The sequence below is a fragment of the Dipteris shenzhenensis genome, chromosome 31 (assembly GCF_047967505.1).
Source record: "Dipteris shenzhenensis isolate YYH24624 ecotype China chromosome 31, Dip_SZ_1.0, whole genome shotgun sequence".
Lineage (NCBI taxonomy): Eukaryota > Viridiplantae > Streptophyta > Polypodiopsida > Gleicheniales > Dipteridaceae > Dipteris > Dipteris shenzhenensis.
Window position 1 is genome coordinate 92,554 of NC_141626.1, and position 72,089 is coordinate 164,642.

Genomic DNA, 72,089 nt, shown 5'->3' on the forward strand with positions numbered 1-72,089 from the left:
CTATGATCACTAGAATACCACTCCTAGAATAGTAGGTGAACATTTGTACAATTGGAGAATGGCAATGGTGCCAATCTCTTATTAGGCCCTAAGAAATGGCATTGAGAAGACTAAACTCACATGTGCTTTCTTCTATGTAGTGATCACTGTCTCCGCTGTTCAGAGATCATATGGAATTGTGTCAATCTCTGTGGAGAATGCCACCAGTGGAGAATGGCAGTGGTGCCAATCTCATACCATGACCTGATAACATGCACAAGGAATCCTAAACTCACATGTGCATTGGCACTTTTGCCATTATAGAATGCCACCAGTGCAGAATGGTAGTGGTGCACAAGGAATCCTAAACTCACATGTGCATTCTTCTATGTAGTGATCACTGTCTCCGCAGTGTAGAGATCATATGGAATTATGTCAATCTCAGAGTTCATCAAACTCACATCTGGATTGGAATCCGACACTACTCTCCTATGATCACTGGAATACCCCTCCTAGAATAGTAGGATAAATATTTGTACAAGTGGATAATGGCAGTGGTGCCAATCTCTTATTACGCCCTAAGAAATGTCATTGAGAAGCCTAAACTCACATGTGCATTCTTCTATGTAGTGATCACTGTCTCCGCTATGTAGAGATCCTATGGAATTGTGTCAATCTCTATGGAGAATGCCACCAATGGAGAATGGTAGTGGTGCCAATCTCATACCATGACCTGCAAACATGCACAAGGAATCCTAAACTCACATGTGCATTCTTCTATGTAGAGATCACTATCTCCACTGTGTAGAGATCATATGGAATTGTGTCAATCTCTGAGTTCATCAAACTCACATGTGGATTGGAATCAGACACCACTCTCCTATAATCACTGGAATACCCCTCCTACAATAGTAGGGTGAACATTTGTACGAGTGGAGAATGGCAGTTGTGCCAATCTCTTATTAGGCCCTAAGAAATGTCATTGAGAAGCCTAAACTCACATGTGCATTCTTCTATGTAGTGACCACTATCTCCGCTGTGTAGAGATCATATGGAATTGTGTCAATCTCTTATTAGGCCCTGGAATGTCAATCTATAGGTTTAGTTTGTCTAGACTACCACTAATGGAGAATGGCAGTGATGCCAAACTCATGCTGGCACCTACATAATGACACTGAGTTCATCAAACTCACATGTGGATTGGAATCGGACACCACTCTTCTATGATCACTAGAATAGCCCTTCTAGAATAGTAGGGTAATCATTTGTACAAGTGGAGAATGGCCGTGGTGCCAATCTCTTATTAGGCCCTAAGAAATGGCATTGAGAAGCCTAAACTCACATGTGCATTCTTCTATGTAGTGATCACTGTCTCCGCTGTGCAAAGATCATATGGAATTGTGTCAATCTCTGTGGAGAATGCCACCAGTGGAGAATGGCAGTGGTGCCAATCTCATACCATGCCCTGAAAACATGCACAAGGAATCCTAAACTCACATGTGCATTGGCACTTTTCCCATTATCCTACTGCAGCCAATAAAATTAGTGGAATTTCAATCTATAGGTTCAGTTTATCTAGATTACCACTAGCAGAGAATGGTAGTGATGCAAATGTCATGATGGCAACTACATAATGACACTGAGATCATCAAACTCACATGTGGAATGGAATAGGACACCACTCTCCTATGATCACTTGAATAACCCTCCTAGAATAGTAGGGTAAACATTTGTACAAGTGGTGCCAATCTCTTATTAGGCCCTAAGAAATGGCATCGAGAAGCCTAAACTCACATGTGTAGAGATCATATGGAATTGTGTCAATCTCTGTGGAGAATGCCACCAGTGGAGAATGGCAGTGGTGCCAATCTCATACCATGACCTGAAAACATGAACAAGGAATCCTAAACTCACATGTGCATTCTTCTATGTAGTGATCATTGTCTCTGCTATGTAGAGATTGAGAGTGCTCTCAACGGAAGCAAGAATGGAAGAAGGAGAGAGAGCGAGAGAGAGAGACACACAAGTTTGGTGGGTGCAGAACCACCCTAATCTTCTTTTTCATTCATTTATATATGTGTTTGAGTATTGTACATAACCGGGGTTAAGGCACAGTGACCTTTAACCCCCACAACCTCCCACTTAAAGGACAATGTGCCTTTAAGGGAGAATAACTAGTGAGCATACTATCCAATGCCCATCAATACACGACAATACTCAAACCGCTGACTAGGTAGACTCTTCGTCAGCATATCTGCAGGGTTATCATCTGTATGAACCTTGACAAGCTCTATGCGCTTGTCCTCAAGTACCTCCCTGATGAAATGGTACCTGACCTCAATGTGTTTGGTCTTTGCATGAAAGACCGGATTCCGTGCTAGCTGAATAGCACTCATGGAATCACTATGCAATGTCGGTACACCTGTATGAATCCCCAAATCTCCCACTAGCCGATCAAGCCATATAGCCTCCTTGCAACCCTCTGTGGCTGCAACATACTCAGCCTCTATGGTAGACAAAGCAACACACTTCTGTGCGCGAGACATCCACGACACTGCACCACCTGCAAAGGTGAACACATAACCAGAAGTGGATCTCCTACTATCCACATGCCCTGCATAGTCTGAATCTGTGTACCCAAGTACATGCATGTCTCCTTTACCAAAGCAAATGCACATCTCCTTGGTACCCTTCATGTACCTCATGATGCACTTTAACTGCCTCCCAATGCCTCTTTCCTGGATTAGCCATATATCGGCTAACAACTCCCACTGCAAATGCAATGTCTGGTCTAGTAGCTATCATAGCATACATAAGACTCCCAACTGCAGATGCATAAGGAACCTTGGCCATCATGGCCCTTTCCTCATCTGATTTGGGACTATCTGTATGACTCAGTTTCACATATGGAGGCAATGGAGTACTCACTGCCTTCCCCCCCTCCATATTGAAACGCTGTAATACTTTTGTAACATACTCTTTTTGTGAAAGCCAAAGGAGTTTCCTACTCCGATCACGCGTGATGCGCATACCAAGAATATGACCTGCAAATCCCAAATCCTTCATATCAAAGGCCTCATGCAACTTGGCCTTTAATGCATCTAGCTCATAAGTATTCTTGCTAGCCAATAGCATATCATCCACATATAGTGCCAGGATTATTAGGCTATTATCCTTAGCCCTTTTAGTGTAGAGGCAGTGATCAATTTCACTCCTTCTAAAACCCTGGGACCGAATGAAAGCATCAAACTTCTGATACCATTCTCTAGGTGCTTGCTTAAGACCATAGAGACTCTTCTTTAGCTTGCAAACTAAATGCTCTTTGCCCTTTTCTTCAAAGCCTTCCGGCTGAACCATGTAAATTTCCTCATGCAAATCCCCATGCAAGAAAGCTGTCTTGACATCCATTTGCATAAGCTCCATATCCTCTACTGCCACTAGTCCAAGCATGCATCTAAGTGTGGTCATCTTCACAACCGGAGAGAATATCTCATCAAAGTCCACACCCTTCTCTTGCTTGAACCCTTTAGCAACCAAACGGGCCTTGTACCTAGGCACATCATCACCTGTGACCTTCATTTTGTAGACCCATTTACATGGCAATGCTTTCTTTCCATGTGGCAAAGAAACCAAGTCCCAAGTCTTATTCTTCATAAGTGAACTCATCTCTGATTGCATAGCATACTCCCACTTGCGTTGATCCTCACGCATCATAGCCTCTTTGTAACAAGAAGGCTCCCCGCAATCAGTAAGCATCACATAGTCTACCCCTGGAACAAACCTATCAGGCGGTCTAGACACTCTAGATGATCTTCTCAATGGCATTTCAGCTTGCTGTCCCACTTGCATATCAGCCACATTTGGCTCATCATTTCCACCAATAGATGATCCATCATCTACCCTTGATTGTATACCTGTGGGAGTACTTGGTTGTACCATTTCTTGCACATTTGGTGCATGGACAGCTTGCTGTCTATCAACATATGCAGGTGGATTCACATCCTGGAAAGTGATTCTCCTCATTTCCACATTCCTCATGGGTGCCTTATGCATCTTCTTCTCATTGAAGACCACATCATGGCTGCATATGATCTTCTTTGCTTGTGGATCCCAGAGACGATAGCCCATCTCTCCACTTTCACCATAACCCAGAAAGATGCATTTCCTAGACTTAGGATCTAGCTTCTTTCGAAGCTCTTTTGGCACATGTGCATATGCCTTACACCCAAATATACGCAAATGAGAGTAAGAGGGCTTCTTGCTACTCCATGCCTCTTCGGGAATACCACCATCCAAACTCTTACTAGGTGATCTATTGATCACATGCACTGCAGTCTTCATTGCCTCAGCCCAAAAACCACTAGAAAGACTTGCATTGGAAAGCATGCATTGCAACCTTTCTTGAATGGTACGGTTCATCTTTTCTGCAACTGTGGGAAAGGCAAGCAAGGCTTTAAGAATATGATCCTGCATTTGTAAAGCCCCTTTATGAATTTGAACATCGAGGAAATCAATGGTGGGTTGACCTATCATAATCTTCTTAGTGGATAAGGCTAACCCCTTGGTTTTGAGGAGATTATATACAATTTGTAGATGTTTGAGATGAGTTGTCTCATCTTTATTGTATATCAGAATATCATCAATATATACAAGGCAAAAAGAATGGAAGGGACTGAAAATGGAGTCCATAAATTTTTGGAACTCTACCGGGGCAGTTTTTAGCCCAAAAGGTAAGACGTTCCATTCATAGAACCCTTGCGGGACTACGAATCTAGTTTTATGACGATCTGCAGGGAGAAGACCAATTTGCCAGAATCCTACTTTTAGGTCAAGTTTAGAAAATACCTGTGCACCCGTAATCTTCTGCATGAGGTATTCCTTGTTTGGAATTGGGTGCAAGAGGGAAACCAAACACTTATTAAGAGGCTTGTAATTAATTACCCACCTCTTTTTCCCTTGCTTCTGCTCTGAATGCTTGTTGACATACAACGCTGCGGCATCCCATTCAGAGCGGGATTCTGAAATAAGACCCATGGCAAGAAGTTCTGATATTTCCTGATTACAAAGCAATCGGTCTTGTGCTATGAATCCATAAGGGCTCTCCTTATATGGCTTTGAACCATCCTTAAGGGGGAGAGCAACCTAGTGCTGAAAGATCTACTTAAAAGCCAAGGGTGACTCACTGCTGCAATCGGAAAGAAACTTATCATACATTTGTTGCAATGAGGCACACAAATATAAGGAATATGACTGTTGCCTTAGGCCTTTTTGCTCATCGTTGTGGATCATTTCCTGTATGTACTGATCAAGCTCAGTATTTGAAAAGGGAGCCTGAGCATCAGGAGGAGGACTGAATTCAATCTGAGAAGGGACAGGAGATACTACAGGGGTCTCCATGAATTCAACTGGTGGATCACACAAGAGAGGAGAATGTATAGGGGAACAATTGCTAACAATCTCGAGATCTTCAGCAAAGGGTTTGAGAACCTTACGGAGTTTTTCTCGAGCAGGAACGTGAACAAGAATGCCACCAATTGTTAGAGCCATTTGGTCAGTGGAAAGGCCAAAGGGTAAATGCCTGTTGAGGAAATCAGTACCGATGACGATGTTGACTCCCTGGGACTCCAGCTGATAGAAATCTATCTCTGTTGGATGTTTCTGGATAGAGATAGGAATCCGAGTTGCAAATCTTTTGCAGGCAATAACACCACCACCCATGGTAGAACTGTGCATTTGATTGGAAGGATCAAGTGGTTCCCAACAATAGGAGGGGAGTGCATGATCTTTTGCAAATGTTAAAGCCCGAGCTAGTATCTACAAGGGCAACAAGAGGGTAAGGAACCACTCCAGGAGGTCGAATGAGGATCTATATGAGCCAAGTTTTCATAGGATTTTTGACTCGAGGAGCAGGTTGCGGGAAGAAATGATCATGGAATGAGAAGACAGAGGGCTTATCGTCTGAAGTAGAATGAGCTGAACAGTGAGCCATATGACTGCTGACTTTCTTATCCAATGATTCTATAGAAGTATGCAACTTGGCACAGTTATCAGTAATGAGTTGTAGATGGGTTTTTAGACCATCAATGCTAATACTCAAACTTTCAAACTGATCATAACAGGAAGGCCTAGGGGTTTGTGCAATTGGAGGAGGAGCAGTTAATGTATTATTATATTGAGAGTGATTATGAGGGATGTTTCTTAAAGGAATTATTTTTCAACACTTTTTTTAGGTAATAACAGGGGTACAAAGGGATGTCTATGAATAAGAAAATTTATGTTATGTAAAAATGAATGAGTGACTAGTCTATATATTTTTATGATAAAGAGATCTAGTTCTAGTAAAAATAAACGTGTAAAAACCATGTTTCCTAAAGAAATACAATTTTTAAATCTCTTGAAAAACATGCTCGGATAAATCTGCTCATAGGTTTTTGCTCATAAAATTGACGCATCCTTCGATTGCTCTGATCCCTTAGCTCATGTCATTGAAATAATTCATTGACAAGGTGAAACCAAAGGTGTATGAAAGCAAGACATAAGCAATCCACTGCTTGTCATGATAAGCTCTACCCTCACTGGGCATAGCAAACGTACTTCTATTTGCTAAGAAACTCAGATAACCAAACATATACACCAAAGCGACTCATTATCGACGTTCCAAAGTAGATAATTATTCAAAATGTGTAACATAATTTTGTCATAGTTCTATACATCTGACAATCACTAGAGCATGCATGGGTTCTATGGTACACAACATTGTGATGACAGTTTTTTTTTGAACAAACAGTAGTCTGTATCCCAATATAGAGTTCATCGTACATTATACTCAATGAATGGAGAGATGTGGAGAGGTTTCCTCTCATCACAGTCCTTTCCTAACATGAGAGACAAAGTACTAAGTCTTCTGAAATTATACAGGAGGACGTATTCTAGTAGCTCATTGCCTCCATAGCCAATAGCTCAAATATATTGCTAAGGCGGCATAAATTAGCGCGTGGGGGGGCTTTGCTAGATTCACCATGTAGTTGATTTTATTGGCAGCAGACATCATGAGCATGGGGGGCTACTATTAGGATAAGAGACTTCCTAAGTCTCAAAGTTCTTGACTCATTAGTTGCGGGCTGAGTCTGATCGTATCGTCATCCCAGTAATCGCTAGTATGCCCAAAACCTTCACCTCCATGGAAATGGTGAAAAATAACCAAAGTCTAAGAAATGATTATATCCCAGTAGGCACCCACGATGAACTTTATTCTGGCATTTGTATTAACAGGAGTAGGAGTGTAGGGCTGAAAGTCCATTTAACCTAATGTTGATGGCAACAAATTAAGGCAATGGTGGCAGTTCAAGAATCTTCATTCTAGAACCTTTGTTCTAGAAGCTTCAAGGCTCTTGAGCAGCTATAAAGAGGGGGTGGAGAGGGGGGAAGAGTGGGAGGGAGAGGAAAGTGAGGAGAGAGGTGGGGAGGAGGAAGAGAGGGGGAGGGAGCAAGAAAGGATCGAAGGAGTGGAAAGAAGGAAGCAAAGGGGCAATGAGGGAGCCAGTGAGGCCAGAGAGAGGCAGTGAGGTAGATCAATTGATAGGAGACTCAAGATCTACTCCAAGGGCTGAGGCTCTGAACTATATGTGAGAACCTCTGTTATTTTTTTTCCCATAGTAAAGTTTCATATATTAAAGAAAAGATAAAGAAAATTTACAAGTCACCTTTCTGTGGAAAGGTAGCAAACTTCGAACCCATAGCCTTATCAAGGCATTAAAGCTTCGTCTTTTAATCCAAAAAGGGCAGTGAGTGCCCGAATCTCCTCAAATCATTTATCTATTGGGATTCTAGATTTTGGTACTCTATGAAAGACTATATCATTTCTATGCTTCCATATGGATGTCAACACTAGGGCTCTAATCACTTGGATCATCTGGTAGATTAGATCATTGTGCTTTTTCTTGTCACCTAGTAAGGTAGTTTTCCACCTAATCTTGACATGTACATTCATTTTTGCTAATCTAGTCCCAGTTGCCTTCCAAAGTTCATGATAAATAGGGCACTCCCACAGTAGATGCATGTGTGTCTCCTTGAAATTATTGCAAAGCGGGCAAAGTGGTTGTATTCTCGGGTTCCACTTGGCAAGTCTTGCTCTAGTAGGGAGCTTGCCTGAGAACCTCAGTTGTTGAACTCATCCACTCCTCTACTCTTAAATAGATCATTGAGTTGCACATTGGAGTATGGTGGAATGCCCAGAGACTAAAATCATCTATGCCCCTCATGATGGGGCCTTTGTAGAGGAATGTGAAGCCCTAATTGGCCAATTGAGTTAGTAAACAACCTACTAGTTTGTAAAACAAACTAATCGTAGGCAACCAATTTGCCATAGACCCACCAACTTGGTTGGTGGCTTTGCCAACTTGTTCATGCTTTTATAAGGATATTTTCTACAACCTTTGTGCTACTGGATTCTCTTTAGCTCTGGTGCAGCCTACAAACCATCTCTCACACCTGCAACAGCCTTCCAACACCTTTATTCCTAGCAACACTTACATAGTTCGGCACAGTAGCCACTCTATGGATCCACATGCCTTGTGGATGCTCCAAGAAGTTTTGCATATGTCGCCATATAGCTTGTACTTCACGCGTGCCCTTCATTTTGCTCATAAGTTTGCTTTCTTCCTCAGCTTTTTCCCAATTATCATAGTGGCTATGTGGTAGCCCATGACAACACACACACACACACACACACACACACACACACACACACACACACATAGATATATATGTAGATATAGATAGATAGATAGACATGTATATATGTATGTATGTATGTATATATATGTATGTATGTGTATATATATGCATATATATATATATATAAATGTATATGTATGTATGTATACATATATGTTTGTGTGTGTGTATAAATAAATAAAGAAATAAAGAAATATATGTATGTATGTATGTATGTATGTACGCACGCACGCACGCACACACACACACATGCATATGTGTGTGTATGTTTGTGTGTGTGTGTGTGTGTGTGTGTGTGTGTGTGTGTGTGTGTGTATGTATGTGTATATATATGTATGTATGTATGTAGATATGTGTGTATATATATATGTATATTTGTGTGTGTGTGTATGTATGTGTGTGTGTGTGTATGTACATACATGTGTGTGTGTGTGTGTGTGTGTGTGTAAGCATGCATGCATGCATGTATGTTGTATGTATATACATTGAACACTTTCTCACTGCCATCATCCTCACGCGACATCTACCTTGCTTCCTCATGGATCAACAAGGCACCAAGCTCCTTGAAGGTTAATGACTTTGATCTCTTTGTAGTTGTCAGGGTTGTCTCGCTAACCCATTGAAGCTTCTTGGCAGGTTCCTCAACATGACGGTGGCAAACTGATTGCTTTCCACCTTTTGACTTCTAGTGGCTAGTTGATCCTTTAAGGTTTTGACCTTTAGTAGATGCTCACTTGCTTGGTCACCTTCATGAACAATTGATTTTAGAGCATTATAATGTGACTAGTATTCACCATCTTGCACAAGCCTTTTAGGATTGTCCATGCATAAGGTATGGTTAATTCAATATGTAGAAGCCGTGAATTTGCAATTGTCTCGAAAATCCTTGCTATTGAAGCCACATCTTTCTATGTCCATTCTTTTATGTCATCTAGATGTGCCACTTGGATTCTCTTTCTGATGCATTCTTTTGTTCCTTTGGTTTCGAACCTCATCCTTTAGTTATATCCCACAAATCCATGTGCAACCATGTGACCTTGAATCTTGATCTTCTAGATTGGTAGTTTCTCCTATCTAGCATCCAAAGTTTAAAATTGGTGTAAGCATGTGGTTCACCATCTACACTTGTGGGATGCTATTTCAATAGGGAATTCTTACATACACATTGACCTTCTTCTCACATCTAAAGATCAAAAGTGCCTTCCTCTTTCAATTGTCAAAGTTGGTCGCTTACTGGATGGCTTGATCACTAAGGCATACACCTTGTCGCTTCAGATCTCTACCTCCAACAAAACCCTAGTCTCGAAACTTGATTCCATTGAGAGGTTATGTGACTTAGCTTGCCATTGGCAAAAATTGGACCTATTAGTTGAAGCACAAATTTGATGGTAGCATTGACCACTACGAAAGCAAGCTTGTTGCAAAAGGGTATGCCCAATAGCATGGGATTAACTATGATGAAACCATTGCACCCAATTCACAACGATGTGTCATTGTAAGGGCAACATACCGTGATTGGAATGTGGACATGTAGAGCTACTAGGGGCATTAGATAGATGTAGAGCTTGAAACCACTACTAGGTGCATTAGATATTAGCAAATAATAAACCACAATGTGGCCATTCTTCATAACACTGGTGCACCAAATGGTGATGTACTGACTTGGATGTACATCTCGTCACATGCTTTTCCAATTTATTGGAAAAGCAAATACATATAGCTATGTAAGATGTGTTCCTCATAGATGCTTGCAGTGTTGTCCATCGAGTTTCCCTTCACAATGAACGATGATCCATACCATGACATCACTACTATTAGTGATGCTATTTTCATATTTTTGGCTTGCCCTTTGGGTAGGTCTAAGTGGAGGTTCTTCTCTAAGAAGCTAAAATTCAGAATTTTCTTTTTGTGAAAGTCTTAGATTTTATGATTGGTCCAACTCCCCACTTTCTTTTTTTCCCTTGAAATCCTCCACCTTCTCTCTCTCTTTCCCCCGCTCTCTCTCTCTCTCTGTCTCTCTCTCTCTCTCTCTCGCCCCCCCTCTCTCTTTCCTTCGTTTATCTCCTGTAGTCTCCCTATACATCATCTCCATTGTATTCTTTTTCGCTTTTGCAGGCCTTATGAATGATTAACTATCATTCACCTAGTTTGACATTTATTGCCAGAATGTGAAAACATCATAACTAGTTGGAAATATTCAATTGGTGGAGGGTGTCCATTTGGAGAAAATGATGCACATGTCATGGGACGACTGCGTGTGTTGGGAACTCGTGATAATATAATATTGGAGCTCTGTTAACTCTTGTTTGGACAAACAAAAGGAGCAGAAGAGTTCGGAGCTTCTGCAATTCTGCTTCTGGTCAGCAGTTTAGTGTTTGTCCAAGAGTCTATCGGCATCCCAATTATCATGGGCATCTCTGGATCAAAACTTGAGAAGGCATTAGGCGACCAGTTTCCTGAAGGAGAACGTTATTTTGGTCTGGAGAATTTTGGAAATACCTGCTACTGCAACAGCGTGCTGCAGGTATAAGTCTGACGCTGTACCAGCTCCAGTATTTCCCCGATCTTTGTTCCCATAGCGCTTGGTAGTGATTTAAACAAACTCAAAGGTAGTCTTTTAGAGTCCTCAGGCGGGTCAGAGGAGCTTGATCTGATAACTGGTGTGTCTCGACCTTTGCTTGCTGTTTGGTTTTTACTGAAATTTCAAGCGGGGGTTGTATTCGATCTGGGCAGAGACAGCGGTCTGTAAACTTTTCTTCAGTGACCGAAATTCACCGTAAGAAGTTTTCAGGAGCCTGTACCAACTCTATAGGTTTCTATTTGTGACTCTAAAAGGCTCTGTATGTCCTTTGGTAACAAAACCATGTTGCGTTTCCTCTTGTTTCAATCCTCCACCTCCTCGAAATACTTTCTCCGAAGGTCCAGCACAATTTGTATTACCTTGACCAGAACTGTATTTTTTACACCTATTTACATCCCAATCCCTTTTCACGTGCGATTGAGTCTAGTTGAGGGAGGGCAACATTGGGTTTCGCTTCACTCTCTCCATTGGAAACCCTCCTATATGGCCAGTCTCGTCCCCTGCTACAAAGTCTTGAGGATGTCAGTGCTACAAAGCCTTGAAGGATGACATCCTCGGCCAAGAATAGAAAGAGAGCTTTTCCCTGCACAACCATAATGTTTGGAGTGTGACAAGCTTTTTGGCCACAGTCGGGCGCTGATGGGATGTCACAGTAGCAGGTCCCTGGAATGCGGGATGGAGTTTATGGCTTTCAACCTTGTGATTGACTGTCATTAGATTGAAACTGCGCACTGTGTTGTGTTTTAAGAGGATGAGTTTGGGCATGTTCCTGGATTCATCTAGATATATGCTCCCACCCTATTAGTGGACATGCAAATTTCACTTTATGAAGTTTTCGTCCATGTTGCGTCTTGCTTTATAAGTGGTGCGTTGCCCTGTTAGCTATATTATCTAAGATTTTTTGGTTAGAAATGGTCGTTTTGGAGAGGCTAAAATGAAATCATAAGCAGTTGTGGCTTGAATGAAGAGAATGTGGGTTACTTTTTGATTAGCCTTGTCCTTTAGTGGTAGCCTTTGTCACAATTGAGTCTACCCTTCACCTCTGGAGTGCTGACAAAAGCTCACTACGAAGACTTTTGTATAAATGAATGCTCAAGAATGTGTGGGTGTGTGTTTATGTAAGTGTGAGAGCACATGCTTATACTATGGTCTACACCCACCATTGGACGTCGGTGGGGATGTCATAGTAGGTAGTCCCTACTATGCGTGATGGAGCTTATGGTTTTCAACCTTGTGACTGTCATGAGATTGAAATTGCATATATGATGTGTTTTAAGAGGATGAATTTGGGCACGTTCCTGGTTCATCTAGATATACTCACCTTCCAGTGTGTAAATGTACTACGAACACAAGTCTTACTATTACCACTTTATCTCACTTCAGTACGTGCACTCAAGTCGATAGAAGCAATCCAGAGCTAGAAGAGAGAACACTGAGATGTACAGCCAACAGAATATATAGATCGATGTGAAGATCCAAGTAGAAAACCTGCCAACGTGAAAGGTGCTGCAAGATTCTGAAATCATAGGAGCAGACTGCACAAGCAAGGTCAGGTACCTGATTTAGGAGTGAAATCAGGCTGAAATCAGAATTAAACAGCTATTTTGGCTTGCAATACACAACCTTCAACAAGCACTTTCCCTTTCAGTAAGCTCCATAATCAGTTTGTAAGGGACTGCTTTCAGAATACAGTCATTGTTAACTTGGTTAAAACTATAAGAGTATTTGAGCTTCTTTTTGCGCAGAAAAGCGAGGCTTCATAGACCTGTACGCGACCTCTGAATTGTGCAAGTGTAATGGTTCTCTTCTAACTTCAGAAACATTTTCAATTCTAGTTGTACATCAAAAAATGAGGCATGGAGGGACTGCTTTCAGAATACAGTCATTGTTAATTTGATTGAAACTATTTGGCTAAGACTGTAATGGCCTTTAAGCTTGATTTTTGCCGACTCCTGAATCATGCAAGCGTAATGGTTGTCTTCTAATTTCAGGAACATTTTAATTCTACTTGTACATAAAAAATTAGGTATGGAGGTTCATTCTTTATTTATAACAATTATTAACTCAAACATGTTTATGTACAGGCTCTTTATTTTTGTGTGCCATTTAGAGACCAAGTGTTGGACTACGGAAGCCGAAACAAAACCATTGGAGAAACTGATGAAAACCTGCTCACATGCCTTTCAGAGCTATTCATACAGGTTTTTGTTTTCTCATTCTTGTTACTGCTCTTTCCGGTGGAAACATATTATGTTATGAATGTGATTTTGGGATGAAGAACGTGTTTTCAAATTATGACACAATATGTTTGAAAACATTGGAAAAACGTTTGTAAGTGGGTCTGGAAGGAACAACATGAAATGCTTTATTGATGTCAAGGGGAGGCCAACGAGGAAAGCTACTCTCAGGATTTCCCCCTTGCATACTCCTCCATTTTTTTTTCAAATTACCAAGAAAACATGACAATGATGAATTAGGATGTCTTTGTCCAGTTTTTAAATGTGTATTTGAGACAGAATTGTGATAGTTGTGCACGTGCAGAAGCGTACACGAGAGAGAGAGAGAGAGAGAGAGAGAGAGAGAGAGAGAGAGTTTATTAAAGTGTTCGAAAGACCGATGGGTCTATGAGACTGAAAAATCCTGATACAAACAAGCTGTGTGGGTGGATCTACTAAACGAGCATCCACTCCAATGTAGAATGCAAATGATAAGTGATGAGTCCTACATAGCAATGTCAGATTGATAAGTGCCGAGTGCTACATAGTCATGTCAGAATTGTGATAGTTGTGCACATGCAGAAGCGTACACGAGAGAGAGAGAGAGAGAGAGAGAGAGAGAGAGAGAGAGAGAGGCAATAGCAACTGTATAAATCAAGGGATACAACCATAGCCAAGGCCCAAGGGGGCTAGTGAAAGAGAGAGAGAATGCTCCGAGAAGAAGCACCTGTGTGAGACAAATGGAGTGGAGGGGGGAGCCAGTTATAGGCCCCCTAGGCAATGGACTGACCAGTAGGTTGGCCCTGACCCGATCAGCCAGGTCGTGTGACCCGACCCAACCAAGGCCGGGTTGACTCAACCAGTCAGTTCGGGTAACCTGCCTTTTCTGGGGCCCAGTTTGGGCTCCCAACTTGGCCCTACCAGCCTGCTAAACTAGTCAAACCAGCAGGTCAGCCCTGACACGACCCCGACAGACTGACCAGTCAGGTCAGGTAACTTGCCTTGGTTGGGTCCCAGTTTGGGCTCCCAAAACAGCCCTACCAGCCTGCTGAACTAGCCTAACCAGGCCTCTCCGGGTGGGCACACCCACATCGAACGCCTTTCTCACTATGAGAAGCCACTCTAAAAAGAACTTCCTTGACTAGTCGCAAATCATGTTCACACCAGCACGCGGAGAGAGAGAGAGAGAGAGAGAGAGAGAGAGAGAGAGAGAGAGAGAGAGATGCATTAACGTCCTCAGGAGGTCTCATTGGGAAGTTCAACAACTGGAAATGAAAACTCATACAAGCCACAATGGGCTGAAGCATAAGGCCCTTGCTGAGTTCTATGCTAAGCTACCTCTATATAGCTTGAAAAATCTCAGAAACAAAAACTCAGTAGCTGAACCCGGCACGGTGGTAGCTCTCCAGTGGGCTGCAAAGATATCCCGGATCTGCGTTTGTCAGGCTGTCTCCTGCTGTGGTGGAGGGTGTGGTCTCCTCGACCTCTGTATCCAAAGAGCAATATCAAGGGTGACACCTCGTCTCGGACGATCTCCTTCAAGGAGGGCGGTGATGGGTCGAACTGATCATGCGTGCTCTGGTAGTCTTCGTGCCATGCGTGGACTTTGCATCCCTTGCTCGGTGGTACTGTGTTGCCCCTCTTTGTTGATCCATGCTGCTTGCGTGTGTGAGAGAGAGAGAGAGAGAGAGAGAGAGAATAGAGAGGGAGAGAGAGAGATTTATTAATGTTTGTGAAAGGCCAAAAAAGCCTTTGAGACCAAGAAAAGATGAGAATACACCCCCACTGAGGGAAGTAGAGGTGTCTATAATACCTACAAGAAACTACTGGTGAACCTAGGAACTATAGGAAAGAAACTTCATGTGTGGGGACTAGTTCATGTAATGTCATCTTGTGTTGTATATCATCATGAGTAGGCTGAGTTTGCATGGGCCTAACTAGGTTCTTGTCGGGAATTGTGGTGTCTCTAGAACGTGTTTAAGAAGCAAAGTTTGGGGCTACACCTTTGTAGCTGGATGCGTCCTTCGAGGTGGCCACATACATTCACAGAGTCAGGGACTTCGGCACCACTACATTCAGGATGGTGTAGGCTACCTAGGCTGGCCATGACCTCATCTATGGCACTAGAGATTAGAGGAGTTGGTATGCTGGGACACACGGATTGTTTGTAGGCCTGGGATTCTATATGGACAAACCGACATTGTTTCAGAGTCCCCATCATTCCACTCGCAAGTATTGCATCTAGTGCATGTGCTTGATGCATTCTGATTGGGCACATTGTGTCAGTGTCCACACAGGATGGGCTGAAGCCTTGACTTTGATGAGAAGCCTTTGGGAAGCTTCTCCCTCCTCACCTCCACACCTGCTCATTTGGGGTTTGTTATATTTGAGGTTCATTGTGTATTTGCAGTTCAATTGCTGCATTTTTAGTTGTATGCTTTCATCCTAGCCACGATTGACATTTCAGTTTGCAGCAATTCCATTGTATGTGTGTGACCCATGCAACTGTCAAGGGCATTGCAGTCTAGCAGGCCTCCCTGTTTCTGTTTTCCAACATTAGTTGCTGACCAGACCAGACGCAGACCACGGGAGATTTGTTACTTATTTTGTTTGTTGTGCATGGTAGCCTCTCCATTGGATCATGGCTGTTGCATGGTAGGGGACTAGGAGACCAGTGTTTATGGAGCTGCTTGTCAGCAAAGAGGATTTGACAATGCGTGCTCAAGATCGTTTCGCGGGTGTGGCACATTTGATTGTAGGCAGCCAAGCAAAGGCTGCCAAGTGTCACTGTTGGGTGTTGGAAGAAATGGAAGCTCAAAAAGGGAAGCACAATGGAGAAAAACGAGATGCTGTAATAGATTGCTGCAAAACTGAAGTGTGGAGGCTTAAGGGAGAGCCAACATAACAAAACCCTAGGGCTAACTGCCCTAACTGGACTAAGTTTCCTAACTGACCTAGATGGTACATAAACTAACTCTACCAATAGTCCTAACTGACTATACTGCTCTAACTAAACTAAGTTTCCTAACTGACCTAGATGGTACATAAACTAACTCTACCAATAGTCCTAACTGACTATAACTAGGCCTACAAGGATAGCCTACAAACCCCTCTCCATGGTATGAGCTGAAGTATCTTGGACATGGCTCAGGATACCTAAATATCTAGTGTCATGGTCGCACATGTTCGTCCCGTAGGGATATAGCAACCTATGACTATATAGAGTACAATAGATCAAGTTACAAAAGGTACTAAGTTTAAAGCTTGCCGAAAAGCCTCAAACTTAGGTCGAGGACCGAGGTAGAGCCTTCGTAAAAATGTGAAGTTGTCTTCAGTGGGAACATAAGACAACTCAATATCACCTCCCTTTCTGACATAGTGATAGTGAACCTCAATGTGCTTTGTGCGAGCGAAAACTGGATTCCGTGCAACAGCCAAAGCACTCTGACTATCAGTGAAGATGACGGTAGGAGCAGTCTGACATGCACAAAGATCTACAAGTCGCTTCCGAAGCCAAACACACTCCACTGTAGCTGTAAAAGCCGCTCTGTACTCAGCTTCACAGCTAGAAGTAGCAATCGTACTCTGCTTCTTGTTGAACCAAGAAACACATGAAGTACCAAGCATAAAACAGTTGCCACTATGTGACACACGAGTGTCAGAACAACCAGCCCAATCACTATCAGTGAACCCATGCATGACAAGTGAAGTATCAGCCCCATAAAGAAGGCCTAAATGTTGAGTGCCTTTAAGATATCTGAAAACACGCTTCACGGCATGCCAATGGTGCATAGATGGGCTGTGCATATTTCTGCTCAACTATGAGACAGCATAATGTAGATCAGGTCTTGTATGGCATAGGTAAATCAAACAACCAATTGCCTGCTGATAGAGAGTGACATCACATGTACCGCTGCCATCCTCAGAAGAGAAGTGAAAACTAGTCTCTAATGGTGTGGATACTGGCTTGCAATCCTCAAACTGAAAACGCTGCAAAAGCTGTCTAATGTACTTGGATTGTGACATCAAAATGCCCCCCTCACTGCTAGCAAATTGAATGCCCAAATAGTAGTGCAGAAGACCAAGATAAGACATAGCAAATGTCTACTGCAAATCAAATTTAAAATCTGCAATTTGCTGAGCATGTGTCCTAGTTACAAGCATGTCATCCACATAAAGGACTAAAATCAGCAAATCTGTCCCACGCTTGCGGATGTAAAGGATAGCCTTTGTGGGGCTGTTTTGAAAGCCAAATGTGAGAAAATGAGAATGAATTCTCGAATACCAAGCCCGAGGTGCCTGCTTCAATCCATAGAGGGCCTTTTTCAAGCGGCATACCTTGCTGGTCCACTGAACCATCAGCTTTCCGTTTGATTTTGTAAACCCACATAGTTCCAATGACATTCTTGCCAAGAGGCAAATCACACAACTCCTAAGTGTTTTCTGATGGATACAATCCAATTCAGCTTGCATGGCCTTCATCCAACAATCATTCTGAAAGGCATCTTGATGACATAAGGGCTCTTCATTGCATGCGGTAGCAACCAAAGCATAAGCAACAAAACTAGCATGCTCGTTCTGGACAGCTGCTCTCATACGGGCTGGTAGAGGAGTATCTTGTTTGCTGTCTTTTAATGTGTCAAGGAGCCAACGGGGTACCTTTTTAGGCTCCTGAATTTCTGCTCAGGCTGAATTCCTGGCTGCACATGTGGCTGCAAATGACCAACAGATGGAGGAGGTACAACCTCAGATGGAACATCATCCCAAGCATCGGATGGAAACAAAGGCATCAAGGTGTCAAATATGTCTAGGGCATCAACAACGGGCTGTTTTTGACAGTCCAGTGGAAGATTCATCAAACACAAGATCCTGGCTGACAAAACACTTGCCCGTGCGGGGCTGATATAGCTTAGAGCCCTTGCTCTCTGAACTATACCCAAGAAAAATGCATTTAACAGCTTTATCATCCAACTTAGTGCGTTTTTGTGAAGGTACATGAGCATAAGCCAAGCATCCAAAAGTCCTCATGTGGGAAATGTGAGGCTTACAACTCGTCCAAGCCTCATAAGGTGTGATAGTCTGCCATGCCTTTGTAGCACATCTATTTAAGATGTAATTGGCACACATGACCGCATCCAACCACAACTTATTAGGCAAATGTTTGCCTTTCAACATGCATATGGCCATTTCCATCACTGATCTATTCTTCCGCTCAGCCACGGGATTCTGTTGAGGAGTGTAAGGCACCGTGCATCGATGATTGATGCCACGGGAAGCCAAAAAAACAGCAAACTCCAACAACATGTATTCAACCCCCGTCTGTATTTTTTTTTCAAGAAATCCCCCCCGTCTGTATTAATGTGAGCAATGTGCAGCGCACTCTCATTCTCAGCCAAGGCAACAAAGTGCTTGAAGCATGAAGGAACATCGGATTTGGATTTCAATGCAAAAATCCAAGTGTACTTGGTGAAATCATCAATAAAAGTAACAAAATGGTAGAATCCCCCAAGAGCTGCAACCCTCATGGGTCCACAAGCATCACTATGAACCAGATAAAGCTTGCGTGAAGCACCAACTCTCGCATCCTTGGGAAATGCAGCACGGTGCATCTTACCAAATAAGCATGGTTCACAAACATGTTTGGTAGGCATATGCATTTTGGGAAGATCCACAACCATATCTTCCTTATATAACTTCACCAGGGCTCCAAAATTGAGGTGTCCAAACCTCTCATGCCACAAACGAGTATCTGCCATGGTAGAATCAATAGCAAAGACATGTGCATCGGCAAGTGCAGCATAATGATCCAAACATCTGTCATAAGCATCAAGTCTATAAAGACTGCTAGACAATGTGCCAGTCAAAACCAGGGTAAAGGCATGTGTAACATCATACACTGCACACCTCACACCATAAAAAATAGCTTGAAAGCCACATGTAGCAATGGCTGAAATAGAAATGAGGTTCTTACGAATGCCTGGAACATAAAGCACATGCTCTAGAGTGACAATACCACCAGAGACAGAAGTAAGAGCAACTTGACCAATACCTTTCATGGTATATGATGCATTATTGACACATGTGACACTTGCCCCCCTTAGTTGTAAGCTCCAATGAGCTGAATAACTTCCTGCAGAAAGTGATGTGCTTGCTAGCACCACTATCAAAGAACCAGGCATCACGAACATCTGAAACTGCCATACAAGCATTATGAACATCAGGATTATACTGACATGTAACCAAGAAAGCCCAATGGTGGTCTTGTGTGAAATTAGCGGACTCATGTCGATCTTCTGCACCAGAAGAACCAGATAGTACAAGACTAGACTCTTTCTTTTTCTTTTCAGATGCTATGTGCTTCCTGCATTCAGAAATATCATGCCTAGGTTTCTTGCAATAATTACATCTCTTCTTCTTTTTGTTATCCCGAAGAGGCACCATGTGAATGATCAGCATGGGAATGAGAGGGCTTTCCAGCTGAAACCTTGCCTTTACCTTTGTGTTTGTGATGGGCAGCAAATGCTTGATCACTAGCCATAGTAGCATTGCGATTCACACGACTTTGCTCCTCCTGAAGAAGAAGAGCAACCAGCTGGTCAAATGAGAAATGATTGGCATCACCCCCTGCAACCAACCTCAATGTAGTAGCAAAGCCTTGATATGAATCAAGCAACCCATGAAGGGTATTAGAAACCAGCTGAGAATTAGGCATAATCTCATCAATGTTGGCCAACTGCTCTTTCAAATCCTTCACATTAGTGAGATAGGCATCCATGTTACCATCCTTATCAAGCTTTAAATCTTTCAACTGCCTGCGGAGATAGGCAATCCTCGCCTCATTCCGCACCACGTGATACAAAGATGCAAGCTGATCCCATGCTTGCTTAGCTGTCTTGCAAGATCGAATATGAGGGATAATTCATTGAAAGAGCAATCAAGGCATGTGCTTTGGCATCACAACCATTCCACTTAATTTGCTCCTGTGAAGGAGGCAATGCACCTGGAGCAGGAGGTGCAGGTGTCCTAGCAGTAGCATTAGAACCATCACCTGAAGAAGCAGAGGTTGTAGGTGTAGCACCAGTAACAATATGCCATAGATCTTGGCAACCAAAACATGTCCCATCATGTATGACCACATGGGGTAATTGGTGCCATCAAGCTTGTCATCGGCCCCAATCAGCCCAAACAATATGCCATAGATCTTGGCAACCAAAACATGTCCCATCATGTATGACCACATGGGGTAATTGGTGCCATCAAGCTTAAAAAATAACTCATGCGTCATTCATAGGAACGTGCTTCAACCACTTGCAAACATCCTCTATGGTTTCTTCTTTGTTGCTAAGCACTTCCAAAATATGAGGATCGAGCATATATGAAACGCTTTGTATATTTTGCGGAAAATTTACTATAACATTACTATATTAAAAAAAAAAGTATTAGCTTCTCCTCAGATTCTGAAACAATATGCCATAGATCTTGGCAACCAAAACATGTCTCATCATGTATGACCACATGGGGTAATTGGTGCCATCAAGCTTGTCATCGGCCCCAATCAGCCCAAACAAATCATCTTTGCCACCATATATGGTGCTGAAATGCAAGACAAGTGCACCAACTGGCAAAGCAAATAAGAGAAAGACCCCAAAAATCTACCCAAGCTTCAAAGCTTATGCCTGCAAAAGACTCTGCTGTCCCAAGGTGTGCCTGTTGCAAGAAAAATCCCCAAAGGCAACATGAGGCCTTTCCAAAATGCAAATGAAGCAGAAATTTGAAAAAGCCAATGCAACAACGGCTCACCCAAACATGTGCAGCAGTGACAGGCTCTGAAAGCGAGCAAATGAGGGCTGGAAATGAGAATAACAGCAAAAGAAGTGCTCCCACGAGGAGGAGAGCACGTAGAAATGGGGAGAAAGAGATCCAATGGAGGGGAACTCGCAGCCCGAGGCAAAGGGATGCCAAATGAGGAGGGAAGGGCTCAAAGAGAAGTCTCCGGATCAATTCAGCACGCTCCAAATGGCTCCAAACGCCAGCACGCAGCTTGTTGCAGCTCTGAAATGCTGGCACGCAGCTCGAGGCAGCTCCGAAATGCTGAGAAACCTTCAATGTGGCTGGCACGCACCTTGAGGCAGCTCCGTACTGCAATAAATGCTTGCTGATGCAGTCTGTACTGCAATAAATGCAGCTGATAGGTTTGTACACACTCCGTACAGCTTTAAATGCACACAAAAAGGTCCGTACAGCATTAAATGATATCTGACAGGGCCGTACAAAATCCGCACAGCAGTAAATGCTGTCTGACAGGTCCGTACAGGTTCGCAGCAGCCTTAAGTTCACACGCGCGAAATCCGTACAGTCCGTACAAGGTGTACGGAATTCCGTACAGAAGCTGCATGCAATAAATGTGCAGTAAATGCACCGATTTCAGTACAAAAAGCTCCAAAGCACCGATTTCCTGTGCCGAGGAGGTCACAGGTCCTCACAGATGTGTAGAAAACCTCGAAAAGTGAGCAAATCAGCAAGATTGAGGGCTCAAAAGGCTGCCAAACAGCTTGAGTAAGCTGTCAATGGCTGTTCTCTCTTGCCAAAAGATCCCAGGGAGATGAGCGAGAGAGAGTTTGTAGTCCCTTATTAGGGGCACACATTTGTATATGGGATTAATTCCCATTGCCAATTGGCGATGCTCCACAACGTGCAAATGAGGGCGAAGGCTACCACCTCCAAGACCCCCCTGTGGACAAACCTGGGGGTGCACCACGACCAAACCCAAGGCCGGGACAACCACAAAGACCAGCCGCCACTAAACACACCACGGGTAGCAGTGTTCTGCCAAAGTCCAAGGGGAGCTGGAGCTGCCACGTGTGAGTAGTCAGGAGCAGCCCGACATTGTTGTCCAAACAAACGGTCAAGTCACACTTAAGAATTCCTTGGAGATGGTGACATCTCCACATGTCAGAAATAGTGGCTACCACGCCACATGTCATGTGCGTGACAATTGAGTCCACAGTCCACAGTCTGCACTTGCTCTGATACCACTGCTAGATGTAGAGAGCTCACAGTTGGCGAAAGGGATCCACGGACAAATATCAAATGAATAGTGTTATAGTAGCAATAGGACCGATTACAACTTTTATAGCCTCATGGGCTCTTCCGTCAATATCATCAATGATGTCATCTAAGTATCTTCTAGATCCTAGATCAACTCCTAGAATATCTCCATCACACCAACCAAAAGGAGCCAAGCTCTATCAACTCTGACCAATACACCTTAAAACATGTACCTATCAAAGGTTTGTGTACCCAACATTGACGAGTGTGTATATGGGGGATGGTAGCCGGGCAGACAAAGGGTAACCACCTTTTCCATTGAGATAATCTCTCCAGCCTACTTGTAGATGAAGATGATGGAGGTTAACATTTCCTGATGCCACTCTAAAGAGAGGGCCTTGCTTTTGTGTGAGCCCGCCTAGTGTGAGGCTAGGTTAGGTTGAGAGAGGGCCTGTGTTGTGGGTGTGACCGCTTCCTGTGAGGGTGGAGTAGTGTAGGCAGAGATCTGTCCATGTGGAGGAGGCTCGGGATCACTATGGTGGTGTGCCTTGTGCTGGTCAGCCTTGGATGCCAGCGTGGCTTCTTTGTGAGGAGGAGACCAGCCCCTATGAGCCCTTTATAGGCTGAGGTGGGCATCGACACCGTAAATAGGTTATTATCGGTTTCTTACGAGGACCTTTGTCTAAATGGATGTGTGGCTTTGTATGTGTGAGAGCATATGTTTATACTATGGTCTACACCCATTGTTGGGCATTGATGACATTAGTGGGGATGTCATAGTAGCTAGTCCTGCTATGTGAGATGGAGTTTATGGTTTTCAACCTTATGACTAACTATCATGAGATTGAAAGTGCATTGTGTTGTACTTTTAGAGGATGAGTTTGGGCATGTTCTTGGATTCATCTAGATATCTGTGTTTTGAGTACATTGTTCGGGGTTCTTGAACGTGATGGAGTCACCAGAGGATCTTGGGTGTGATGTGTTATGTAGCTTAGCATTCTTCACTTGGAATTCCATGCACACTACAAGTCTCTTTGCAGATCGAGGTGGCATTATGTTTCAAGGATCCGGGCTGTCAGATGCTCTCTCTGAGGTGAATCTAGTATTCCGGGTGCTGGAGGGTCCATGGTTGCATCTGCATCAACTTTCTTCTTCGGACTTTGTGCTCACTATGAGCTGCAAAGCGGGTGTGAGAATTTAGGGCATCTCATGAGTGAGGCCTTGTATGTGTGTGTGCCCGCCCTGGAAAGGAGTACTATTTTCTTTGTATTTGGGGCCTGTGTCAGGCTGTATCTGGGGCTGTATTTGGTGCTGTTCACCCAGGGCTTGGGGCCAGCTAGCCAGGCCACCAAGTTGACCTTAACCCTAGTCAGGCCAGTCGGCTTACTTGGGTCGGGTCAACGGACCTGATCTGGGTCGCTGACTGTCCCTGGGTTGGCCACATGGCAGCTCCTGTGTTGGCTACTTGGCAGCCTATTTATAGGGCCCTTCCTCCCAATTGGGGGTGTTTCATCCTACTCTCTCTCTCTCTCTCTCTCTCTCTCTCTCTCTCTCTCTCTCTCTCTATTTGTGCACAGTTTTCCATGCTGTAACAAGAGCTTCTTGCCTCGATCGGACTTGTACTCTTTCGCTCTCTCTTTGCTGTCTCGTGTTTTACGGTTCCGCATGTGCAATGGTTGACACTTTAAAGCAACTGCCTTTGAATCAACCAGATCAATTGTCAAAAAAAGAAGACTGGAGTCATTGCTCCAAAGCGTTTTGTACAGCGTGTGAAGAAGCAAAATGAACTTTTTCGGAGCTACATGCACCAGGTATACTGCCCTCTCATCTCCATGCACTTGCATGGGTTGTTTCCTTCAGTTTGTGTCGGTTTTTCTTTTTTTTTTGCGTGTGGTGTCGGGGGGGGGGGGGGACTAGATAGCAGGATCACTTCAAAGATTATAGGGATTTCACTACATGGTGGTTCTCCAAAGAATCTGTTTAAATATGGCCAAGAAAATGACATGTGAATTCAATTGATGGAATGCCACAGGATGCTCATGAGTTCCTGAATTATCTGCTAAATGAGCTAGTGGATATACTAGAGAAGGAGGCAAAAGCAAGTGCTTCAGCTCTGGTAAATGCAGGGCATCAAGAGAAGGGGATGAATGGGACAGCTAATGGCTCTGGAAATGCAGGCCAACAACCTATTATGACCTGGGTGCACAAGCTGTTTCAGGTATATCATTACTGTTTTTCATTAGTCGTGAATCCAACGGCTGTCAGTAAGACTGATAAGATATATTCACTGCAGGGAACTTTGACTAATGAGACACGTTGCCTGTGCTGTGAAACAATAACTGCAAGAGATGAGACGTTTCTTGATCTTAGCTTGGATATCGAACAAAATAGCTCTGTCACAAGTTGTCTCCGGAACTTCAGTTCTACCGAAACTTTGAATGCCGAAGACAAGTTTTTCTGTGATAAGTGTTGCAGGTATGCCTCTATCCTTATCTTATGTAATTATTTCTCCCAGAAGTCAATCGAGTTCATCTGTTCATTAAGTACACAGATAACTTCTGTAAAATATTAGATGGTATATCAAACCATGTGCTATATGTAAGGGAGAGAAATGAGGTGAAATGAATGAGAAAATTATGATATGACACATTTTGGATAGGTTCAGTTTTAACTTCGCTTGTCTTTGGCTATTGAAGAATGAATATAACCTGAGAGCTGAAAAGACAGCTCTTTATACTTGAAATGCTGCTTTAGGGCTCACGACTTTTCAAAATTGTATGCAATGTATGTCATATCTTAAGCATGCTGTAAATAATGTATGCCTCATACCCTGCATTTTGCATTCACATTTAGCTTTCTGTGTCTTTGGGGGGTCATGAATAGTGCATACCTTGTGAAATACTTGCTGGCATATCTCATGGTTGCATAGAGAAGTTTTTAAGTCAATGATGTAGACTCATCAATTTTGACTAAAAAATATGAACTTACTACAGTTAAAAGTGCTGCTCTCCTGTGTTCCCCCTCCTCGTCTGAGCTTCTTTCCAGCCTACCCATGTCTTACTACCTCCTCTCCCTTATTTTCTTGGCACCCCAGCCTGTTTCTACCCCCTTACCTTCCAGCTCGTTCCAACCTGCTTGCCTTTTTCTGCCCCTATTAAGCTTCCATTTCCATCCCTACATTGCTAGTAGACTCGAGGATCTTGTTTTCAGTCAGGAAAGGGCATTCAGGTGTTGACCACTTAGTGTAACTGGAGGAGCTCACATGGTAGCATTCTCAACTCCCACCGTTGCTTGGAGTTTCCTTTCATTCATGGACAAACAACAGGTAGAGGGCCCCGGGTGTTTTGTGAGGGTGAGCCTTCTTCTTGGGCACTCTCGGTCCGCCGGTAGGTGATAGAGCCCTGCTCTCTTCAGGATGTACCACTTACTTCCCTCAGAGCTTCTCATGCTTCAGTGGACAGCTCTTGGGAGATTTTGGTTAGCATTTCCTCTTGGCACATTTGGAGAGCCAGATGTACAGAGGCATTGGATGGCACACAGATACACCCATCATAGGGGTTCACGGGTATTTGGATTGACATGGTTCACACGTTGATAGCCACTTGGGCTAGCATGCAGGGCCCTTCACGGGCAGCCTCTTCTAGGACTGTTTTTCTTTGAGTTTGGAGGGGTTCTCCCTTTTTCTTGGAGGGTTCTACTGGATTGAGATGGCACTATCAGCCACAATCCTTTCTTTTTGGCTCTTGAGCTTTTCATGCATTGCATGGTGTATCCCGTATGGGGCTTGCTCTAACGGTTTTCTTTAATACTTACTAGAAGTCTCTTTTTTCCAAAAAAAAACAACAGCAGGTAGAGCATGTGGTGTAGGAGCTTGAGGATTGGGTCGTGGTGCCGCATTGTTTGTCTATAACAATTGGACTAGAAGGGGACCATCGAGGAGGCCATCCTCTATGGGAGTCTAGAGGGGTCTCCCTTCTCTAACTTACCTTATGAATAAGTACTCGGTTCTTGCTTTAGCGGAGCCCAGTTGGCTCACACTGGGTTTACCTTTTACCTTTGTTACCATGAGTTTACGATTGACGACCTGGAAATAAAACATCATGTTCCCAACTTTGTGTCACTTTGCACTCCCCCATGGCTGCAAATGCTCCCTTATGTTCCTATTTTTGTGATCACCTTTTTGCGGGGGGAGACGAAAGGCCAAGGACCTGATAGGACATGGAGTAGCCAAGGGAGCGTGGCCAACACCAAAGTAGTTTCTTGAGGAGCTTAGTTCCCACTTTGCTCTGATCCGAGATGGATGATCTTATCTCCTTAAACCCCCTTTAGGGCCAAACCCTAAGTAGGCTCCTCTAGAGCCTCTCTAGGAAGTTTCAGCACAGTGGCCTCAGGATCCTGTCATTGCTCTCCCTCCCAAATGGATCCTTTTTTTGTTGAAAAGTTATCGATGAACAATGGATTTAATTTATCAAATCACTGATTTGGATTGAGGATTATTCAAAGGTCAAAAGAGTGGTAGTTAGACCTTAGGTCTTAGGTTAGTCCACTCATGCTATTATGTCATTGGTTGGTCGTTAGAGATTTTAAGGGGCCACATGATGTGGCATACCCCCACATATATTCAATCAAGGATGATAGCCAAAGTTATTAGAGGGCTTGCTGAAGTTATTCCGAGCATTGTGAATGGTCACAAGGGCATCCAAGCTTTTTCATCGAGTATTTTCTCTTAGCCTTGCCATTGAAGGTTGATCAATATGCATTGTAAGATCCCCCCCTTCGTTTGTGTAATCTCTCACCTCTATTATCCTCACACTGTTATGATAGCTAGGAGATCCTCACTCTAAGAGAAGAGCACGTGTTGCTAGGAAGTGATTCAGGGTTGAAGGAAAGCATCATGATCAATTCCTGAAGACTTTGAAGTTTGAATAGAGGTAAGGACTTAGGCCTTATTCTATTTGGTACTTGTTTAGTTGTGCTTTATTTGAAAATGCATTAATCATGTTTCATTATCATTTGGTTAACACATGTCATGCACATAGTCTGTGTGATATGCCAACAAGGCACAATAAGTCAAACCAGTGAGTGTCTCCCTTTCAGAAAATGCCAAGTTGGATGGAAGCAACCATGGCATCCAAAAATTTAAGCTTGAGAGTATTCTCAAAGCTAAAAAATTATGGGGTAGAATGGACGGGACGTAAAACTTTCAAGGGAGAATTTCGAAAGTGATGATAATGGAAGATACTGCTTAGTACATATGAGAATGCCAGTACTTCAAAGGCTCTAGTCATTAAGCATGCTTAGAATGCGAGAGGATCAAAATGTTAATGATCATTTAAATGAACTCCAGAACCTGCTAGACCTACTGTCAGTGCATGGTTAAAGATGTCTGATGAAAAAGATATCTTCGTCTCATTGGTATTTGAAACTTGTGGGGACAATTTTGTCACCATTCTCCCTTATGGAGTTAAGCCTCCCACACTAACTCAGCTTCATTGTATGAAGTGGAGAAGTATGTGAGAGTGTGTTGCCTCTCATGGTATGATTGGTGGACAAGGATGATGCATGTCTTAGTGTGATGCGTGAAGGTATTGATCAAATGCTTGAGAGTATAAAAGTGCCAATGAAGCCACAATGTATGAAGAAATAAGAGAACTTGGAGAAGTAAAATGGGATATACTTCATTCTCCTTTCCATGCAACAGCCTTTCTTGTAAATCAGAAATGACTCCACAACAATGCTAAATTGATGAGAGGTTGGAGGCAGACTTTGGATAGAGTGGGAAAGAGAGGATTCTTTTTTTTTTTTGCAAAAAGAGACTTCTATTAAATATTAAAGAAAAACCGTTAGAGCAAGCTCCATACGGGATACATCATGCAATGCACGAAAAGCTCAAGAGCCAAAAAGAAAGGATTGAGGCTGATAGTGCCATCTCAATCCGGTAGAAACCTCCGAGAAAAAGGGAGAACCCCTCCAAACTCGAAGAAATATAGTCCTTCTAGAAGAGGCTGCCCGTGAGGGGCCCTGCATGCTAGCCCATATGGCTATTAAAGTATGAACCGTGTCAGTCCAAATACCCGTGAACACCTGTGATGGGTGTATCTGGGTGCCATCCAAGGCCTCAGTACATCTGGCTCTCCAAATGTGCCAAGAGGAAATGCTAGCCAAAATCTCCTAAGAGGTGTCCACCGAAACATGAGAAGCTCTGAAGGGAGTAAGTGGCACATCCTGCAGAGAGCAGAGCTCTATAACCTGCCGGCGGACCGAGAGTGCCCAAGAAGAAGGCTCACCCTCATAAAACACCTGGGGCCCGGTAAGAGATAACCATGCGACCGAGCCCGAAGTCATGAAGAAAGGGGAAGTGTGAAAGATGCTGAGTATCGAGCAACCCCTTTCCAAACAGTCCTCGCCTGACTGCAGTCCCAAAGGCAATGTTGCACTGACTCCTGTGCAGAATGACATCGAGGACAAGTGGGATCAGCCCCAAACCTTGATCTCCACAGGTTCACTGCAATCCCTCTATGAATAGAAAGCCAAAAGAAAAGAGTGATCTTTCTATTTCTGAGGGATTTCCAGAGCCTCCTCCAGAAATTTCTACGCAAATCGGCGGTGATGAAGAAGCTTTCCCAATGGGGGGCTCTGGAGGGAATCCAACCCCTACTGTTCAGATGTTAATGTATCTGGGCCAAGTGGGTGCGTTGCTCCCTACTTCGTCAGACAGAGAGTATCTTTCTCCTATTATTTGGTGGGAGAACTATGGTGCAGATACCCCTCATTTCCAAAAGTTGGTGATCAGGCTCCTCTCAGAAGTATTGAGTTCCTCTGCAGCAGAGCAGAATTGGTCCACCTATAGTTCAGCCATTCAGTGAAATGCAATCGGCTTGCTCATAAAATGGCTGAGAATCTTGTGTATGTATACGCACTTGCATTGTGTATGTGTCCGCATTTAGGATTCTTGTTGGAATGGTCACCTCCCTATCTGTGAGCCCCCAAATGAGGAGTGCATTGGGGGGGTGAACCATAGGTGGAATGACCTGCCACATGGATAGCATCTTGGCTGCCATGTGGGCAGGAGACTCATGGTGGAGAGGGGGCTGCCACATGGGCAGCACCTCATAGGGAAAGGGCTAAAGGGGCTGCCATGTTGGCAGCACAACAGCCTGGCAGAGGCAAAAGCATGTGTGTATGGGCTGGAACAGGCCCCTAAAAGAGGCGCACAGGTGGCGGGACAGAGGCCGCATGTGGCGCAGCAAAAGGCGCCTGCAAAGAGCAGCGCATGGGGCTGGCAGAGACGCACAGGTGACAGCATGAGCAGGGCCAATAGGCGCCTGCATGGGAGACCTGGAGCAGCAGTACATGGGCCTGCAATAGGCGTAGACAGGGACAAAGCCAGCAGCCCAAAAGGGCCTGGCAAAGGCCCTTATATAGGGCTGGTTGGACCAGCTAACCAAGTCGGCCAGCAAGCAGACTGGTCCGCCAGGATGAGGCTGGCTGGTCGGTTTTATGACAGCCCCTTGGGGGCCTATGAAAGGAGGGCCTCCAGGTCCTCATTCACATCTTCTGGAGCAGCCTTTCATAAGCAGTTTGGAGCAGTGGAGCAGGTATCAGAGCCCAAGTAGGAGGTTCAGAGGTGTGGGAGCCTAAAGGCAGGGACCTTGCTGAAGGACGACATTCAGAAGCTCTTGGGAATCGAATTCCACGAATGGAGAACAGTGCCCTTGCGAGAAGGAGGGTGACTCAGGTTCAGTCAGGTGCATAAGGAGTTCTAGTCTACTAAAAGCTGAGTTTGATTGACTTTGCTGTGTGGTTTAGCAGTAGAGATGTCGACCTCTACAACCTCTTCAACCCCTTGCTCCTCCCCCAGATTTCTTTCTTTCACCATCCCTAACTTTGGAGAGTCTGGGAAAACTGGACAGGACAAACTACTCGATCTGGAAGGTGAAGATCCGGAGTCATTTAGTGGCTCGAAAGCTGTGGAAATTGACAACGGGAGTGGAGGCGAAGCTCGAGGACATGGTGGACAAACAGAGGAATATACTCATGGAAGTAGACGGAGAGGAGCTCGAAGCTTGGGAAGACAGAGATGCCCGTGCCTTGGCATTGATCATAGGAACTACGGCAGACTCTGTACTTCCTCACATCCAGATGGCCAAGACGTCAGTAGAGGTGTGGGTCACTATGAAGGATTTGTACGAGACAGATAACACATCCCGGATCTTGCTTCTTCAGCATCAGCTCTACAACCTTGATATGGATAAGGGAGATTCGATACATAGCCACTTGACGAAGGTCAAGGTGGTGAGGGATCAACTGGCATCAGTTGGTCAGAAGGTGGACTCATGCCATTTGGCCTTGATGGTATTGAGGAGGCTACCTCGGAGTTTCAAAAGCTTTGTTACGACTGTGATAGTAGGACAGAGGACCAAACCTTTGACTTTTGAGGAGTTGGGTACTGCTACAGGAGGAAACTAGGGAGAAGCTCTACAACAACGACAAAGACGACAAGGCGTTGCTGGCGAAGGATTACGCTGGCAAAGGAAAGGGCAAGCCTAACAGTGGTAAGTCCAAGAAAGACGACTCTGTTGACGAGGACACTTCCAAGAGAAAGCGAAAGAAGAAGTGCTTCTATTGTGACACGCCATGACATTTTGCGAAGGAATGTAGAAAGAAGAAGGTGGATCAGAAAAACAAAAGGAAGGAGTCCGACCCAGATTCAGAGGGTGATACAAAGGCCAAAGCAAATGTGGTAATCGAAGAGTTGTTTGTGGTAACATCTCCGTGTGTTACTGAGATTAGATATGTTGACCTAGAAACCACAATGATGATGTCTGACATTGAGATGTGGGTCGACGAGGAGTCAGATGCGTTTGTGAAGGTGAAGGAGAGCATGGAGTGCTTGGTATCTTCCAGGTGCGTGGCTGTTGACACTGACACGAGGGTGGATTCCATGGAGTGCCCTGGGGTCTCATGTTCAGATGGATGATGTACTTCAGAAGGGGACAGTACAGGATTACAGAGGTTGTTGGTGGGTGCCTCGATGAGGTGCATGGTTTGCTTTCAGAGCAAGCGTATAGGCAGTACAAGGATCTGGTATGTACTTGATGTTCTTCATTTGAGCCTTTATAGCATGCTGTGGAAAGACTCTGCTCTTCATTTGTCTTAGGTAATGCGAGATTGGAAGGAATTGGCCTTCTTCGAAGGCAGAAGGGGAAGTGTGGTTGCTTCTTCAAATCTCGGCCATAGATTGTTGGAAGGTGATGGACAAAGTGTACTGAAGCCAGAAGAGTATGTGCTTGAGAACTCAGTGAGAGTTCATGGTCCAGGTTATCTGGAAATATTCATTTGTTGCACACCTTGCCAAAGGAAGGACGGGTTGAAATAGACCCTCAGAGCATGGTGCCTGGAAGACTCCAGGTTGTTCACTCATTATGAGGGGGACAACTGTAGGCCATCTCATGGGTAATCCATAGATGCCACTTATACCTTGGTATGTGCCTTGTAGGCCTAGTTATAGTGAGTTTAGGACTATTGGTACAGTTAGTTTATGTACCATCTAGGTCAGTTAGGACACTTAGTCCAGTTAGGGCAGTTAGCCCTAGTGTTTTGTTATGTTGGCTCTCCCTTGAGCCTCCACACTTGTACTTGCAGCATTTTTGATCATAGCAGCTCGTTTTTTAGCTTCTTACACTCATTTATGAGCTTCCATTGCTTCCTACACTCAACAGTGGTATCAGAGCAGGTTAGGTATCCACCCTCTAACCATTTCCAGTCACCTGGAGCCCTTCTGGAGCCATTGGGAGCTGTTTGGCAGTGTGTTTGTTGCTGGTTTGCTGGTCTTCTACACATTTGTGAGCATCTGTGGCTTCTCCAAGCATTTCTGTCACGGGAAGCTTGCATTTTGGAGTGCCTGCTACAAAGGAAGACCTATTTCGGAGCATTTTGGAGCATTTCGGAGCTGCATCTGCCTTATGAATCCGTACAGCAGTACGGCATTGATTCCTACTTCCGCCTCATAAGTGTGCCTGTACGGCCATCCGTACACCCTGTACAGGGCTGTACGGACGATTTTTACCTGCATTTATTGCTGTCCTGCAGCTGTACGGACCTGTCAGTGGCTCATTAACTGCTGTACGGACCTATCAGGGTTGCATTTAATTCAGTACGGCTACCGTACATGCCCATAATTGCTGTACGGAACTGCTGTGTCAGTATTTACTGCTGTATGGGTCTTCCTCGGGGTTCGTGACAGCCATTTCGAAGTTTTCTTGCATTGTGGAGCTGTTTGGTGAAGCGTGCCAGCGTTTGGGAGCTGCCTTGATCTGCGTGCCGGCTGTTGAAGCCCTTCGGAGCAGTTTTCTTGCTGCCTCGAGCTACGTGCCGGCTGTTGAAGCCATTTGGAGCGTGTTGAAGTGATCTGGAGTCCACTCCTTGAGCTCATTCATCCTCATTTGGTATCCCTTTGCCTTGGGCTGCGAGTTCTCCTCCATTGGATCTCTTTCTCTCCATTTCTAAGTGCTCTCCTCACTTTCTTTTGCTGTAATTCTCATTTCCAGCCCTTATTTGCTCGCATTCAGAGCCTTTCACTGCTGTCCTTTCAGGCTACATCATTGGGTAAACTGTTGTTGCATTGACTCTTTCCAATTTTTGCTTCATTTGCATTTTGGAAAGGCCTCGTGTTGCCTTGGAAGGCCTAGTGTTGCCTTTGGAGATTTTCTTGCAACAGGTACACATTGGGACAGTAGAGTCTCTTGCATGGAGATTTTCTTGCAACAGGTACACATTGGGACAGTAGAGTCTCTTGCAGGGATAAGCTTTGAAGCTTGGGCAGATTTTTGTTAGTTAATTTTGAGAGATTGCCTTTCTCTCATTTGCTTTGTGTTATGCTCTAGCCGAGATAGCATGACCTCGGAAAGATCGGTGGGCATTTTCTCTTAGATGACCAACTTTTGTAATAGTTAATGTGCGTAAATGAAACGGTCAAGAGAAGTAACTGCCAAGGTCCTAGGTGAGGGTGAAATGGCATTGACTAGGTGGTTCTGAGTGCTAAGGCCTAGGTGCACCTAAATGTGCAATAATGCCAAGGGGCAAGTGGTTTTAAATGTGCCCCAAGAGAGGGGTAAATGGTGCACCAAGTGGAAAGGCTAAAATGATGACATTTGGCAAGGGGAACCATCTAGGGAGATGAGGGTCTCGTGGATGTGCATAAGGAAGGAAAAAAAGGACGTATGAAACGATATTATGCGATCTAGGAGAGTAGGCTGGGTGGAAATAATAGATGCCATCGCCCGTGATCTGAATGGGTTTTAGGGAATAGAGTTTCTATCAGTTGGTATCAGAGCGGAAGGTAAGGGTAGGGGCTCGTTAGGCTGTGACGAACAGCAGGCGGAGAGAATATCAGCGGCTGCTCGTCGACGGGCTCCACGAAGACCATCGTAGCCTTCAAAGACTGTGGAAGACGATTGCAGATTGGGAGCAGAGGTAACGCGGGCTGTCCGTGACGGGGTGGTTGAAGATTGCGAGCAAGCATCGACGGGCGTCTCAGAGTAGCGAGCGATGACCTGGCCACTACAGCAGTCGTGACGTGGACGTTCGTCTGCGAAGGCGTAGGATTGACGCACATTTGCTGCAAGAACGTGGTCCGTCAACGAGTTTACGGGACCTCCTTTAGTCAGCGGATTATCTACCTCGTGGAATATCGACGGACGACTGCGTGCAGACAATAGGAGGTGGAACGGAACGAAGGCCTGGGGGTCATAGTTGACGTAACGAAGGCGAAGGGTCGGGATGTAGATGTCGATGCTGACCGGGTGATCTACTAGTTAACTCTGAGCGCTGTTGACGTGACGGACTTACACACAGGGAAAATCGGGAAGCGAAAGTCACTGCCTTTGAGTTTGTCTAAGAGTGAAGCGCGCGCCCACTTAATATGCGAGGAATTTCCAGGGAGCATTTTTTTCCCTCTATACAAATTTTGGGCGGTTGTTGATTTGTTTTCTACAACAGAGACTGTCGCCTAATTTCGTGCATTTATTTAAAAAAAAAAAAGGGAGATCTGAAAAAAAAAAACCATTTTCTCTTTTTAAACTATGGAGGCAGAAGGACAGAATTCTAGGGTGAATCCTAGTGAGTCTAGAGCACAGTCTACACAACAGATGTCACATCACACAGCACCTACTTTGATCGGTAGGATTTCGATATTAGAAGATGCTTTACAGCAGATTATGAACTAGCAGCTTCAAGTGAATGCTGGTCAGAATGAGATCAGGGAGATGGTGCAAGCCTTGTCGGCTAGACCGTCTAGAATTGATATGGGCAAAGCTCCAGCAGAGCCAGAGCCCAGTATACATTCATTAGAGCGTGCAAGGGTCAAAGTGCCTAATATCGCTAATTATAGACCGGAGAAGTACGCTGGTCGGATGACCGAGCGCAGCTCTGATGTGATCGAGGTTTGGTTACACAAGTGGGAAGAAGCCTTCGCCATTTGTGAAATTAGATCTGATCTAAAGAAAATCCGTGAGGCCACACACCTATTTATTGAGGCAGCGGATAGATGGTGGATAAAGCAACAGAAGGATCAAGTTGCTCCTACCACCTGGGAAGGGTTTAAAGCTGAATTCAAGAAACACTTTCTACCACCTGATGAAGACTCCCGGGCTTGGGATGCTTACAGAAATCTTCGTCAGAGGAGTCTGTCGGTGGCAGAGTACACTGACAAATTCCGGGAATGTGTCATGAAAATAACAGACCCTCTCCCTATGTCGGTTCAGTTAAAAGACTATATCTATGGACTGAACGACAAGATCAAAATGGAAGTTCGGGCTAAATATGTGACTACATTAGATGAATCTATTGCAGTAGCCCTGAACTATGAGGATGCCAGAGGTAGATTTGGTGGATTTGTGCAGGCAGGGACTCAGTATGAGTACCCGAAAAAAGGGGGATTTCAGAGGAAATGGACTTCAAAGACAAGTGTCTCGCAGCCAAGTGGCCAAACCAAGCAGGTGAAGCCGGTTGAGGGACCAGCAAAAACAAGTACCACCGTTGGGGTGAAAAGAAAAATAACTCCAATGGCAGCCCGGGCTTGGTCAAAGTCCTCGTTGACCCCTGAACAAAAAGAGAAAGCTAGAAAAGAAGGATTGTGCTTCGGCTGCCTTCAGCGACATCAGTGGAAGGATTGTCCACTGGATAAAGACCGTCGCACGGCTAATATGATAATATCTGAATGCGATGTGGAAATGCAGGAGAGTCCCAATGCGGAACATATGCAGATGCAACTGGTGGGACCTTCTCAGAGGTTAGTACCTTGTTTGTTATGTGTGTCTGTTGCTAAGCTAGTGACGAGTGCACCTGATAACATCCTATCTAAGCCCACAGCAACGGGGTATACAGCCTTTAATGATACGGAGTTAATTAAAATGAAAGGGCAAGTGGCCAATCATGATGTCATTGTGTTGTTTGACTCGGCGTCAACTCACAATGTGATTAACTCCAAGCTCGTGAAGAGGCTGAAATTAAAGACAAGTCCATCTGACTATGCGTATACAGTCAGGATGGCGGACGGAAGTTTAACTGAAGTATGGAACCAAAGGGTTACCCAGTTGGAGCTTCGGATTCAGGACTATGCGGAGAAGCTTGATTTTGAAATGACCAAGCTTGCTCATGCAGATATAGCCCTGGGTATGGCGTGGCTTTCTAGGAAGAATCCAGCCATTGATTGGAAAAAGCACGTATATCAATTCAAGATGAATGATGTGCTTTATGTCTTGCGAGGTGAAAAAGATATACCTCAGGGACCGTTGGTTTCCGTGATGGAAATCAGAAAAGCTCAAGTAGAGTTTTTATTCCTTTGCACAGCATCGGTAGAGCCGGTTGATGATTCTTCGGTTAGCACTGATGTTACGCAAAGTGATGAGATGGCCAAGCTGGCTAATCTTATAACAGAGGAGTTCTCTGAATGTTTTAGGGATGAACTACCTTATGGGTTACCTCCAGAGCGGAATGTTCAACATAAGATTGAACTGATCCCGGGGGCAGAACCTGTAAATAGACCTCCCTATAGAATGAGCTTTACTGAAGAGGCGGAGGTGCGTAGACAACTGGAAGAATACCGCAAGTTGGGGCAGATTCAACCAAGTTTCTCACCTTTTGCTTCGCCAGTGATATTAAAGAAGAAAAAGGATGATACGTTTCGCCTCTGTATAGATTACAGAGCATTGAATAATATCACTGTTAAGCACAGGTATCCGATGGCTCGGATTGATGATTTGCTAGATGCATTACATGGAGCTGTGGTTTTCAGCAAGATAGATCTTAAGTGTGGCTACCATCAGATCCGGATTAGAGCCGAGGATGTGCATAAAACCGCTTTCAGAAGCAGGTTTGGTCATTATGAGTTTTTGGTAATGCCCTTTGGACTTACCAATGCTCCAGCGACCTTCGTCATGCTTATGAACGATTTACTACGTCTGTATATCGAAAAGTTCGTAGTACATTTTATTGACGATATCCTGATATTCAGTAAAAGTCTTACTGAGCATCGTGAACACTTAAGAGTAGTGTTCAGTACTTTGAGGAAAGCCAGTCTTTATGTAAATAAAAAGAAAACTATACTGTGTATGGTTAGACTTGAGTATTTAGGATTCATAATTACTCCACAGGGGGTAGAAATGGATCCGAAGAAAGTGGCTGCGATACTAACTTGGCCAATCCCTCAGAGTCTGACCGTGTTGCGATCATTCTTGGGATTTGTCCAGTTTTATAGAAGGCATATCAAAGGATATTCCGGAATAGTATCGCCATTGACTGATCTGACCTCAGATAAAGTACCTTTTATTTGGGGACAGAATCAACAAGAAAGTTTTAACACCATAAAACAAGCTGTGGTCACAGGACCGGTGTTAAAAATAGTTGATCCCCAGAAACCGTTGTTCCTAGAAACCGATGCAAGTGGCATTGCGGTAGGAGCAGTTCTCCTTCAAGAGGGAAGGCCAGTAGCCTTTGAAAGCAAGAAGCTTTCTCCCTCTCAAAGGAATTGGCCAACTCATGAATTGGAGTTGTATGCTGTTATCCATGCTTTGAAAACATGGAGGCATTACTTGTATGGTTCAGAGTTTTATGTGGATGTGGATCATGATACTCTGAAACATTTTTGTAAACAGCCTGACTTGAGGGGCCGCCAAGCTAGGTGGGCAGAGCTCATGCAGGAGTTTAATCTAACGATTCGGTACCGAAGAGGAAAAGATAACAAGGTTGCTGATGCGTTGTCTCGCATTATGCACAACCTGAGTTTCACGGTATTAGAGAGTGCTCTAATGACCGAGATAAGAGAAACTCAAAAAGTGGACGAGTTTGTCCAGAGCTTATGGCCTAAAGCTCATGTGTTAAAACCCGGGGAAAGTGAAAAGGATGACGTGGCATCCAGAAAAGGCCAAACTTATGCAAGATATACCATAAGGGATGGGATGCTAGTTAGAAATGGCAAGGTTGTAGTACCTAGTCAGAATGATCTCAGGCAAAGAGTCATTCGACAATGCCATGATAGCCCGTGTGCGGGACATCCAGAAGTCGAGAAGACATGATCTCGTGAAGCGAGATTTCTGTTGGCCAAAGATGAAAAAGCATATTCATGAATATGTGACACGGTGTTTCTCGTGTCATGTAAGTAAGGCTGAGTGGGTGAAGCCACCCGGACTTTTACAGCCCTTGGAAATACCACTAAGTAAGTGGGAGAGCATTTCCATGGACTTTATTGTAGGGCTGCCTACGACACAGGGAGGGTATGATTCTATCCTTGTGGTGGTTGATCGTCTAACCAAGATGGCTCACTTCATTCCGACTAGAGAGTCTGTTAGTGCCCCGCAAGTGGCGGATTTGTTCATTAGACATATATTTCGTCTGCATGGATTGCCTAGATCCATAGTGTCAGACAGAGATGTCAGATTTACCGGTCATTTTTGGACAGCGGTATTTGAGACACTAAGGACTGAGTTGGGAATGAGTAGTGGGGATCATCCTGAGACGGATGGTCAGACGGAGAGAGTCAACCAGACTTTAGAGGATATGCTGAGGGCATATGTGTCATTGAGGCAACATACGTGGGACAAGTGGTTGCCATTATTGGAGTTGCCTACAATGATAGAAAACATTCATCTACCGGGTTCAGTCCGTTTGAGCTGAACTATGGTTATAGACCAGTCAATCCAACTATAGTTGGAGTACCTCAGAAGGTGCCTAGTGCCGCGAACTTTGTAGTTCAGATGCGGGAGATGCTAGCACTTGCGAGAGCTAATATTCGCCAGGCTATGGATTTTTTTTTTCCCCCCGAAAAAACAGTGCTGATTATATTACTTCGAAAAAACAAGATACATAAAAGTCAGTTTTGCAGCTGACGGGGCTGCGTTCACAAATCGGACGCAGCCCTAAGTGGAAACAAAAAGCTCTCTCTCACGGAGGGATCAGGCGGGTGTGGATAAACAGCCAGAGAGGCGGTGAGTAGCTCCACTGAAGGCCCTGAGAAGTATGCTCGAAGAAGAGGCCCTGCGTATCCCAATCTCGGAGGAAGCGTCTCCGCTTCTCCCGGCCAGCCCGGGAATCCCCCTGGATCTGGTCCCACTGGCCTCTGAGCGTGTGGATAATCTCGCTCCAGATGTCGGTCATGACCTGGGCAGTCGAAAGAGAGGTACCACCGAGGATCTGCGCGCAGCGCGAAGTCCAAATGTGCCATCCGACGATGCTGCTAATAATCTCCCAGACTGGCGGCCTCACCTGAGATCGTGTGTCCGCCTCTGCCAAGTGCTGCGGGATGCCCTCAAGCGGCCCCCAAGTCCCCTGTGTGATAAGGAACATAGGGTCCTGCGGGCCTGCCTCGAACAACTGATGATAGCCAGGTGTGGTGCTGCACCAGCAGAACGCGTCCCAGGTGATCAAACCTAACTCCGAAGCTGTGCGAGTAAGGATCCCGGAGGCCCACCTCCACACGTCCTGGGTGCGAGTGCAGCTCCACAGGCAGTGCTTTGGTGACTCCTCGTCCTCATGACAAATCTGATAGAGTCCATCCTGACCAATCTGCCGCAACCAGCTCCCCACTGGAAGATCCTTGTGGGCGAGTAGCCAAAGGAAGTAGGAAATCTTCCGCGGCCGCTAGCTCTCCCACAAGGCCTTCCAGAAGGCCTGCAAAAATAGCCTGGAAATACCCTGAGAATACCAACTGGGCCGCTGGGTGGGCGGTCGGCTCTGCATCCTCCCGAGAACTCTCCTGCCCAGTTTCGTGCTGTAAGCGAAGAAAGGGGTCGGCCCCTGGCCTGCCACAACCTTTGGCCATCTCCACTCACCTGGGTCCCAATCAAGCTCTGACAGGGCCCGCCCCTCCCAAAGCCAAAGGCGCCAAAGCTGCAGCTGATCCTGCTCTATACTAGGATCGATCCGCCAAACCTTCCCCACGAGGCCTACGACACGAACCCTCTGCCACGAGAGAAGGGGGTCGATGAGTACACCCTCTCTCCTGAGTCGGCCATCCCCCAAAACCGCGAAGAAGGATACAGAGGTGTCGTCCAGCCTGCTTGCAACCACCAGTGGGATGCCACGAGGGGTGAACTGTCCAAGCCAACGGGCATCACCAGGCATGAGGATCTGAATCTCGGGTGGAACCAACCAACCGGCAGGAATCGCGCCATCTATCTCTGTGCGTCTCATCTGAGCTCCACGGACACCTCCGGCTGCGGCTGCTAGAGCAACGGTCTCCAAGTGTCTGTAAGTGTCGCTCCAAACTCGAAGGGACCGGGCAGGCCCCCGCATCCAGCCGTCCCACGAGATATGTGACCTCTCCCCCAACTAAAGGCCCAAGGCATCTCTGACCTGATCGTTCCAGATGAGCGGCTGGCGGTCGATCTCCTCCTGACTGCTAGGAGGCGATTGGAGGAGACTGAGACGGAGTCGCCTCCAAACCGTGAGAAGGCTACGAATGAGCGTAGAGCGGGGGCGAGTAAGCGGTGCAGAGGTGAAGATCCACCGGAGGGATAGTAGCCACTCTCCGCCTCGGCGCGGGACGCAAGAACTGATCCCCTGCTGAAGTAACATCTTCCACGTTTGCCCCCCCGGGGTCAAACCGCGGATAACTAACTTGCCCAGCAGGGCCTGACTCTGAAGCTCCGGATCAATGACCCCCAAGCCACCCTCAGCCTGCGGAAGAATGACTGTCTGCCAGGCTACCCTGGCTCTGGTATCTCTGAGACCATCCCCCCCAGACCACAGGAAATTCCGGACCATCCTCCTGAGCTGTGCCACGCAGGATCGCGAGAAGCACCAACAAGAGGCCACATACCAGGCCGTGGCCAGGAGAACCTGGTTGACTACAAGAGCACGGCTGGCATGATATCCAGGCCGACTTGAAAGCTGAGATATCTAGTAGTCTGCCCCCGCGGGATCCATCTGAAACCCAAAAACCTCCCCCACTGTGAGCATGCCCCAGGGTTTGTGAGAAAACCAACTGATTTGTTCAAGTTGATTTTCGCACCGGTTGCCGAACAGAAGACCTCTAAGGCCAGTCTCACCCTCTCCAGCATCATCTCATCATCCTGAACATACAGCGCTGTGTCATCTGCATCCTCCGAGTCCAGGAGCTCCGTGTCCTCCCTGATGGGAAGGCGAACACCCCGGGTCCCTGTCGACCTCACCCGAAGATAGTATGTCATCGCCTCGGCGAAGAAGAGAAACATGTAAGGAGCGAGGGGGCAACCCTGACGCACTGATCTCTCCAATCGAAAACGCTCTCCCATCCTGCCGCCGATGATGACCCTGCTGGAAGCTAAACTGTATAACGCTGAGATACCCTGAATCCATCCCAGTGGAAATCCAAGTCTCTCCAAAGTACCCTCCAGGAAGGACCAGTCCACTCGATCGTAGGCCTTCTCAAAGTCGAGAAGTAGGATGGCTAAGTGCGACCGGCTGTGCTGAGCCCACTCTGTCGCCTCTGAGAAGGTGAAGACATTACCCAGGATACTGCGAAGGATACTGCGATCCTGGACAAAGCCTGTCTGAGTGTCATGAATGAGGTCAGGAAGTAGAGGCCGATCTCTGGCGCTGATCATCTTGGCAAGGATTTTATAGGCAGTGGTGAGGAGAGTGATTGGGTGCCACTGACGGATCTCCTGTCGATCTCCCCCCTTTGGGATGAGGTAGATCAAACCCGAAGAGAGGCTCTCTGGCATATGACCGCTGCTGAAAATCCTCTGGAGGGCTGCTAGGAGGGGTGATGGATCTGATCCCAGAAAGAGGTGAAGAAAGCTCTAGAAAGCCCATCCTCACCAAGGCATTTCTGCCCATCGATGGCCATCAAGGCCTCCTGCATCTCGACAGTGGTGAATGGTGCCATCAGCGTCGCCTGCATGCTGGGCTGAACAAGGGTCGGAATGTGCCTCCACACCTCCTCGCGGGAACGTCTAATGCGGGGTGCAAGCTGCTCCTACTGGAAAAGAGTCCTGTAGAAGTCGGTAGCCAACCCCAAGACCTCTTCCTGGTCCGTAATGATGTGCCCCTCCGCTGTCCTAAGACTCCGGAGCTGGTTACCTGCTGCCCTCTGGCCATGCGTCCTGAAGAACTCTTTGCTCATCCGGTCGTCCTTCCGAGCCCAGTAGGAGAGAGAGGCATGATAAGAAAACTCTGAGCGATGCTGGAGAGTCTCCTCAAGAAGGGCTCTGGCTCGAAGGGCCTGGATCCGAAGCTCCTCCGAACCCGGAGCTGCCTGCTGGAGCCGCTGAATGGAGGCGAGGTCCCTACGAAGAGCTCTCTCTCTGCCCCACCACTCTTGGCGAACCTGAAGGGCTGCGAGGTGGCAAATCTGGCTGGACTCCTGTAGAGCTTGCGCCACCGACTCTACCAGATCCACGCACCCGCCCCAATCTCTGTCCCAAAGGCTACCGATACTACTGCGCACCTCCTCCCTAGAGAAGATGGAATCAGGAATCCTGCACGAACGGGGAGGAAGGGACTGAGCTGCCGAGTCTAGTGATAAGAGCACTGGTGCGTGGTCGGAGAGCGTCGTCCTTGGCACTACACCCACCTGACCACCTCTGCTGATGGCCCAATCACTGATATAAAATCTGTCCAATCTCCCAGAAGTCTGCCCCCTTCCCTGCGGAAGCCCCATGAGAAGTCCAAGCTCCCGTGCCATCGGCGGGACGGGTCTCTCCAGCTGTCCCTACCTCCTGTTGCGAAGAGAAAGGAGTCCCAAGCGGACTGCTCTGCCTGAGCTATACCTGTAAACTCTGCTCCTCTGCCCTGCTGGTCCTCCAAAGTCTCCAGATTGTTGAAGTCACCTCCAACAATCCACGAATCCATGTCTGGGAGAATCTCTGTGAGTGTCCTCCAGAAGGTGGCTCTGCGTCGGAGGTCTGTGGGTGCATAGATGTTGAGGATTCCTATTTTGGAGCCCTCCAACTCTAGGCCAACCCAAAGTGCACGGCCTGGGATCAACGTACCATGGCCAAAAACTACCTGGGCAACCGACTCGCAAACGGAAGTGCAAACACCGCCACTCCTCCCCTGTGCACCGACGATTGAGGGCTCCCAATAAGTGTGCGAGCGTCCAGGGAGGATCTTCTCGCAGCTACGGGTATGAGCCACTGAAAGCTTATGCTCCTAGAGCAGGAGGATATCCAAGCGACCAATCACTGCTGGTTGAAGTTCCTGTCTCAAGATGAGCTTCCTAGGACCACGGGTGCCAGAAGAATGAAACCCGTTCACGTTCCAAGAGACAAGGTGTAAGACCAAGATGACCAGAGCTCAGTGTAGCAATGTTATGCGTGCTTCTTTGTTTTATAGTTTGTGAGTGAATGTTCCAGAAATTTCTTGGAACTTTTACTAGTTTATCAATCACCCGAAAGAGACCTTGGATAATGGCTGTTTTCTTTTTGCTTCTCTTTCGTCTTTCTGTTGCGGAAGGGCCTTGCTTTGGCACTTTCAACCTGACATGTGGTGATAGAAACGGTGTATCTGCCGACTATTGTGCATGCATGTTCATGCACCTGAAAAGTGTTCATACCATTGAAGAGTGCTGCTGTCAGTTTGTGCACATCCTAGACTTTCTTAATGCTTAATTTGGTTGTCCATCCTTGACTTTCTTCTGCAGTTTGCAGGAGGCACAAAAGAGAATGAAGATTAAGGTTGCTCCTCACATACTTGCACTTCATCTTAAGAGATTCAAATACATTGAACAGCTTGCCAGATACAAGAAACTTTCTTATCGTGTTGTATTTCCATTGGAGTTGAAGCTTTGTAACACAACAGATGATGCTCCTGGCTCAGAGGCAGAATATTCACTATTTGCAGTCGTGGTTCATGTTGGTACAGGTCCTAACCATGGTCATTATGTTAGCTTGGTGAAAAGCCACAATCATTGGCTCTTCTTTGATGATGAGAATGTTGAAATTATTGATGAGTCTGTAGTGCAAACTTTCTTTGGTTCTACCCAGGAGTACTCCAACAACTCTGAGCATGGGTATATCTTGTTTTATGAGAGGCTTGATCAAATGGTATAACATCATTAACTTTTTTTGGTCATCAGTGTACATAGATATCCTGTATATTTTCAGTTCAATAAAGTTTTACACTTTTAACATGCATACGAGAACATGGCATGGAAATGAAGGCAATATGATTGAGAAAATTGTACACCAAATGCACTGTGGTGAAGCAACCTGCTCAGTTGCTGCTTCTTGTACATTATCTGTGTCATTAGCTATGATGCAATTGTTGCAAACAAAAATATTTAAAAAGCAGTTCTATTAGAACGATGTCTATTCAAGACTTTTAGGATCTATCTTGCCTTTCATAGGATGTTGCGTTAGTGCAAAAGTAAGTTTTACATTTTTAAAATTTGAATTTATTCTTTATTCCCCGAGTATCGGTCCCTTTTTGGCTACCATGCTTGTAAGGAGCTGCCGTCTTGGCTATTTCATAATGATTCATCAATTAGATCATAAGTGCTTGAGAATGATTTTCATTGTTCTCTCCCCCGTGTGTGCGCGTCCCCCCCTTTTCTCTTTTTATCTGCTGAGTTCCCATGCAGCTTATGTGTAGGATCTCCCCTCCAATGTAGGCTTCTTTGGTCCTCGTTCTATGCATTTCTCTCTCTGTGGACTTTTCTCCCTCTTGTTTTTGCTTTATGTCCCTTCTATGCGCGCCCCCCCCCCCCGCCTCCTTCTCTCTCTCTCTCTCTGTCTCTCTCTCTCTCTCTGCTGTTTGCCTCAGCATCTACTTGTCACGACCTCCGAGGGTCCCGTACTGCTATCGCTTGTCTACCAGTCCACTTTGTTGCTTGTGTTGCTTTTGTACCAGGCCCCCCCCAGTGGTGGTGGTTGCACCTTCCAAAGTCCAAAGAAATACTAGGGCACAGTAAGAAACTACCAAAACATGTAAGAATTTCAAGGTACTTCAGGTATATTGGGCATTTTATGAAAAAAAATGGGGCTTTCAATTGATTTCCTTTTGCACAATGCCTACTTGGGGATGTGTAGAGGATACATGGGAGAAGCAAGCTCTAGAAAGTAATGTGACAAACATATTTAGCACCCAAGGCTAGCTCGGATGTCATCACCACAATAAAAGCTGCTTGGTCTTGATTAAGAAAATAGAGAATCTGGAAGCACAAATGTGACCCTACGAGCTGAAAAATTACAGATAGATAATGTATTATCTCAAGTGAAAGTAAAGAGGAAAGATGCAAGAAGAATGGAGGAAAGAGAAGGCCAAAATAGAGGAATGGGAGAAGGAAATATAGCATGGGAAGCAGAACGGATTTGCCTCGAATAAAATGCAAGCCGTGTTTGTTGAAACACGACAAATCAAGGACACCAAGGGTATACCAGAGGGGGATGCAAGATCATTGATGAGTTGAAATCTAAGAGTGAAGATCAAGAAAGAAATGGCAGATTTGCAAGTAACCAACAAAAGGGAAAGCGAAGATTCTTGCATGGAAAGAAATGGTTAAAAAGGGCACAATAGCAACCAAAAAGGAGTTCATATATGAAACTTTGAAGGAAGAAAAGAGGCAAAGTAGCAAGGCATTGAATATGTTGGTTAGGGATCTACTCCCATGGCAAATGCTAAAGTCGTTTTTGTCAAGATGGGGTCCAACCCGACTTGTGAAGCAGCGTGTAGAGTGGGTAAGGAAAATGCACCTACGACGCCCATAGTAGTGAAACTACAGACAACCACAGATAGTTCCTTCCTCATGAGTGCATGAGGGTAACATTGAAGGGCACCAAGATTTTCTTTGATGATGATCTCACACTCGTACAACAAGAGCATAGAAGGCACTGAATAGTGCGGGTAATGGCAACAAATAAGAAGGGAAATGGGCAGTCTATAGAGATGGCAAAGTGATCATTGAGAGAGGCCAGAGAGATGAAAGGGAAGAAGGGAAATTAGGTAGCACATGATGGTGTTTGACTCGCAGAATGGGAGCACAAAACATTAGGAAAAAAGGGAGCTCATTTTGGGGCCCTGTAAGAAATTCACTATTTTCTCTTTTCTCTCTCTACAAAAGCAAGAAAATATGGATACTTGCATGAGAAATGTCAGTGTGAAAAGGGATAAATATATTCTTTTACATGCTTTACATTCAATGTTCATATAAGAGCAACACTTTTCTGTGCAGGATTTGGTGATTCTGACACCGCAGACGCGTCCGGAACGGCCCAAAACCCCAAAAACGGCACTGGAAACGCTGGAATCGGACATCCGGAGGCCCGGAAACGGCCAAAAAAGGCCGAAACGTGGGATTTGCAGCAAAATGCGATCTGGCCCCTTTTGAAATTTCAAAAGTGCCATATCGCATTTTGCTGCAAATCACGTTTTTCGACCTTTTTTGTTTCCGGGCCTCCGGATGTCCGATTCCAGCGTTTCCAGTGCCGTTCTTGGGGTTTTGGGCCGTTCGGGACGCGTCTGCGGTGTCAGAATCATCAAATTCTGCACAGAAAATAAAATTTTTAAAGATTCAAATCAGATCACCTCATTAATGTGACATGCTTCTACGAACATATAGTACTATTTCTTTTTCTTATTTTCATCTTCTTTTGTTGAATTTTCAACGTTACATTGGCCCACTCCTAATTGGTTGAGAGCCTATTTTCTCTCTCTTCTAAAAGGCCCCAAAATGAGCTCCCTTTTTTCCTAATGTAGGTTGAAGATGGTGTGTGGAATTGTAATGACACTCTAATCTAGCCCAGGGGGTTTCTTAGAGACCTATATTGACAAAGACACAATTTTCTACATCCCACAGTGACAGGAGGATACACTTGAGAGTCAACATATAGGAGAGAGATGAGGAAAGACAGCGGGATATAGGGCTCGAGAGGAGTAGCAGTTCTCTTTAGATCACATCTGAGACCACTTATATTGGTGATGCATGACATGTGGATACGAGTCCAGCTATCATTTGAGACCACTTATACTGGTGATATGGAGACATGAGCATGCATGACATGTGGATACGAGTCCAGCAATTGTGCGCTTTGCTAATCTTCATTGCGGTGTGCTATTTCCCCCTAGATCCATCATTCTATATGTATGAGGTCACTACAGATGGACACATCCCATATGAGATGATCTATGATAACATCACAAAGCTCTCTAGGTTGGGAGACGTCCTCATCCTTGGAGACTTCAATAAGCTCATAGAAGATAAACAAGTAGGCTTTGTGATGTTATCATAGAATCCTAGGTGACTAATATATTCATAGCTCTAAACAATCATTAAAAAAAAGAGAGTGATGCAATCAGCAAAGGAGTTAACTTGCATTGATTTTTTTGAGAACTAGATGTTCTAGGCTCACAATACATTCAATTTCCAAAATATGAAGAATCAAAACATATGCTACACTTTGGCAAGGCAGTGGAAATTGGATGAGCTACAACTTTGTGAAGGCTTCAAGTTTCTTGCTTGTGTTTTTGTTAGTATTAGTATCCAATTTATTGATCATCATGTTCTCACTAGAGTCGAGGGTATCAATGGTAGAACATCTAACTTTGATATTGGTCCTCATATTCTCACTAGATTGGAGGGTAAAGATGGCAAGACATCTAACTGTGATGTGTTGGTTACATGATGTTCTAACTGCAGTGGAGGATATAGATAGAACATCTAATTGTGAAGGAGAAATAGTTCAACCATATAATTTGAGAGGCATTGGTAATAACTGATTCACTTCAATGTACTTGTCTGCCAGATTGCCATCTCCGAGATATTATAAAGCATCAAATAATTCTCAAGACCATTTAGCATTTGACTTTCAGGATAAATATTTGAAAGAAATGGGCTCAATGGGTAATGGTCTCACAACTAGAAATTCAAGACAAACGAAAGTATGCGAGTGTCAAGGCAACGAATCATGGAACAAATTCTAGAACCTAAGAGACATGGACTTTTGTCTGAGGAGAATATGGAAAGGATCCTTATGCAAATTTGTTGTAAGAAAGTTTGCATTAGAAAGTTTATAGAAGGTGATTGTGAGGCCATATGGTTAGGTATTTAGAGTAAGACGGCGGTCTAATAGACATAACCATCTTCTTCAAGATTTTTCTTGCTTCCTTTGATAAGGTCATCAGAGCTGCAAACCTAGATTAAACCCATCGTTAATGGGATATACATTTGCAATCAAGGATATCAATGGTTGACGAGAATATCACATGGTACATACTAGAGCATATGGGTAGAGGTGAAAGACAACATGGTTCATAAAATTGAAGGAAATGCCTACAAGTTCAAATAGCATGGAAGCACTAGAAATACAATTTTGACATCAAAGCAAATCCTTGAAGATCATGCATTCCTCTAGCCTCATCTTTACCAAACATTGCTAGATGGAAGTCTACAATTCTAGCATCATCTTTCTTTGGGAATGACAAAGACGGTGGTGCTAGAAATTTTTAATAAAGCTTTACAACATAGAAAAGAAAACATAATTTTAAGGTCAACCTTGTATAAAAATTGGCATGATGGAAAATTTTGCAATGTCAAGAAGACATCAAAGAAAGGGATGTCAAAATGCAAGACATGTGATGGATGGAAATTCCATTGAACATATTAAATGCAAGAAACTTATAGAAAGATATAGAAAATGGAAAGGAATCCATTTACATCATGTTCAAGATGCTAGAAGGTTGTATGCTTATTGGAGGGATCAATAATTCCATGTGCATACCATTGATGGCATGGATCAAAACGCACCAACTTTATCGAGGTATAAATGCACCCAACCGCCATTAAGGGTTAAAAGTGACAAGAATAGATACATATTCGGTTTGTGCTCTATGCTAGTTGGTTTTCTTATTGTTGTCCATACACATGAAGACATAGCCCAAATATTTAGTGTTGCCTCTAGAGAGCTGAAGTCAAGAGACATTTTGACTATGGAGGATATTTTAGGCCAAATTGGGGAAAAAATTGGAGGCTCTTAAAAGGAAGAATTAGAACTGGCTATCTTAAGGCGGATGGTAGATTAGAGAGCATCCATAGAGCCACTTACAAAACAAAGAGATGATGCACTAGAAGAGCACACAAATCCACACTACTTCTAGTTTAGCATGTATGACAATACCTTAGTTATGCAATGGAAGAACTACTCAGTGGATGGAGATCATTTATAGAGTAAGCCATATGCTTAATTAGAATGAATAACTCCATTGGAGGAATCTACATTTGTTCTTGCAAAAAACAAAGGACTGAAATGAAAGCTCGCAAGCATTTATTCAGATGTTGAAAGTATGATGCAAAATTATCCTGAGTAGCTAAGTAAAAGTTTCTAGATCATATAGTCAAAAGAGGCACTTGTTGAACATCTAAAGGGACAAGAAAAATTAATGAGCAATGAACGCTCTGAATCTATTTGGCCAAACGGAAGAGTTATGAGGATGTGGGTTAGATGGGAATACGATGACAAATGTGGAAGTAGCTGAGAAATGTATTTTACCTCAAAGATATTGTGGTAGGAAGATGACAAGGCTTTGTACCATTTAACAAAACTCAAGAAGGTATTTTTGTTTTAGTTTGGGCATCTAATCTAGAGTTCGAGTTGGATGACCAAGGTGGCCCAATTTGTGTCATAAAGGTTCTTCAAATAGAAAGGAATGAGAGAGATATCCTTTTTTTGTGCCTTAATACTTGTCTATATATTTGAGCTTTCTCTTGCTCCTCTATTGGAATTTCCATTCTCGAAGCTCTATTTGCAACCTTGCAATTCTCCCCTTGCTTTTAGTGAAAAATTTCTGGGTTGTTGATAGTAGCAGCATATTTATTATGTATTTTCTCATTTCCTAACACATTGAAAGCATGTGCCCTTGTACCATTGTCTTCTCTATCTACTTTTCATAAATATGGGAATTTTTGTAGTCCATTCTTAGCCTAGGATGTGCATTATTTTTTTATTTTTCCATAGCATTGCTTGTCCTCATTATGCTTATGGACATAGCTTGATGGTCTACTCATCCTCAATCTTGATGTAATCAACCACATGCTTTGCATGTGAGCTTGTTATCACATATAATCAACTACACTTGACCCTTGAGCTATCTTGCATGTGTACCCTCCCGTGTTTTGAAAAGTTGTTGTGGCATTGCATAATTGTAGTCCAATGCATCCGTTGTTATGATGCCTTGCATTGATCCTGTTGATGCATTGAAATCCCTTTCTAGAATGATTGTACTCTCTTTAGAGAACCTGGTTATATCCTCCCCTAAGTGCATGAGGGGGTCTTCTCGAGGTAGGTTGCTGTTGTTGTTGAGAGACCTGGTTATATCCTCCCCTAAGTGCATGAGGGGGTCTTCTCGAGGTAGGTTGCTGTTGTTGTTGAGAGACCACAGTCAACATCATGTGATTACATGTGCATAGCACTAACACATATAGAGCACTATAAAGGAAAGGGTTAGATGTGCATAGCACTAACACATATAGAGCACTATAAAGGAAAGGGTTAGATGCCCTAGCCCTAACCCTAAATGGGTTTGTATATATTCTACATTTTCAACTAAATCTAGTGTACAGTTAGTCATGTACAGTTAGTCATTTGTGGTGTGCTCTCTAGTTGTGCTCTCTCTCCTCATCTCCACTCTTCTCCTCTCCCCTCTTCATATTTTGTCATTGTATCAGAGCTCCCTTGCCTTCCGCTAAGGCATTGTGATCCCGTACGAGAGTGTGAGAGATTGAGCGATTGAGAGTTCTTGAGCGATCTTGTGTTCACTCTTTCACTTCCGTTGAGTGATAGAATTTCCGTCCATGTGAGATAGAGAGTTATGTTCATCTCCATCGAGAGTTCTTTGAGAGATTATGTGTGTGAGAGAGAGTTCATGAGGGAGCAAAACTTTCATTGAGAGCTTCTTGTGAGAGAGAGGTATTCTTATTCAGAGAAATCTCTCTGTTCTTGTTCTTTGAGAGAGAAAAGATCTCAGCTCTTGTGAGCAACAACTCTCACAAGAGCTTGGGTGAGAGAGAACAAGTAGGCCTCTCAGCCTGCGGCAAATCACTCAACTGCATACGGCATTGTATCCAAGACACACAGTGCAAAATCTTATCTCCAACAAGCATAGCGGCTCTTCTACAACGACTGGCATCTCTTCACTGACTAACACTTAGCATAGCGGCTCTACCTCAGCTTTACAATAAGGACTTATGAGCCGCCTCCAATGTGCAGTGCTTGGCTCCCCATCGGCTACAACTACCATAGCAGAGCAGTGAACCATTCAGCTCCAAGGACCTTTTGCCAGGGGGGGCAACTGCCATAGCCTATTGGCAGCTTATTTAGAGAAATCTCTCCGTTCTTGTTCTTTGAGAGAGAAAAGATCTCAGCTCTTGTGAGCAACAACTCTTACAAGAGCTTGGGTGAGAGAGAACAAGTAGGTCTCTCAGCCCGGCAAATCACTCAACTGCATACGGCATTGTATCCAAGACACACGGTGCAAAATCTTATCTCCAACAAGCATAGCGGCTCTTCTACAGCGACTGGCATCTCTTCACTGACTAACACTTAGCATAGCGGCTCTACCTCAGCTTTACAACAAGGACTTATGAGCCGCCTCTAATGTGCAGCCCTTGGCTCCCCATCGGCTACAACTACCATAGCAGAGCAGTGACCCATTCAGCTCCAAGGACCTTCTGCCAGGGGGGGGGCAACTGCCATAGCCTATTGGCCCTCCCGCAAAACAACTCCACGCCTGCTTCACGGCTCCAACACACGCTACTTGCCTAGCCTCCAGTCACGACAAGCAACAGATAGTTGGGACGGTCGACTAGTAGCCATCACCTCTCTACAGCAACAGCAACTCATTGCATACGGCTTGTCTTCCAGTCCGACACTAGCAACGAAGTATCTACGGGCTCCAGCTGCGGGTTGCACACGACGACCTAGTGCCAACGCTGCAAACTCAACGTCTCCAAGCAGAGCCATCATCTTCTCAGAAAACAACACAGAGGAGCAACTCCTCCAAGCCTTCACCTAAGCTCCAAGTGACTCCTCCAGCACGTAACGTAACCGCATCTCCTCGACGGAACGCCTTGGCGGGTTTTCTCCACGGTGACAGTCTTTTAGATTTTGTTGGAATCTATAAAGATATTGGTTAACCTTATCACCCTTCACATAGTGCCACATGGCATATTGCCAAAACTGCCACATCAATAGCCCATCCAAAGGTGCCACATCAACAACATCCCGCACAGTCCCACGTCCGCACAGTCCCATGTCAGCACCTTATCTCCCGTGTGCCACATCTATCAACTACCACGTCATCAACCAACTCATCCTGCCATGTCACCAAGATGACATCATCATCCATGTCAACAAGTCCATGTCATTTGCCATGTCATCAGGGTTGACCAATCAACTGCCATGTCACCCTGTCCAGTCAATAGTGCCACATCTCACTACCACGTGGCACTATCTCCTACCGGGCACTCTGACCCCTCTACGAGCATACTTGGCACCCTGCATGTGCACCTGCCTACCACATTAGCACACTACTCCACTAGCACACCTCCTCACAGGCACAATCATTGCATGTGACCCCCTAAGTGCCACATCATCATTGAGCACATTGCACTCCTTTTGCCCCTCCACCTAGATCAAGTCGTGTCTCTTGATCTAAGAAGAATTTGAGGGCGCTCCAAAAAGGAAAATCGCTCAATTTTTTATGCTCTAAGCACTTGTCACATCAGCATGTAGGAGTTGCAAGTACAACTCGCATGTGCAAGATGTCATGCTAGGATAGCTCAACACAGTCAAGACATCCAAAGAAGCATGGGATATGTTCGCAGCTCTCTATGAGTCCAAGAATACTTCAAGGATTCTCACACTGAGAAACCAAATCAACCAGATTTTCTTCAACAGCAGTGAAACAGGTCATGCTTACGTACTCAGGATCAAAGATTACAACAATCAACTCGCGACAGAGTAGCAGGAGAGACCATGAATCCAACAGAAATGGTTCAAGTCATCTTGAATGGACTAGGAGAGGAATATGAGAATCTAGTCCAAAGTATTGCCATTCAATGGCGGCAAATTCCCACACTGGAAGAGCTTCAGTCAATTTTATTGAACTCTAAGTACAAAAGAATAGGTGAACCCTATATGTGGGTCTCAAACCAAACTCAGCTAACTAAGGTGGCATACTAACTGAGCCAGTAACTAGAGTACATAAAGATAGCCGTCATCCACCTATTATTCATGGGTGGTGTACCAACTGCATCTGCAGCTAACAAGTCGGTGACATAAATACACAACGGTCACCCTGGCATATCACGAGTGGAGCTTGATATCTCATCATGGAATCCATCTTTGCTATTGGAGCATGCAAATCCTTTTGCAACTACTCTAGCTTTGTATCTTTTGATGCTTCCATATGGATTGTACTTTACTTTGTATACCCATTTGTTTGCTATGGCCTTCTTTCCTAGTGGAAGGTCCCATTATTCCTCAGTGTTGTTCTTGTACAAAGAATCCATTTCTTTATTCATCGTAGTTTGCCATTCTGGCTTGTCAACTACATCTTCAAAGTACACTGGCTCTTCTATAGCCATGATGGTAGTCATAAGAGCATAGTTGGTGGTTTCAACCTGAATTTCTTTGCCTTTCTGAGCATATGTCAATCTGGCTGGAGGTCTTCTTTCCCTAGTAGACATTCTGAGTTACTGTGGTTCTTCTCGGGGTGTGTCTGGCAATTCTTTTCTTCTTCATCAACCTTTTCTGTAGATGACTGTGAAATTGGTGCCTCTATCTCCTATGTGTTTGAGTTTTTCCATTCTGATTCCTCATCAAAGATTACATCTCTGGAGATAATGACCTTTCGGTTGATGGGATCTTACAACTTGTATGCTTTGCTTTCTTCATTGTAGCCAACCATGATGCATTTACATGACTTCGCATCCAATTTCCTACAATGGTCGTCATGTATGTGGGCATATGCTATGCAACCAAATATGCGAAGATGCCCAATGCATGGCTTGTGTGCAATGAATGCTTCATAAGGTGTCATACCCTGAATTGGTTGAAGAGGAAAACTATTTTCAGCCTCCACCTTTGTGTATATTCCCCCATTGTGTATGTGAGAAAGTTGCAAGTGAGACTCCTTCCTTCTCTCCCACTCTCTTCACATGGTATCAGAGCTCGGTTTGTGGTAAGGAGCTCAAGAAAGCAAACCAAGTTCGGGTGTCCTAGTAAGAGAATCAGTGTTGCTTTCCTTTTTTTTCGAGTTTGGGAGCAAATCTCTGCAGGTAGCACAGCCGAAAAGTGCAAGAGTGCACTATCTCAGATTGGGACGCCCTTCGTGGTGTGGCGAAAGGGCAGTATATGCTACGGGTAAGGGCATAGCCCTTGGTGAAATTATTTTTTTGATTCAAGGCCATTTCGGGGGCCGTTTTGGTGGCGGAAGTTTTCTGCAGGCACTCAGGAAAGTGCCCTGTTTTTGCTATGCGACCACTGTTCTGCAGATCGGTGAAAAGTTATTGCAGAAATTACATCGTATGCCTGTGTGCACAGATATTAGGAGTGACAGAATCATTCTTATTGCCTGTTGATGCATAATCATCACTAGGAAGTGACTATGTGGTCAAATACCACTTTCGTCAGTTTTGCATATTTGCCCCCTTGAGGCAGAATTTGTGTTTTTTTGTAGTGATAGAATATTTTGCAATGTTCTATAATGGCGTCTGATGCTCTTTCACAGATTGTCACTGAAAAGCTTGACAAGAACAACTTCCAAGCATGGAAGCTTAGAATGACGAATTTCCTTAAGGGAAAAGGCTATTGGGAGTTATTACTGGAGCTGAACAACAACCAGTTATTCCTAATGTTCCCAATCAACAGGAGTTGCAGGCATTTAAAGGCTGGCATGAGAGAGCTAGAAAAGTTATGTACTGCTTGTCTATCAGTATTTCAAATTCTATGATTGTGCATATTCAGGATGCAAGCATGCCAAAGGAGGCGTGGGATACTTTGACAAAAATGTATAGCACAAATACGCAAGCCAGGCAGGAGTTGCATAATGTGCAGAGAGAAAATATGAGCATCAATGACTACCACACGAAGGTGAAGAAGATTGCAAATGCACTTGCTTCTATTGGGTCGCCAGTGGAAGATGATGATTTAGTTTCTGTGACCTTGAATGGACTAGGAAAGGATTGTGCATGATTCCGGACATCCATTGCCGTCCGTGAGAATTTTCCTGATTTTGAGGAGTTGATTGCTCTCCTAATTTTTGAAGAGGTGGTGCATCTTCTTCAGGAGGAACTTCAAAAGAAGATATCTTCTACTCAAATGCTGGAAGAGCTAGAGACAGAGGTAGAGCAGGCCGATTTGAAGGCCGTGGTAGAAATCAGAATATGCAGCAAATTAGTCCTATGGAGGAGGACATGGTAACTTTAGAGGTAGGGGGAGCCAAAGAGGTCGTGGTGGATGGTAGAGAGGCCAAAATGCAAACAACAATGTTAAATGCTACTACTATGGTAAAATGGGTCATATGGTTAAAGACTGCTATAAAAAGCAGAATGACATCATGACTGGAAAATTGCAGCAAGGCAATTATGCATCCTCTAGTAGATAGGGTGATGACAGGAATGAGCATCTGTTTATGGTGCAGCACATGACCAATTCTATGACAAGTGCTGAAGAAAGCAATGATGTGTGGTATGTTGACTTAGGTGCATCAAACCACATGACAGGTCATGCAGAATGGATGCACGATGCAAGGAAAATGGAAAGACTAGGATTTGTGGAGATTGGTGATGATACTGCACATCCTATTGTGCAGATTGGTAAAATTCCTTTGTCTATGCAGGATGAAAAAAAGAAATACCTGTCTGATGTATTTCATGTCTCGAATATCACCGTTGGTCAAATGGTTGAGCAGGGTTTGCAGGTCAGATTTAATCCTCATGGATGCTTTGTTGAGGATATGAAAAATAAAGGTCGCTTGATAGCAAAAGGGAAGAAGAAGGGCAGCATGTTTACGTTGGATGCAGACATGCCTGAATTGAGTGCAACAATGCTTGCACATGGGATGGGTGTAGTTGCAAATATTGATATCTAGCATAAACACATTGGTCATGTTAATGTACAACGACTTCAATTAATGCAGGCCTAAAATATTGTTGCAGGATTGCCTAAGTTTAAGGTTGCATAAATGCGTAAGGTATGTGAAGCCTGTCAATTTGGGAAATAGGCAAGGAAACCATTTCCTAGACATGTTCAAGAGAGTAAGAGGCCATTGGAATTAATCCACTCTGATGTGTGGACTACTAAAGCTGCATCTATTGGAGGCTATCATTATTTTGTCACTTTTATTGATGACTACAGCAGAAAAGTTTGGGTGTATTTTATGAAAAAGAAAAGTGAAGTGTTTGGGCATTGCAAAGTTTTTAAAGCTATGGTTGAAAAAGAACAAGCCTGCAAATAAAATGCCTAAGGTCAGATGGAGGGGGAGAGTACCTCTCAAATGAGTTTGCAAGTTTCCTGCAGGAGCATCGCATAAAGCATCAATATTCATGTAGTCATACCTCACAGCAAAATGGACTTGCAAAAAGAAAAAACAGGCATATTGGAGAGGTATCTCGCGCCATGCTCAACGAAAAAAACCTGCCACATTATTATTGGACTGAAGCACTTGCTACAAAAGTCTACATAATGAATAGGACTCCCACTACAGCAATACATGGCATGATGCCAGAGGAGAGGTATACTGGTAGGAAACCAGATATTTCTCATTAAAAAGTTTTTGGTTGCATTGCCTATGTTCATGTGCCAGATGAGTTGAGATCCAAGTTGGAGCCAAAAGCTGAGAAGTGCATCTTTATTGGTTATTCTCTGCAGCAGAAAGGGTATAGATGCTATAACCCTTCTACTCGTAAGTTTACAGTGAGCAGAGATGTTTTTGATGAGATGAGCAACTAGTATAAACCAGTAAATGTGATTGATGATGTAGATGCAGAAAATTTTAATGCTACATAGAATTCACAGTAGCAATCACAAAATATTAGTGGACCTGTAGTGTCCTCTAGCAGTGATTCACATACTTTGCCATGACCCTCCGTCGGCAATTTCTCTTGCCAAAAACTTAGCATCAAGGGGTTGCCTTTTGAGCACACCCCCTTCTGGCTATACTTCATTGTGGTTCATGAGAAGGTTGCCATCTTTAGGAATGAGCCATGGCAGCTTGAGGCTGCTGGCTTGTAGAGATGTCCATGAAGTAGGCCTTCCCTCAAGATGATGATTCTGGGTCTCATGGTCTCATGATCTCTGGCATAGTCACTGTCACAGTATCCATGCAACCTTGGATAACTTCCTTTGTATTCTATCCCAAACTGTCTTGTACCTCTGATGTATCTCGAGACTCTTTTGGCTGCATTCCAGTGAGACTGTTTTGGATTTGCCATAAACTGCACAAGTGAACTTACTGCATAACATATATGTGGCCATGTGATAGTTAGATGTATAAGAGATTTGATGAGCTAGTTGCCTATAGCACCTGTCATTGACTGTAGACCTTTTTGAATCTTTTGTAGGTTTCAAACTCTATTCCATGGGAGTGGCTACAATCTTGCAATCTGCCATATGAAACTTCTTCACGAGACTATCAACATATTTGAGCTGACTCATAAAGGTGATGTATAAATCTCTCCAAAACTCAATTCCAAGGCAATAATGCATAAGTCCAAGATCTTTCATGTTGAACTCTATAGATAAGTCCTGTTTCAATTTCTTGATGAAGCTATCCTTGCTTCTAGTCACAATCAGATCATCTACGTATAAAAGTGCAATAGTGATGTCTTCACCTTGAAACTTGAAGTAGAGACTATGATCTGCATTGGATTTCATGTATCCTAGATCAGCAAAATACTTGTCGATTCTGTTGTATCAACTTCTTGCTTTAAGCCGTAGAGACTTTTCTTGAGATGGCAAACCTGATTCTCCTTTCCTGGTTCAACATAACCTACTAGTTGTTGCATGTAGACTTCCTCCCTAGGTAACCATTGAGAAATGCATTCTTGACATCAAGCTGATACACATTCCATCTTATGAGTGTTGCTAGTGATATCAAGAACCGTATGGAATGTGAAGAGAGTGGGAGAGAAGGAAGGAGTCTCACTTGCAGCTTTCTCACATACATAATGGGGGAATATACAAAAAGGTGGAGGCTGAAAACACTTTTCCTCTTCTTAGTTGTGAAAGCCAAAAGAACTCTAAGTACAAAAGAATAGGTGAACTCTATATGTGGGTCTCAAACCAAACTCAGCTAGCTAAGGTGGCATACTAACTGAGCCACTAACTAGAGTACATAAAGATAGCTATCATCCAGCTATTATTCATGGGTGGTGTACTAACCACATCTGTAGCTAACAAGTTGGTGACATAAATGCACAATGATCACCCTGGCATATCATGAGTGGAGCTTGATATCTCAACACTCCCCCTCGATCTCAATCCCAAGTCCTACACACCAAGCAGGTCTCTAAACTTGTGCAGCTTCTCTGCACCCAATGCCTTTGTGAATATGTTAGCTACCTGATCCTCTGTGTTGACATAAGCTAGATCAATAAAACCTACTAGAACCTTCTCCCGCACATAGTGATAATGCACCTCAATGTGCTTTGTTCTAGCATGATAGACTGGGCTATTTGCCAAGTGTATACTACAATGTTTGTCACAATAAATGACAATTGGCCCATCTGTAGATTGATGCATATCATAAAGTAGCTTATGTAACCAAGCTACCTCACATGCAGCCATTGCTGCACCCTTGTACTCAGCCTCTGTGCTCAACAAGGCAACTGTAGGCTGTTTCTTGCCGCTCCAAGTGCCTGCAGCACATATATCCACTTGTAGATCGTCTATCAGGAATACTACCAGCCCAATCAGCATCAGTGTACCCATGCAATTGTATCTGAACCCCATTCTCATAAAATAGTCCATACTGCAATGTGGACTTCACATACCTCAGTATGCGTCTAGCCACATCCAAATGCAGTTTCCTTGGAGCCTGCATAAACTGACATACCAACCCAACAGCATAGCTCAAATCTTGCCTAGTAATAGTCATATAAATCAAACTTCCTACTATGCATCTATACATAGTAGGGTTTCCAGAAGCTCACCTGCATCTATGCTCAACTTCACATTCTACTCTAAAGGAATTGAAATAGGCTTACAGCCTGTCATCCCATATTTGGACAAGATGTCCAATCCATACTGCCTCTGCAAGAGCCATATCCCACTTGTGGATCTAATCACCTCAATGCCCAAGAAGTAACATCTCTCTCCCAAATCCTTCATCTCAGACTTTTGCTTCAATAGCATTTTCACATGAAGGATATCTTCATCACTATCACCTGTGATGATCAAATCATCAACATAAACGACAAGCAGCATAATGCCTTTCTCTGTTTTTCTCACATAAAGTGAGAAATCTGCCTTGGAAATCTGAAAGCCAATAGTGACAAAATACTGTCCTATCTTGTCAAACCATGCTCTGGGTGCTTGCTTCAAGCCATACAAGGCTTTCTTCAATGTGTGCAAACAAACTCAGGATGAGAATAGCATGAACATAACCTGTTGGCTGCTCCATATAGACCTCTTCTTGCATATCACCATGCAAGAAAGCATTCTTTACATCCATCTAATGTAAAGACCATCCCTTTGATGCAGCCATAGCAATGATTGCTCTTACGGTTGCCATCCTTGCAACCAGATTGAAGGTTTCTTCATAATCAATGCCATATGTCTGTGCATACCCCTTGACAACTAATCTTGCCTTGTATCTGTTCACAGAACCATCTGCATTGTGCTTCACCTTATAAACCCACTTGTAGCTAATTGCATTCTTGTTTTAGGCAAAGGCACCAATTCCCATGTAGCATTTGCTTCCAAGGCATCCATTTCTTCATCCATGGCTTTCTCCCATTTTTCTTTTCCCATGGCTTGCTCAAAAGAAGTGGGTTCTGGTTCATGTATCACTTTGATCATATAGGCATAGTGAATGGCTGTAAATCCATCATATTTTAGCCTATCCATAGGATACCTAGCTCTGGTGGAGACTTGTGCAAAATAGGCTCACTACCAGGTGCTCTCAAAACATCCCTTGTCTTCCTTACTCCAGGTGTAACAATAGAAGGAATATCCAACTCATCATCAATGCTCTGTTGAGCCACTAGATTCACCATCCACATAAGAGTGACCCGCATTCACATCAACCATGGGCTGATCTACTTTCTCTTTTCCTTTTCGTGATACTTGCATACCACTATCTGCATTGCTTTGAGAAGATCCTCTTGATCTCAATCTGCCTATCTATAGGGCTTCTCTTGCTACCGCCATGCTCTTGTGTGGTGAAGCAGCCTAAGCTGTTTGGGATACGCCATCAAGCTATCGCACTTATTGAATTGTTGCTATCGACTTGCTATCTTGAAGGGAAGCGGTCTCGGCATACCAATTGTTGTGAGAGGAATGAAGTTTCCACTATGAATGAAGATGAAGAAAGTGCATGCAAGCAACATGAGGATGCTTGTTGTTCTACTACGCATAGTGGTTCCTGCCCACGTGGCGTGCCCACATTGACCAACAAAAATAAAAATTCAGCCAAATAAAATAAACGAGTAGCCTAACCTCTCTACGACAGGTTGGAGACCCACTCTGCTGGGTCTCAAGGTGGGATCTTTAATTTTAAAAGAGAAATTCTGAAGTTTGATGACCCCTTCCAACACTGGAACCGCTTGGCTTGGCTCACTTAGTGTAGGATTACCCCTTAGGGTATTGTTGTAATTTTGTCCACCAGCTTTCCTAAAACCCCCTCTCTGCTTTCATATATAAAATTTTGCAAGATTACGTGCGGAATGCATTGTATGCCAATGTAGTGCTAGATTGCAACACAATCAATCTTGGTTTATGGGATACATTAGTTTGAGTGTAAATAAATAAAATTCATGAATTTTTTTTCATACATGGAATTTTGCAAGATTACATGCGTTATGCATTGTATGCCAATGTAGTTCTAGATTACAAAACAATCAATTTTGGTTGATGGGATACATTAGTTTGAGTGTAAATAAATAAAATTGAATTAAACATGTTTATATGCATATTTCCTCTCTGCTTTCATACATGGTTCCAAGATTACGTGCGTAATGCATTGTATGCTAATGTAGTGCTAGATTGCAACACAATCAATCTTGGTTTATGGGATACATTAGTTTGAGTATAAATAAATAAAATTCATGAATTTGTTTGAATTAAACATGTTTGTATGCATATCCCCTCTATGCTTTCATACATGGAATTTTGCAAGATTACATGCACAATGCATTGTACACCAATGTACACCAATGTAGTGCTAGATTGCAACACAATCAATCTTGGTTTATGGGATACATTAGTTTTAGTATAAATAAATAGAATTCATGATTTTTTTTGAATTAAATGTGTTAGAGTATAAAGAAATAGAATTCATGAATTTGTTTAAGTATAAACGTATATGTGCATGCTTTAATAAACACAACAAAAGAAGATTGATTAAAAATAGCATACCTAACAAAATATACGCTCTATAAAAGAGTACTACAAAATCTTACAAATTCATATATCTAGATATAGAGTGTCTATATCATCTCCCCTAAGAAAACATACTACATCTATGTCCAACCCCACATACCACCACATGCGTGCGACATCATCGATGGACGCCACCAACACCTATGTAAGGCAAAAAGATCATTTAAAAATTATAATCATAAAATCAAGGAAAATTTAGAATTGTGTCTTAATAATACTCAACACATTAATTAGAATGCTTACACTGGTGCACAGGAGTGTGTATGTGGTACATAAATGCATATACAAAGTCTCCCTTTGCCCTCGATAAAATACATCTGTTCCTATCGGCTCCATGTACCCAATGAAGTGCACATAGATGGTCTAGGGACCATTATTCCCAGCAAGACGCTGAGAACTCATGGCAAGATATCCAAAATTGAGATGTTCCACCCCATCATACGTTGGACTGAGGAGATTCAATGCAAAACTTGAATCAAGAACTGTCCTAAAGGAAAATAATATCATGTTTCGCTTATATATCTAACCTAAGTAGCTTTCACCTATATGAAAATACAAAACAAAAAAAAATATAGGTTATCTACCCAACAAAGCTCTCCAACTCCAAGATGTCACCCAATAGTTGGGCATGCACCCTAGCTCTCCAACCATCGGGATCTGTATATTCCTAAAGGTAAATGACTATACTATTAAATAAGTCAACTTAGCAACTAACTACTACACAATTATGTACCTGCTACCCATGCAATTGTCGCGGTGCTGAATGTAAATGACGCTGCCATCCTATCATATCATATTACAATAACAATACATATCATATTACAGTAACAATATATGTGTCGACCTATATATAGAGAAGAAATTAAAAGGCTTCACCAAGCCACAAATTAAAAAGAACATTAGTTATAGTACATTTGATAATCCATAATTTGGAGAAAAAATAACAATGTGTGAACCCATAAAACTCACAAAAATCATACATTGTCAAAATTCCAGAGATGACATTGTTTGAATGGAATATGGAATGAGCTCATGAAAATTATACAAAAGTAGTCATCACCGAATTTTAATCCACACTTCAAAGGCTTACAATTGATTAACCTTTGATCACCTAAAAGAACACAATGATACAAAAAAGACTGTGAAAATTTGTCACCCAACAAAGTCTGAAGAGGCTTTCAAAGAGCACTGGCATACTGCTAGGTTCTTCTTCATGCCAATTGTAAAACCTCTTTGTATACAACATTTGTGATACAACTCATTTCAGCATCCTCATCACTAATCCACACTTCAAAGGCTTATAATTGATAGACCTTTGATCGCCTAAAAGAACACAATGACACAAAAAAGAATGTGAAAATTTGTCACCCAACAAAGCCTTACTGCTAGGTTCTTCTTGATGCCAATTGTAAAACCTCTTTGTATACAACATTTGTGGTACAACTCATTTCAGCATCTTCATCACTTACCCGATCCACACTCTCTGGAAGGAATACTTTGATTGCATTTGATGATCGGAAATGCGAGAAAGCCACATATAATTTCCCGTGACTAAACAATGGTGTCACCAAGTATAAGCCTAGGATAGACATTGTTTGGCCTTATGCCTTGTTTACTGTCATGCCAAATGCTAGCCAAATAGGAAATTGCCTTCTTCTCATATCGAATGGAAGTTTTAAGTTAATGGGAATGAAAGTTACTCTTGGAATGAACATCCTATCTCCAACATTGGTACCAATGATAATCTCAACTTCCAATACCTTTGTGTGGAACTCTTTGCATATCAGCCGAGTTCCATTGCATAATCCCTATCGAGGATTTAGATTGTGCAACAAAATGAGGGGAGCATTTTGTTTCAAAACTAGCCGATGAGGTGGGTATCCACCATCAAGATCGAGCATGTTAAGATACTCTACTGCATACACAAAAGAATCTCCACATGAGCTCTCTACAGAATCTGCACTTAGATACTCCTTTTCCTCACCGGGCATTGCCTTTAGTGCAGTAGCATTGACTACATCAACTTCAAGGTTTCGAGGTGCGAGAATAGTGTGGTCTCAAAAATACGGTGCATAATCCACAACCCTTGCAAGTCCTGTATACACCCACTCAATCAGACCTTCCATAGAGTTTGTTCTTAAAAGCATCTTTGATGGGATTGCAAGAGTGTCTTCTTTTATACACCTGCTAGTTCCATTTCCAATATCTAACACCCATTGTATGAATTCCTCCTAGACTATTGAATTATCACCTTCTTGAATAACCCGCATATTCTATACCAGCTTCAATACCTTGATGCATCTCCAAATCCTTTCCCTGAGTGGCACAATGTAGAGTTGACAATGTCTTCTCGTCTTGCCTTGGGAATAACTGGCAAGACCTGCCTAAAATCCCCCCCCTAACAACACCACCTTTCCACCAAACAGTTGGTCATTTGACATGATATCTTGCAGCATCCTATCCAGTGCCTCAAATGTGAATCGATGAGTCATAGGTGCCTCATCCCATATTATCAACTTTGCTATCTTCAGAACATATGCAAGATGAGTGTTATAACACCTTTATATTGCAACTACTGCTGGCATCCAAATCCAGTGGTATCTTGAAGCACGAGTGTGCTTTTGGTACTATTTTTGCAATCTCTCTCTCTCTCTCTCTCTCTCTCTCTCTCTCTCTCTGAGAATTGTTTCTATTTCTATTAAGAGAGATAAATTTTAAATAAAATTTTTTTGGTTCTATTTCTGCAATCTCTCTCTCTCTCTCTCTCTCTCTCTCTATGTGTGTGTGTGTGTGTCTCTCTAGCCTCCACTTCTCTAACATTATTAAACCTTGCCAATTATTATCTGTGCTAAGGTCTCTATTGCCAGTTATTATCTATGAACAATAGAGACCTTAACACAGATAATAACTGGCAAGGTTTAATAATGTTAGAGGAGTGGAGGCTGGAGAGAGAGAGAGAGAGAGAGAGAGAGAGAGAGAGAGAGACACACACACTTTTTTTTTTGGTGTGAAACACACACACACAATCAGAGAGGTCTGCATATAATAAAGAATATAAAAGGGAAAAATTGTGTATCTCTCCTAGCAAACCAATCTAAGGAGGAGAGTGACACCTTTTTGTAACATATATGCAAGTAGAATACAAATATTGGGAAGAGAGAGAGAGACTCTAACATACTTTAATTAAAAACTAATTCCATTTTTCATTTATCGTTTATGTATATATTAAAGCAAATGCAAGTGGCAAGGAGAAAACATCACTTACCTCGCCAAACAAAAGAAAGTCCTAGTTTGGAGTGCTATTGCTAATAGCTCAATGGAGTGCCTATAAAAATACAAAATAATATTTAAAAACAATGCCTTTATAAAGAATGTTTGTTTGTTCTTTCACAAAACACACACACACACACACACCTACAAAACTAGAGAGGTTTGCAAGCTCGATCTGGCTGCCCTAAATTTTGAGACCTCACACATATTGGGAAGAGAGAGAGAGAGAGAGAGAGAGAGAGAGAGAGAGAGAGAGAGAGAGAGAGAGAGAGAGAGAGAGAGAGGATACACACCCAGCCACACACACACACACACACACACTCACTCACACACACCATTGAGCTATTTAATATATAGATAAACCATAAATGAGAGAGAGAGAGAGAGATACACACCCAACCACACACACACACACACACACACACACACATACTCACGCATGCCATTGAGCTATTTAATATACAGATAAACAATAAATGAGAGAAAGGGACTCTAACACACACTCACACACACCATTGAGCTATTTAATATATAGATAAACGATAAATGAGAGAAAGAGACTCTAACACACTTTAAATAAAAATTGAAATAAAAACTAATTCCATTTTTCTATATATTAAATAGCTCAATGGTGTGTGTGAGTGTGTGTGTGTGTGGTTGGGTGTGTATCTCTCTCTCTCTCTCTCTCTCTCTCTCTCTCCCTCCCCTCAACATTTAATTTATTATATTTAAACATACTAACAGCCCTTCAGGGCCCTTGATTGCCCATGACTTCCGAGGCACTAATGGGGTTTCTCCAAGCAATCAATGAGGCCCACAATACACATCCACTCATCACTGCTAAAGGCAAGGATAAGAGAAATGGCTAAACATAATTTCACACACAAACACACACGCACATGCACACACACACGGACTTAACACATCTAGAAAAAATAAATATAGGCTACAATATTTATTAAACTTCTTTAAAGCACCACGTTGGCTCAATTTACTAATTTCTAAAGGATTTGTGAGATAAGTGTGCAAAGTGTATGTGTGTGTATCTCTCTCTCTCTCTCTCTCTCTCTCTCTCTCTCTCTCTCTCTTTGTCTCTCTCTCTCTCTGCTTCTCTGTCTCTCCGTCTCTGTCTCTCTCTCTCCCTCCCCTCGACATTTAATTTATTATCTTTAAACATACTAACAGCCCTTCAAGGCCTTGATTAACCATGACTTCAGAGGCACTAACGGGGTTTCTTTAAGCAATCAATAAGGTCCACAATACACATCCACTCATCACTACTAAAGGTCAAGGATAAGAGAAATGGCTAAACATCATTTCACACACACACACACACACACACACATGGACACACACACAAACTTAACACATCTTGAAAAAATAAATATAGGCTACAATGTTTATTAAACCTCTTTAAAGTGCCACATTGGCTCGATTGATGATCATTCAAGCTTGATTTAAAGTGCCACATTGGCTCAACTGATGATCATCCAAGCTCGATTTATTAATTTGTAAAGAATTTGTGAGATAAGTGTGCAAAGTGTGTGTGTGTGTGGGGGTGTGTGTGTAAATTCATCGACCGTTTTGAATTAAGCTATCATTTGCAAATGTAGTTTTGCAGCTCTGAAGTCTGAGTATTCACCGAAAGCATTTACAAAAACCTCTAAGTTGAGAATTTTTAAAGACTAGTTCATTCAAAATTTGGAAGTTTTAAGCAAAAATATATCTTAAATGCCTTGCGATTTGTAAGTTTTAAACCTTCTATTTTCAAATTTAAAACATTTTCACAAATTTCCATTCACCTTCTATTTATGAACATTAGTAAAGGCCACAACCTCCCTCCCCCCAGCGCCTCTTGTATGGATATTTAAGGAGAGTCACCCTAAGGACTCTAAGAAGACAAAGATCAAAACAAATCCAAGCATTCTCAAAAGTCTTCTCTATGCACTCTTTTCATGACATAATGAAATGATGTTTGGAAGAAAAATTTTCCCACCAATTAAGCCACTTAAGTAACCTCTCTACACAAATCTAGTCCCCTTCATCTTCCAGCACACCTCACACCCTAGATTATTCATCTCACCATGCTTCTTGTGAAGATTTGCATCCTTATAATTTTAAATATTGTTTTATAGCTTAACAAATCATGTGATGGATACAAATTCTTACCATATTAAATACCTTACATATTATTATACTCTCAAATCACGATGCACTTTTATAGTTTACGGACATCATACAATAGATTACTATGGATGGCTACTCTAAGCTATAAGGAAACTATATAAAACATTATAAGGTACACCACTCCATCTTTCATAGGTTTTAAATTTAATTAGAAGAGATGCAAAGGTATACCTTATTCCCGTTAGCCCCTAACCTATTGCCCTCCATTATAACACATTCTCAATGAAGGTTTGCCCATATAAAGTATAAGAAATGTGGATCATTATTGCCCATTTCATGCATTTTTTTTAAAGATATGGCAATATGTCAAACATACATGATAACTATTCTCCTTGCATTCTTAGGTAATGAATAGGCATTCCATCTTCACTATAATTTAGTATAGATGTCCAGATATTCCCACTTGTCACCATTAAAGCATACTTAGCATTGAAGAATATGGTAGAATGCAATCCAATTTAAATAAACATCCAATCACATCCAAATCATATCTTTATAAGTGGCTATGGTTATGTCTCATAAACCTTTTCTACAAAGGCCTCAATGTTGGTCTTGTAGGTTCAAAAGCACAATTTTATGGCTACACAAACTAATTAAGCATCTGGCTTATATATGTCTCTTTCACACACACATTGATCACCCTAGCCATTCCGTGGTGTATGCTACTTTTTAAAATGCATGCATGCATGCTTTTTATATAATTAAAGCCCTATGTTAAGTAACAAACGTTTGATGAGAGCCTTCAGTCTCCCTTAGCATCAAACTATCTAAAAATGCCATAAATGTTTTTATTTTAAAAACATTGACATCCCCCTCACCTCTCCTTGCATTTGCTCTCTTAGTCCCTACTCCACCTCTCGCTCCCCTCTCCTTGTGGTGCAGCTACTCCCTTAGCCCCGCACCTCTACTTACCATCACCTTCTCATGGGTTGCTCTCTCAACCCCCTTCAACTTTACTCCACCTCTCCCTCTACCCCTCTCATGGTGACTCCCTCAACCCCCTCAGATCTAATCACTAACCTTTCCTTGTGGCTGCGCCCTCCCCCAACAAAAGAAAAAAGAAAAATAATTTGTGTCCCACCTTCCCCTCCCCTCTCCTTATGGTTGCTCCCTCCTTCTCTCTCTCTCTCTCTCTCTCACTTTGCTCTCTCCCTCTCTCTCTCTCTCTCTCTCTCTCTATCTCTCTCTACCTCCCTCATCTCATCTCTTCCCTCTCGCGTCTCTATATATTATTATAATGTTAAAAATATTAGTTGGGCACAAACAACTATTTTCCCATGAACTCATTGTCTACCCTTTGCTCGATAAATGATTAATAGATGTGCTAAAAAAATAGGAGCGGCCTGGCATATTATTTTTAAAAATGTCTTAAAAACCATCTTAAAACATGTTTTCAGAACATTAGAAATATTAATTATTATTATCGAATTGCTTCATTAAAAACATCTTAAAAATAAGTATCTTAAAAACATAATAAATTTCTCTTTTAGATTAAATTTTGTATCTTATAAATTTATTATCTTAAAAACAAACTATAATATTATTATGCTAAATGATTATGGAACTAATATGATCATAAAATATGCTCTCTCTCTCTAGCTCGATTTATTAATTTCTAAAGTATTTGTGAGATAATTGTTCAAAGTGTGTGTGTGCGTGTGTTGGGGGGGGGAGGTGTCTCTCTCTCTCTCTCTCTCTCTCTCCCCCCTTGACATTTAATTTATTATATTTAAACATACTAATAGCCCTACAGGGCCCTTGATTGCCCACGACTTCAGATTTTTTAAAATAAATGTTTCTCTTTTTTTTTTAAAAATTGTGGTGCTGCAAAGGCCTAGTTGAGGAATGAACTCATGCATGCATGCTCTCTCTCTCTCTCTCTCTCTCACACACACACACACACACACACACACACACACACACACACACATGACACACACTCTCTTATGTGTGCACATGTGCACACATAGTTTCTTACCACACATTTTAATATTTTTAAGATAAGATACAATTGCTTAAAATTTATGTTAAAATATGTTTTTCAAACAATAAAAACATATAATAGTTATATGTTTTTATTTTAAAATTTATGTTTTTAATATAATATGTTTTTTATATTGAAACATTAAGAGAGAGAGAGAGATTTAAAAACATATTAAAATGTACGACACCTAAGAATTATTATTAAAAACATATGAAAAATAATAGTATCTTAAAAAGAGTAAAAATAATAGTATCTTAAAAATTGTTAAGATACTATTATTTTTAATCTTTTTAAGATACAATTGCTTAAAATTTATGTTAAAATATGTTTTTTAAAACAATTATTTATATTAGATGTTTTTATATTAAAATTTATATGTTTTTAATATAATATTAAGAGAGAGAGAGAGATTCAAAAACATATTAAAATGCAAGACACCTAAGAAAAATATATTAAAAATATTAATTATTATTATCGACTTGCTTCATTAAAAACATCTTAAAAAATAGTATCTTCAAAACATAATAAATTTCTCTTATAAATTTATATTATCTTAAAAACATACTATAATATGATTATGTTAAATGATTATGGAACTATTATGATCATAAAATATCTCTTAAAAATTTATAAAAAATATTTTAGTATAACATTAAAAAATTCTCCACACACATTCTCTCTCTCTCTCTCTCTAAATTATTATTAAAAAAAGTGTGTGGAATATCTCTTTCTCAAATATGTGTGGAGAGAATGAATGTGAAGTCTCTCTCTAAAATTATTAAAAAAAGCTATTATTACAAATATCTCTTTCTAAAATGTGTGTGGAGAGAATGAATGTGAAGAGAGAGAGAGAGAGAGAGAGAGAGAGAGAGAGAGAATATGTATGATTTGCTCACTCCTCGTGGAATTCCATCAAGTGGGGGGATCTCGACTGGATGCTGTCGGACAAAAATCTGAGTGGTGCTAGGGAGATCTGGATCGGACATCCACGCAGCTCTCTCAGACAGATGGACTTTGAGCAAATGAAAACCTGGGGAGAAGACGGACTTTAAGCACAGTGTTGTCAGGCAGGAGTCTGAATGGAGGGGAGACATGCGCGCACACTGTCAGGTGAGGGGAGTCGAACGGCAGGAGTCAAAACGAATGTCAGGTGAGGGGAGCCGTGATGGACGCAGGGGGCAAGCGCGATCGATAGAGCGGGAAAATAGAGGAGAACGGGTATGAGCGGGGGAGGCGAAACTGGTCTGGAGAGAAGACCACCTGGGCTGCACGTGCCCAAGTGAGTTGGCAACGTGTTTGAATGGGGGAGTGTTCAAAAAAACTGCGGTGGCCGCCGCAGTCTGTCCCATTGCCTACGTAGTCTCACCACGTGGGCCACTGCCCATTCATTACATTTAATCCCTCGTGTCTCTCACTTTATGCGCTGGCCCGCTACGCCTATGTCGTCTGCCACTCACAGTCCCAGGATAGTTTGGCGAGTCTGGCTGATAACTGTAGCTCTATTGCATGCTTCGTTGGTGCATTGGGAGCATTGAGTACCGCTATCGTCACCACGTTGTTGCTGCTACCTCTGCCTCTGCCCATGCAGTCATTTGCCCCCATGCCGTCCTCTGCCCATGCAGTCCCTTGGTCCTGCCGTGCTTCCCCTTGCATCTCGCTCTACGCACTGCGTCGTGCCTCTCATTGCTCTGTGCGTTGCCTCAATAGCCGTCGCCACGTTGCCGACGCCTGTGTTAGACGACTGCATAGCAGTTAGTTTGCTGCAGTTAAAAGGGTGGCCACCACAGTCTGCTACAGTCTAAGAGCAGTGCCACCTGGTAGAGTTGTAGAGTTGCAGGGTTGCGGGTCTCCTCGCAAACTGTCTCAGACTCTCTACCGTGCTCCAATGGCATGTGGCACTCTAGCCATCCTCCCTTCTCCAACCGTAGCACAAGCCTCGAGGCTCGAACTAACACATGGCATGCCAATTGGAGTGAGCTGGCCAAGTCTGCTGCAGTGAGCTGTTGGAGTCCAATCGGACCCCTTGACTGCGCTTTGCGACTGTCTCGTGGTGCTCTGAGTGGTGCCACGTGTCTTCATCCCTCTCAAGCCCGTCGCCTTCAAACGTCACACGTGCTATCAATCGCCTTCCTGCCCCTTCTAGTCCACTGCAACCCTTCGCGAATTCGCCACATTTTGCCATGTGGCAATAGTTTGCCCTCACCTCTCCAAAGTCCCATGTGTCAATCTCCAAATCTTTCCACTCTCTCTCAGCCGCCTCCTCCTCTGCCCGAACCTCCGTCCCCCTCCCCTAAACCTCCCTCTCCCCCCGAAGCTCTAGAAATCCTCCGGGCCAGCTCTGGGTTTTACTCCTTAAGGAATATAAGAGATGACCCTTTTTTTTGGTTGTTTGCTTTGCAAAACCCTTAACAAAGTTTTACTTGTTTTGAGCTAGGCCCATACATGCTAGCAAGTGACTCCCTATAAGGTGAGAACGTTGGTGCGTGACTGCCAAGATTGATTTTGTTGCTTGCTCGCTCGAGATTTCTTTCTTCCTTGCTTTCTTTCTTGCTCAGTCCATCTTGTCGTTTGTTTTAATCGGCCATGCCTCCCCTCGCCGACTCCTCCTCCATCCCTCACTCCGATCCTTCGCTACTTACCTCCTACTCCAGTCATAAGGGCGGCGTCTCTTCCCTCAAGTTCCGACCTTACATGAAACACCTGGTGTCTGGGGGTGTTGACGGATCTGTGCTTATGTGGAGCCTCTTCTGCCGCCCTAACCTAGCCCGACAGACCCAAATTCGCCCTTACCGCTTCCTTGGCCATCAGGTATTGCTGCACTTTTAATTTCGATGATAGGTAAAAATGTAATATTGGGCGTTGCAGAAAAATCGGCGAGATCAGGATCCAGCTCTACTTTCATGCTGATACACGCCGCCAGCCTTCATTTTGCAGGGTGAGATATGCGCCGTTGCGGTTTCACCGTTAGACACTGTAGTCGCATCTGCATCGAAGGACAAAACTGTACGTCTTTG

At 43.4% G+C, this 72,089-nt stretch overlaps 2 protein-coding genes across 2 annotated transcripts in view; both read left to right on the top strand.

The window, feature by feature from the left end:
- Window positions 1–11,020: 11,020 nt before the first annotated feature.
- LOC147880864 (ubiquitin carboxyl-terminal hydrolase 3-like) lies at window positions 11,021–44,264 on the top strand. The gene is made up of 6 exons (XM_087402426.1): window positions 11,021–11,239; window positions 13,381–13,497; window positions 24,273–24,371; window positions 24,593–24,778; window positions 24,854–25,035; window positions 43,682–44,264. Exons 1-6 carry the CDS (start codon window positions 11,123–11,125, stop codon window positions 44,088–44,090), a joined length of 1,110 nt encoding a protein of 369 aa, XP_087258552.1. The 5' UTR covers window positions 11,021–11,122; the 3' UTR covers window positions 44,091–44,264.
- A 27,394-nt stretch (window positions 44,265–71,658) lies between these two features.
- Window positions 71,659–72,089, top strand: part of LOC147880865 (uncharacterized) — a 2,972-nt gene continuing 2,541 nt past the window's right edge. The window contains exons 1-2 of the mRNA XM_087402173.1: window positions 71,659–71,883; window positions 72,010–72,089. The exon at window positions 72,010–72,089 is cut by the window's right edge and continues 12 nt beyond it. Coding sequence (XP_087258299.1) covers window positions 71,659–71,883; window positions 72,010–72,089 — 305 coding nt within the window. The remainder of the gene's footprint in view (window positions 71,884–72,009) is intronic.

What these genes read in the sequence shown, in the direction of transcription:
- LOC147880864 (XM_087402426.1), top strand. Translation starts at nt 11,123, where the DNA reads ATGGGCATCTCTGGATCAAAACTTGAGAAGGCATTAGGCGACCAGTTT. An exon ending in ACTGCAACAGCGTGCTGCAG is followed by an intron (nt 11,240 to 13,380) that starts GTATAAGTCTGA and finishes GTTTATGTACAG; the next exon opens with GCTCTTTATTTTTGTGTGCC. An exon ending in TTCGGAGCTACATGCACCAG is followed by an intron (nt 24,372 to 24,592) that starts GTATACTGCCCT and finishes GGAATGCCACAG; the next exon opens with GATGCTCATGAGTTCCTGAA.